Source organism: Melanerpes formicivorus, unplaced genomic scaffold (genome assembly GCF_026170545.1).
Source record: "Melanerpes formicivorus ecotype bairdi unplaced genomic scaffold, bMelFor1.0.p_v2 SCAF_7, whole genome shotgun sequence".
In the NCBI taxonomy this organism is placed as follows: Eukaryota; Metazoa; Chordata; class Aves; order Piciformes; family Picidae; genus Melanerpes; species Melanerpes formicivorus.
The window spans coordinates 16,276,522-16,332,162 of NW_027142359.1; the positions used below are offsets into that span (position 1 = coordinate 16,276,522).

General features: G+C 38.1%; 2 protein-coding genes and 1 non-coding gene across 10 annotated transcripts; 1 reads left to right on the forward strand and 2 right to left on the reverse strand.

Annotated features, from left to right (window-relative positions):
- Window positions 1-5,500: 5,500 nt before the first annotated feature.
- TRNAG-UCC (transfer RNA glycine (anticodon UCC)) lies at window positions 5,501-5,572 on the reverse strand. Its single transcript has one exon. It is a non-coding gene; the product is annotated as a tRNA-Gly (tRNA).
- A 458-nt stretch (window positions 5,573-6,030) lies between these two features.
- On the reverse strand, window positions 6,031-30,387 carry ODF2L (outer dense fiber of sperm tails 2 like). Of its 6 annotated transcripts, none has more exons than XM_068141194.1 (15): window positions 29,965-30,310; window positions 28,946-29,051; window positions 27,284-27,414; window positions 26,230-26,694; window positions 21,909-21,971; window positions 21,627-21,698; window positions 19,686-19,802; window positions 16,705-16,890; window positions 14,781-14,890; window positions 13,132-13,267; window positions 12,447-12,560; window positions 8,942-9,027; window positions 8,693-8,855; window positions 7,731-7,856; window positions 6,031-7,502 (listed from the first exon to the last, which is right to left on the reverse strand). In XM_068141194.1, the coding sequence occupies exons 5-15, from the start codon at window positions 21,942-21,944 to the stop codon at window positions 7,374-7,376; spliced, it is 1,275 nt and encodes a 424-aa protein (XP_067997295.1). In that variant the 5' UTR covers window positions 21,945-21,971; window positions 26,230-26,694; window positions 27,284-27,414; window positions 28,946-29,051; window positions 29,965-30,310; the 3' UTR covers window positions 6,031-7,373. The 6 variants fall into 6 exon arrangements, with proteins under 6 accessions (XP_067997295.1, XP_067997294.1, XP_067997297.1 ...); XM_068141193.1 differs by having other exon boundaries at window positions 26,230-26,359; window positions 27,284-27,417; XM_068141196.1 differs by lacking the exons at window positions 28,946-29,051; window positions 29,965-30,310 and adding an exon at window positions 30,322-30,387 and having other exon boundaries at window positions 26,230-26,359.
- Window positions 30,388-30,452: 65 nt separating this feature from the next.
- On the forward strand, window positions 30,453-54,203 carry SH3GLB1 (SH3 domain containing GRB2 like, endophilin B1). Of its 3 annotated transcripts, none has more exons than XM_068141198.1 (11): window positions 30,453-30,626; window positions 34,762-34,903; window positions 37,425-37,553; window positions 39,179-39,312; window positions 39,648-39,740; window positions 41,824-41,910; window positions 43,207-43,230; window positions 46,674-46,763; window positions 47,243-47,343; window positions 51,906-52,137; window positions 53,729-54,203. In XM_068141198.1, the coding sequence occupies exons 1-11, from the start codon at window positions 30,555-30,557 to the stop codon at window positions 53,834-53,836; spliced, it is 1,212 nt and encodes a 403-aa protein (XP_067997299.1). In that variant the 5' UTR covers window positions 30,453-30,554; the 3' UTR covers window positions 53,837-54,203. The 3 variants fall into 3 exon arrangements, with proteins under 3 accessions (XP_067997299.1, XP_067997300.1, XP_067997301.1); XM_068141199.1 differs by having other exon boundaries at window positions 41,824-41,862; XM_068141200.1 differs by lacking the exons at window positions 41,824-41,910; window positions 43,207-43,230 and having other exon boundaries at window positions 30,456-30,626.
- Window positions 54,204-55,641: the final 1,438 nt, after the last annotated feature.

A 55,641-nucleotide genomic window follows, 5' to 3' on the forward strand; every position in this document is an offset into this window, starting at 1 on the left:
AGACAAAATGGAATTGTACAACAAATCTTGCGGCTAAATCACATCTTCACTTGGCGTGTTGCAGCTGCAGTGAATAGAAAACCCAGGCATTAAACTCCAATGTGTGCAAAGGTGTTTGTAATGCAACTCTGATCTAAATTCCAAAATACGCTTTAGAAAATGCTTTTGCTCCTGCCTGGAAAAAAGTTTGAAAGGAGGAAGTCACTTCACAAATGTCTTTGTTCAAAGAAAGGACAATCATATTATCAAGATGTCCTTTTAGAAACCATGAAGAACAGTTAGATCGAGTGTAAGGTGAGTTTGCCACAAGGCACAGTGAGAAAGGGTGCTTAGAGGCCTTAAGAAATGCAGGGTCCCTGGGCATTTGGAGTCTTCACACTTTGCTTGACTGTTCAAATAAAGCACCTTCATAAAACATACCTGCACAAAAACAGACACTATTTTTTCCATTAATGTGCTAATGGAAAGTGCTCCAAAGGGGACTGGATGGGTGGAGCAAAGTTCCTATTTTAATACATAATTTTAGTTCATTAAATACAGTGAGGAGACAGAAGTAAAATTATTGATATTCACCATTCAAATCCAGATGTGATGGCAATGATTGAGAAATGGTTACACTCCTAGAAAGAAACAAGACTGTAAATGATGTAAACAAGACATGTAAATGATAAAGTCATTCTGTTTCCAGACATTAGCTTGGTAACTGAATCCAGAAGAGCTGAATCCTAGCAAGTGGTATCTTAGAAAAAAAAGGAACTGCAGTGGAGATCACTGTTCCCAGTACCATCAGCAGATAAGAGTATTCCTTAAGCACACTAAGTTTGGGAGTGGAACCATGCCAAGAATGCTATAAACAAGCGGTACCTAGCAGGATTCAAAGGATGTCTTCCACCAAACAACAGCATGGAGGGCATTTTTTTCTGTTACTGGGATTTATTTCACTCTAGGGAGGTTGGTTTTGTTTCAGATCTTGGGATGATAAGTCTACTACTAGAAATATATCATTAGAACCAGCCGCACTTCCCTTCTGTTTTTCTATGTGCACAGTGAAAGAGAAATCAGCAAGCTCCTCTGAATGATTCTGTCCAGGCAAATCTCCCATGAAATGCAAGCAGGACAAGAAGTACTTAAATTTCTGGTTTTGAGTCATAAATGCTTCATAAAACGTGTAGGTGCTTGAGGATATCTGCATCAAGTTCCTGCAGGTTGGAATGTCACCAGTAAATGTCAGAACAACATTTGAATTCTCCATTTATAGAACTTGAATTTCATTTTTCACTGTAGAGAAATATAGGATTATGTAACTTTAGAAACATCCATGTGAAATTCCTCCTAAACCATAATCCTAGTAAAGTAGGACATTTATTTGAAATTGTAAGAAAATGCATTTAAAAAAAATACATATTTAGAGTTGAAATTCTTGCAGTATGAACAAGATCATTCAGCTTACACTTAATTCCAGAGAAATGCAAGCATATAGTTTCATATTATTTAAAGATACTCTCCTCTCCCTTGATTGTTATCAACAGCAGGCTACAACCTACAGAGATGCTATCTTCTGCTAGTTTCAGGTCCTTCTGATCCTGCTGAACCTCTTCCAGAGCCATTATCCTTACTCTACAAAACTATACCTGAGCTCTGGGGTTAGGAAGATGGAGGCCAGAAGCTACTGACAAAAGGAGAATAGAATAGAATAGAATAGAATAGAATAGAATAGAATAGAATAGAATAGACCAGACCAGACCAGACCAGACCAGACCAGACCAGGTTGGAAGAGACCTTCAAGATCATCGTGTCCAACCTATCATCCAACACCACCCAACCAACTAAACCATGCAACCAAGCACCCTGTCAAGTCTCCTCCTGAACACCTCCAGCAATGGCGACTCCACCACCTCCCCAGGCAGCCCATTCCAATGGGCAATCACAGACCACTTTGTCTTCCTGTATAAATTCTCAACCAGGTCTCGAAGCAAGATTTCCAGTAGCGTAATGATTTTCAGCAATATCATAGCCTCTGTCTGGTTCCTCATCATACCTTGGATGGTTCTGAAATTTTATTGTGACACATTTTCTCTGTCACTTTACTGTTTTTCAAAATTAGTCTATGTTGTGGGCAAACAATGAACACCAAAGGCAGAAGAGGAAAAGGATATTTAAAACCTTATTATGTGACACGCTTCTGGAACTTGCTGGTTTTAAACAACAGCTAGGGGTACTGGTTGATGGTAGGCTGAACATGAGATAGCAGTGTGCCCAGGTGGTCAAGAAAGCCAATGGCATCCTGGACTGTATCAGGAATGGTGTGGCTAGCAGGAGCAGGGAAGTGATTGTGCCCCTGTACTCAGCACTGGTTAGGCCACACCTTGAGTCCTGTGTCCAGTTCTGGTTCCCTCAGTTTAGGAAAGATGTTGACTTGCTGGAACATGTCCAGAGAAGGGCAACAAAGCTGGTGAGGGGTTTGGAGCACAAGCCCTATGAGGAGAGACTGAGGGAGCTGGGGTTGCTTAGCCTGGAGAAGAGGAGGCTCAGGGGAGACCTTACTGCTCTCTACAACTACCTGAAGGGAGGTTGTAGCCAGGTGGGGGTTGGTCTCTTCTCCCAGGCAACCAGCACCAGAACAAGAGGACACAGTCTCAAGCTGTGCTAGGGGAGGTTTAGGCTGGATGCTAGGAAGAAGTTCTTCATAGAAAGAGTTATTGGCCATTGGAATGGGCTGCCCAGGTAGGAGGTGGAGTCACCATCACTGGAAGTGTTTAGGAAGAGACTGGATGAGGCATTTGGTGCTATGTTTTAGTTGATTGGATGGTGTTGAGTGATAGGTTGGACTTGATCTTGAAGGTCTTTTCCAACCTGGTTAATTCTGTTCTACATTAAACAAAAATAAACTAACACTACTTATGAATCCATGTACTTTGCAGCTTTGATGGGGTACTGCAGACATCATATAACTGTATTGATTATCAAGCTATTTTCCAATATGGCAAGCCATGAAGTATCTGTAAGAAAAAAGAGAAAAGTTGGGTTTTGAATCATTGATCCTCTGAAAGGCGTCACTTGTGTACTTTGAGCTAAGCACCTGTTAGTGACTACCAGACTGTGGGTGAAAATTGCTGCAATAAATTCCATTTCAGTTCAAATGTCATCTCTGCTCCAGTACAATCAAATTAAGCAAACAAACAAAACAACAACACAACAAACCAACCTGAACAATGGCATGTAGATACTGATGTCATTACCATGTTTTATGTGTTTTATAAAGAAAAGGACCTAATTCTCTACTGCATGGCAAGAAATTCAGAAACAAATTGGAAATAAAGTCTAGAACAGAATCAGATCAGTTTGCTTTTGTTCTAGCAAAGGTTTTGCACAAAGAATTAGAAGCTCCTAGGCTGGGCTCTTTTTACAGATTTAAGGTTTTTCACCCTAGAAAGAGGATGAAACATTGCTTCAAAACAGTTTGCATTTTGCAACATATTGGTATACTGACTTTTTTCAGGAGGAGGAAACCTTACTGTGGAGGAATAGCCAATGTCCCAAGAATAACCTGAAATGCCAGCTTAGCATTTCTGCACTCAAAAAAGGTCTTTGACTTTTATAAACAGGCATGATGGCAAAATTAAGGCTGTTAAAAATACATGGTTTACTTGGGTAGTTTATAATTCACAATGGCATTTAGTGGGTGGAGTTGTAAATTAGTAAGTGGACTGCTGCCACAGCAGAGTAGGCTGCTGTTCTGCAAAGGAGAATCTTTGCTAAGAATAGGAATGTGGTCACGGTGATAATGAACCAGGGCTTGGCATGCCTGAGACATTGATGGGAGCTGCTCTAGAAATTAGATGTTATCAAAGATTTTTTTGAAAGATTGAACTGGATGAAAAGCATGCAAGGCGTAACCAGTGTAACCTGGCTTCAATTTGTAGTAGTACCACCAAAAGGAAGAGTGCCATATAAAATACTTTCATTGTTGATAAAGGTACAGTTTTACAACCAAAAAAATACTGTTTATTCAGCCCTAAGAGGGAGGCAAGATAGCAGCAGAGTCTCTAAACATAAAAATATCCTTTTCCCTATCACTTCTGAATGGAGCAGATTAATCTGCCATAAAAGTATTACAATATGTTAATCAAGTATTTGATCAGGTCTCCCAAACAAACAAAAAAGGCTTGTTTATAAGCCACTTGCCTCCTGGAAATAATGTTATTGGTAATAAAACCAGCATTTCTCTGAGGGGGAATGATTTATTATCACTAGGATGATATTCCTTTGGACTGTTAGTACCTATAAAAGCCTTATCCAAAGATTTCCAGACAACAAGCATTGCATCAAGAATCCAGAGTGATAGGTGCAGATAGTGGATGGCAATATAAAACACACTCCACCTTCAAAGGCTTGAAAGCTTTCCTACTGAGTAACAGCTGCTATATGATTACTGTTCAGCTGTAAGTACACAAGAAAATATTCTGGACTAAAATGTATAATGTGACCTGTGTGACTGCAATAAACTTGCATTTTTGACTCCTTCAGTTCTCCAGCAGTGGACATCAACACAGTGCTCTCACTTCTCTGGCCTTAAGGAACATGCTTGAGCTATGTCAGTCTCAAAACATCAGCAGGAATCTTTCACTGAAAAAGCAAGAAGAAATCTGATTAAACCATTGTGTCTACTTCACACTCTGCACAACACTTTCCTGTCAGGCCCACTTTTGATCTCAGTTTGTGCTGGCTAGCTTTAGGCCTCCCAGTGCACTAAGGACTGTACACAGATGTTAGACTGCTAAAGAGCTTGTCAGTGGAGTAAGCTAAGTCACTTTTCCTGTAGGAAGATCACGAACAAAGTGATTTGGGCACAAAAAGTTTAACCTGGCCCTTTTCCAAGGCAGGACACTGGACACTATTCTAGCAGAAGACATTTTGAGCTACATGATAATGATCCCTCCTGAAACTTTTCAACAAAAATCCAAATACTGAATTCATTCACCATTAAACAGATAAAAGGACTAGTCAAAAGAAATGGAGTGCTAGTAGCCTATCACATTCAACTGAGGAGTCATCCTTATGAAGCTCAGTGAACACTACGTGTCTTCTATAAAGATATCATTTAGGGAGGCAGATGCCCAGAGAGAAATTACTGAGTTTCTGTGCTGAGACTGGAACAACTCCATCTTACAGTAGGATTTATAGCAGTGCCATAGATCAGAAAAAGAACGCTCTTCAATCAACCTTAAGCCACAAATAGTAAGGTAATTGGCAAACAGGATTAAAGGAGGAAGGCCCCCCAGCAGCTTCTCAAAACCAGCAAGAAACAAGGCACTGATGTCCATTTTATGACAGATTAAGAATTGCAGGTATAGGGAGTTCAGATCAGTTCTTCAAGATCTAGCTTGGTGCCATCTGCAAACTTGGTAAAGGCGCACCCGATCCCCCTCTCTGTGCCATGATGAAGATATAAACAGCACTGGTCCCAGTATGAACCCCAGAAGGACACCAAAAGGTAGACTGCATTGGCCAGGAATCGAACCCGGGTCAACTGCTTGGAAGGCAGCTATGCTCACCACTATACCACCAATGCTGTGATATAAAACATAACATGTACACATTTGGATATAAAATATCAGAATCAAAAAATTAAATCACTTCAGTATAGCTGTATCCAAGGACTCTGCAGCACGGCACACAGCTTTCTGTGCTGTAAAATTAATAAGGTGAGAACTACCTAAAATACCAACAGTGATCTACGGGTAAATGCCAGATCCTTAAGTAGTTAGAAAAGTAATTTCATTCTGGGTTTTTTGGTTTTTTTTTTAAATCACAGTAACTTTCTGTCTCTAAATGACAAAAAAAGAAATTGCAAATAACAAATTAAGCTAAAAACAATACAAAAATGAACTGAGAAAAAATAAGTGATCTTTGTGACTAGTAGCCTATTTCTACTATAAAAAACCCACCCAACCAACCCACCCAAAACAAAAACGCAATAATGGAGAGCCACAAAAACATCACCATCATTTGGAAAATGCTGTCTTCATTTTTAATATGTTTCTAAAGTCTTCAAAGATCATGGATGTATATGCCAGTGATTGAAGATGAAGAAAAGGAAAGTCTGGATTAAGAGAAATATTTGCTAGCCGCATATTCTATATAATAAATTATTATTATTCAAAAGTACACACAAGCAGATTGTTAGCTCATACCAGGATTTGATAGGATGGATAAGCACTTGGGGAAAAAAAAAAGGACAAAAAGACACACATTATAACTATGTAACATTATATGTAACATTATAACTATGCAACAATGAAACACTATGTTTAACAAACAGATACTGCCCATGTATGAGCTAAGCTATGTTTTCAGACAAATTCCAACTGACTTATGTTTGTCTGAATGTACTACTTTTCATAAAACACATCACAGCATACATCAAGAAAAACAAATAGTTTCTCAATTGGAATTGATTTTTATACTAATCTTGTATTAGCTAAATATTTACATCTGTTTAACTGGAGGCATAAATTGGTCTTACTCACCTCAGTGAACAGCAGCTCTTTTACTCGGGCAAATACTTCAGTACCTTACTGGAGCTACGTCATCATGAAAGTTTATGTCAACACATTCAGAGCTTCAACCATATCTATATCTAAAATACTTTCCTACTTCTATTTGTAAAATATTACTATAGTATATTGCAGATCATAGTGGGATATAGGGAAAAAAGGCTGGATGGGACAGCCTGGTGGTGGTAACTATTTCATGCAGTGCAGCAGTGTGGGCTGTATTGATGCTAAGCTAGAGGGAAAGTAAAGGAAGGGAACCTAATGCTCTCTGTATTTTTTCCTGTCTTAATAGGATAGATTTGTAGATTTCTACAGTAACAGAAAGTAAATTATAAATATAATTATTAATAAATCAAATATGCAAATTACTATGCAACAAGTTAATGGATGTTGTCTTTCCCCAGACAAACTGAAAGGTAATCTGTGATCATGTGCATTTATCGTGGACTAAAGGGATGCTTGTAAGACTTTATAGTACAGGACCTCACCTAGTAAATTCACAGACCAATTTACAACTTGGTATGCATACCCCACATGTACCTATCACTGTGGTCATACAGTCTGCCTTTTCACTTCTGTTCCATGAATAAAACAGTTCTTTATATCAGTAATACCAGACAAATTGCACATATGTGACCAGCCACTAGGATATACAGTATAATTGGCCTGCATCCCCCTGTCCACAACAGGAATTTTCCTGGGGAAGATCTATCATTATGGAACTCAGTCCTGCAGGATACTGACAGAGTCCTCAATAGCCTTGCCTCAAATAAGAATAAGAGACAAATCTTGAAAAGTATTTTATAATTAAATAATTCAGCCAAACATTGTTATGTATGAAGCTTTCAAAAACTTCACATAATTCTGCATGCTCTGGTTCTTGTTCTCTGACTTCTGCAGCCTGTTTTCCAGCTCTTTTAGATGTACTTCATACTGCTTTTCATTCTAAAGGGGGAAAAAAATATGTAATACACTTAGCAGGGATTTCATTAGATTAGGCATCTGTTAAGACTATTAGAAATGTCAATATACGAAGTATATTGTTGAGTTCAGTATAACCTGCTGCTCTTGAAAGTGTTTATCAATTGTATCAGTAGTGTGTTTCTCAGTAAAAGGAACTTTTACTGTAAATAGTGATGTGGTAAGTAAATTTAAGTCATAAACAGTACTTACATGTTGAGATATGCGGAGGAGCTTTTTTTTCTCTTCTTGTCCCTTTCTCACTTCAGTTTCAAGAATTAGCATTTTTGCCTCAAGGGCTTGTTCTTTGTGTGACATCTTTTCCAGTTCTTCAGCTACCTAGAACAGAAATGATGCATATTTCACTTAACTTCACTTAAAGCCCAAACTAAATGATTTTCTTTTACCTTATCATTAATGGCACAATTTCCTATTCTGTCATGTAATGCTTTATTTCTTATGCACAGAAATATTCTGGCTAAACTTGAAAGAATTTTCAATTTGAATAAAAACTGTAATATTACTGGGAATGAGACACTTTTGTAACTCATTTGTAAACTAAGCCAAATGTTATTTTTTTCCAAACCAAATAAATATCCTCAGGCATTATTGAGAAAATCCAGGTAGTTTATTTCGACATGATTAATCTGATACAAAAATCACAACTTCATGACCGAACTTCTATCCTTCACTGCAATCTGAATTTCCTCTTCCAATGATTTGCTGTTTGCATCCTTTTTACAAAGTGACAAATCTCTGCTTAACATTGAATGTGCCAAGTCTTTAAAGCGGGAAGAATTTCAACACCAATGTTCTTGTATGCAGCCACTTCCAAAGAAAGTAAGAAAGAGACAAGATGATAAGATTAAGAAACTTTTTGCCACATGTGTGGGATTTAACATTAGGTGACATCAAATGATTTGTCACCAAAAGAAAATTAAATGTGGGTCCACTGAACTTTGTTATTAATTTCAATAGAATCCAAATTCTGCAAAGAAGCTGAACTGTGCAATCCATGCTTAAACATTCAAAAATTACTGATAACTTTTTAGTATTGCTCCCTACATGCAAAATAATCTTCTCCCATCTTCTCTTCTCAAGCATATTTGATTTTAATGCTATTTTAAGATAGAAAATGACAAACAAGATTAAGCAATGTATGAAATTATCAATACCATTTTTCTCCCATCTTCCAAAGCAGATTCCAGTTGCCTGGTTAAACCATTAAAGTCTGCAGTTTTCTCTTCAAGCTGCAATTTACTGCATTGAAGACTCTCATCTTCTTTTTTGAGCTGACAAGCAAGTTCTTCATTTTGAAACTCCATCTGTTCTAATTGCCTTTATGACAAAGAGATTAATGCATTATAATTCACTAGAGCAGAAAAAGGTAGGAATGGCTTGCAACCAGATTTTTCAAAAGTTACCTTTTAAGATCTTCATAGTTCTTCTGAATGCTATGGTTTTCTTCCATGAGGGAATGGCTGCCCACAGAAGTTGCGCTGTCTTCTTCCTGTGAAAATGACACATTCTTTGTAGTTGAAGAGACCTATATACAGGGTATTAGAGAATAAAGTGAGCTTGCCTAATAAAATCCAATCAAACAATTTAAATGTAATTTCAAGTAAACTTTATCTTGTATTTAAAACAAATAAAATACAGCCAAAGGAGCAGACTAAAATAGGACTGAAAACCTGTCCTGTAACGAAGTGAAGTCTTAACAAAACCCATATGCTGCTTACACAGCCTTGTGTATGAGGAATTGGCTGAGACTATCTCCTTATGAACTTTGACTCCTAAGCCTCAGACTCCAGCTAAAATAAATTTGCACACACTACAGTCGCAAGAAGCATAAAAGTAACACTGCATATATATACAGTTATCAAAGAACAGTATAGGAATGACTGGCAAAGAATTTCAGAAAGTAGTGGGGAGAAAAAAAAACCACAAAGACAGCCAAATTAATAAAAAGAGGTAGCAGAAGCTGAAGGTAGCAGAAGCTAAAGAAAGCAAGAAATCAAAGCATCTTCCCCAGCTCAGAATCCAGACTGACAAACTTCAATGTGTTTTCTTTTAAATCTCATAACACTAGTGATAAAGTTATTGCTTTTGCTACCAACCATCCACAGCAGATTAGGAATAAACAGCCACATCAGCAGCCTGCTGACACCATTAAGGTGTCATTCACTCCATCATTCACTGAACTACCTCAAGCAGTTCTAGTCAGTACTTGAACAGATCTGGCTGGGTTTGCTTATGTGAATTACAGACTGTTCAGCTAGCGGACTGAAGTGGGCAGCAGAAGAAAATCCCAGCAGAGGGGTAGTAAACTGATTTTCCTAAATTGTGATCACAGAATCAAGAATAAGAATCTTTAAAGAATGTCACCAATACTCAATGCTGAAACGTAATTGCTCTTCCACCAGACTAGTAACTATATTGCCAATTACTTCAGTATACTTCAGAGGGTTTTTGCATTTATCAGGCAAACATAATTAGATTAAAATTACATGTATCATTTAATATATGCATTCCTTACATACTTCACTAAACAAAGACAGATTTATGATCTTACAAGCATTCCTGGAAGGAGTATTCAATATGACACAAACAAGAACAAAATTTGATGTTATAGAGGTCATCTGGGCAAGAAATCTCAAACAAAACAAAACTGCTAAAGCTTTCTGACTGACAGAAGAAGATGATTAAGCCTCTTTTGCATGCTACTGATTCAAACACCTTTGTTATTCATGGTAGAAGAGTATTCTCTTAACTCAAGAGCACATTAGAAAAACAAAACAAAAAAACAGAAAGAAAGCGGAATGCCTGGAGGTGTTCATGGCAGGGCTGGAAGGGGTCTTGGGTGACCTGGTCTGGTGGAAGGTGTCCCCGGCCATGACAAGGGGGTTGGAACTAGATGATCTTGAAGGTCCTTTCCAACCTAAACCATTCTATGAATCCCGAAACACAGCCCTGCCACAAAAATTGTTATCACGGAAAAAAGGCTGAGGAATATTCATACTCAAGCACAGGAGAAAATACAAGCACTAGCGCTAAAACACCACTGAAAATGGAAATGATCCACTTAAAACATATTTTATCAACCAATGCAAGCATTTGAATGTTAAACATCATCAACAACATGACAATATGGGCAAATATTTATGACGATATGAGCAAATATTTTTTGGTTTATAAACCAGTCATTAAAAACAAAACTAGTGAGGAATTAGATTATGCCACTGGATGCAAACAATAAGCAGACTTTCACATTTATTTCCAGGGAAGAATTCTGCAATACATCTCAGGAATTAAGTATTCAAAAGGATCAAGAATATACTTGCTTACAGAATCTCAAAGCAACTAGTCTTGTCACATAGTTAATTTATATAAATACAGTTGCATTATGCTATTTCTACAGAATCAGCTTTTGATTTATGAAGCAAAATAATGAACCAAGTAAGTGTTACATGCTAAGAGGAAAAAAAAATTGCCAGAGACTTTCTTCCACATTATTTTGTCATATATTTTTTTAAAAAATTATGTTCTAAGCACCTGAACCTGTAGCTCCCTAAGGAATTTGCATATTTGTGCATGGATCCTTTCCCAATATGCGAGCTTTTCCTGGTATTCTTGATGCTTTTCCTCAGCTCCTTTCAGCAAGTCATGAGCATGTTCTAACACCTTTAACTCTGCCTCTGTTTTGACCCTCACCTGCATAGTAGCATCACAGGAGAAAAATGCTACAGTAAAACTGTAAATTAATAGGTACAGTACTTAGTGGCTCTCCATGTCAGCAATAAATCTGAAATTCTATACAAGTTGTGTAATATCATGTATTTTATAAAACACAAAGTTACAAGTTGTAGACATTTCTATCTCTGCTTGCATTTCAGGAAATATTTGGTAGCACTCAGAATGAACCTTTACAAAATTATGCAAATATTAGCAGTTCATTATGCAATACCCAGATTTTAATTTGATTGCAATATACTTGGGGAGATGACATACAGGTGTACTAAGCAGCTTACATGGATCTTCCAACCTGGTCTATTCTATTCTATTTGAAAAGAGAGAAACACATACTGGCAACTGAGGCCACATACAGTGCTGTGCAAACATTACTTATGGGATCAGAAAACATTTTTCTCCATTCTACAACATTAACATCTAAGATGCTTTTTCTGTGAGGATTAAATCTATGCTCTAAAACAACATTGCAGCCAATGCACAACTTGTCCTGCCTCAGATATATGGCTTAAGAGAATACATATATTTTGATGGGCTGTAGAACTGAGGAAAGTGATTGTCTCTTGTCTCTTTTCTCTTGTCCATGATTTTAAAAAGAGATAAGCCAAGATTGTCAGTGAAATGGTGTCTATAGTACAACATACTACATCAATGTTAAAAAAATTATTGCTGTAAATGCAAATGTAAAAAAAAAAAGGAATTGATAAAAAGTCTGATTTATGTTTTATGGTCTTTTCATTGCAGAGCTGCCTATGCAAATAAGAAGATACTTATAACTGTACCTGAGTGTTGGTTTACTGGTCTTAGGAATGCAAAAATAAAGATCTGACCAAGGAGAGGTAATAAAGACACCAGACTCAAAAGTTCCTTTTTAAATATAGCTTATTGGGTAGCCAGCTTGCTTTTGAGGAAGTAAACCTTTTCTAAGCGAGTATATAATTAGCTTTTTTTGGCTTTAATGTGCTTCAACTAGGCTTCACATAATTCAGTAAGGATTATGTGGACTAGTAAGAGTGTGGAGGATATTCTTGGATGTGGCTTGTAATGGCACTCTACCATCTTCAGTGTTACAAATAAACATGACAACAAATCTGTTTTATTAGAAACAAATACTTCATAATTTCCTCAAAACTCCTTGCAAATTAAAAACCCATATCTGAACATTTTAAATATGCTAGCTACCTGATTTTTATACTGTTCAGCAAGGTTTTCTTGCCACTTTGTCTTCGCTTGCAGATTTAGCTGCTCATTTTCAGCAGAATCAGTACTGTTTAACTCCAATGTAACAGGGGAAGCCTTGAATAGAACACAGAAAATATTGAAACTGTAGCAGTGTTATTAAAACAACACATTCTACCATACAGTGCTACTAGCAAGTGGCCTGCAGGCATTAAAGAGAGTAACACAATTATTTATCCTGTCAAATAAATATTATATCTCATTGTTCATTTATCAGTTCGTGAGAACATCTGCACATGTGCTTTGGAGACTAAATACAAAACCTGTAAAATCTTTTAAAATTGAGATTAATAATTGAGCTAAGCTCAGTTCTTTAACTTCAAAGAATGTTTTGCAAACATTAAAGAACAATTTCCAGTTAAGCAATTTTGTAGCTACTGATGGTGAAATCAACAGCATTCTGGTTAAGCAGACAGATGATTGGACAGCCCTGTTCCTAGCTTTGCAATAGAGTTCCACTGATAAATTTTCAACGTTTAATTTTCATTTCCTGTTAAAAAATGGATGGAAAAATTTATCATATATGTTCTGGACCTCTAGACAGAAGGGCCAAAAGGAAGGAATGTGGTTACTTCATTAATGTAGCACAGATGCAGAGCTATTTGACAATGATTTATAACGATCTTACCTTTAATCTTTCATTTTCAAGGTAAATACTTTTATTTTCAGAGTTAATAGAATTGAGCTTTCCAAGAACTTCCTCATCTGAGTTTCTTTTCCAGTCCTCCTTTCTTTTCAGGTCTTCCAAAAGGCTTGTGATCTGCCTTGTTAGATAGGTAAGAACTTCTGTATAATACACAACGCTTCCAAAACTCTCACTATGCAAATTACATTTTACCTTTTACTATAGCACATATGTCTTAATTTTTATTATTTTAAAACAAACCAAACACATTTAAACATCCCAAGAAGCAGTATGTGCTGAAATAAACCACACAAAAGAGTGGTCCACCAAGGAAGTGGTCCTAGCTCAGTTACAAGTAAATTCATTATCTAGAACACCCACTTATATTTCCAAGAAAACTATGCATTACACATACTGCACAAAATGGAATGATGCTTAATTTATAGAGTCTGTCAGATAATATCCTATGAAGAACATTCCATAGCTAGTTTAGGAATGGTACTTTCCATATTAAAAAACTACATATGCTACATAAACTGCACATAAACTATTACTATGCTTTTCATATTAATGAAGATAAACACTGAAATTTGTTCTGCTGTTTAATCATACAATGCCATGTAGAACAAGTCTTGTTACAATGGTACATTTCAAGCAAAGGCTTCTTCATTTTAAGCAAAGACTTTCAGCTAAAATAAAAACAGTTTAAAGCAGAATGGCTACTTGAGGGAAATATCATAGATGTTTCCCTTTTCTTAATATTTCCTAGATTCCTCCTCATATTCACTATTGGGCTAGACAGATTTCTGGTCTGATGTTTTGTACCTGCACTCCTGTTAAATTTTAAAATATGTTGAAAATAATTTCAGAACTATGAGATTTTCTGAAACAAGAACAAAAGAGTCAAGCAAATTTAATTTGAGCTGTTATATATTTGAGCATGAATCAAGTTCTTTGTTAAAAACCCCAACATTCTGCCTAGCTAAATGGCACATAGTAGTTTCTTTGCTTGTTCAAATTATAGTACAGATTTCTGCTAATAGAAAGGTAAAAAGCTATTTGTCACTATTTGCCAAAGAAAATAGCATAACCTTCATGTACATTAAGATTGGACTGCATAGTTTGAATAAGGTTGGACAATTTTCTGTTGCTTTTCCTCACAAGTATAAAGTGTTCAAACATGCACCTGAGAGGAACTTGCCTGTATCCTCTAGTGGAGTGGGATGTTAGTGGAACTGAAATAATTTTGACATAATCAGTTTGAAGCAGAAACTATGAACCTTCTTCTATAGTTCAGTGCACACAAGGGTTAACACTGAATCTGTTGAATAAGCTACTAAATAAGTGATTCTGAGGAAACAGCATAGTAGCTACCAACAAGTTTAGGCTAATCAGAAGTATGCAGGGGAAAGAATAGTTCCTTACTTGTATGGGAAAATGAAGTTTCTGAAAAAGTTGTGAAAGGCAGGAGAGAAAAGGGTGGAAAAATAAATTTGTTATAGTTTGTATAGCTTCTAAATTCTGCTAAGAATGGTAATGTATAAATACATAAACTTGTTCACATTGGCAATACTGAGTACTGCACTACTAAGCACAAACACAGTATGACTACAGAGAAAAAACAACAAAAAAATATAGACAGTTTAACTTACTTCTCAAGATCTTCTTTTTGAATGTTTAACATTGTAATTTCTTCAACTATGCTTCTGTACTGTTTTTTCCAGACATCAGAAGCTGACAGTATGTCAAACAGCCTGATTTCCTGGAGGATACAGGGATTACTAATTATGTAACAAAAGAAATGCCATATTGTTCTACAATTTTTTTCTAAATGTGGTTCAGGCTGGGTGCCCCCCTGCTGCTGCCACACAAAACACACCTCTGGTGTCCTGAGGGTCCAGCTCAGTGGGTGGACACAGGAAGCTGCGTATTTCATCCTATAATGTCCTGCTCCCTACAAAACCCACTTGCAAAGTCCTGCACTTCCTCTTTCTTCCCTCACTGCTCCTATGGAGATGGTCCCTGTCTGGTAATGGAGGGGGAGTCATCTCTGAGGCCTCTTGGGGCCTGGCCAGGCCAGGCAGAGAAATGGGAAGGGCAATGTCAGATCTGGCCAGCTGAGATTAGCCTAACAGTGGAAGAGGGGGGGGAAGAAAGAGCCCTGGGGGTTTTAGGTGTACCCTCAGGTGGGGAGAGGGAAGTTTTGGGATGCTTCTGGGTATGCTTTGGGATCTCTTTTGTCACTATGCTTGTGGTCTCCTGTAAAATATTCACTGCTTTTCCATTTAAACTTTCCACCACTTCTGCAATCCGTTTGTTTGAGTCTTATATTTCCTGCCCGTGGTGGGAGGGAAGGAGGGATCGGTCCTTCAACACACCACACTAAACATAGGGGATATTCAAGATAAAATGTCTTTACGGTATCTACCTACTACAAAACAATGTAAATTTTGTCTTGTCTCAAAAGAAAATAAATAAAACTACCCACATTTGGTCTTAAGTACAGACTTACTTTCAGGACAGAGACACAGTTAAGCACTGGTACTGTACATCAACTATAGAACACAATAATATTTCAAAATTTGAGATTACAATTATACAGCAAAATTACTTGTCTCCAATACTTCTCTACTACATATAAATTACCTAAATTAATACAAAAATAAAATTCTGCCACAATATTTCAAGAATAAAAAATAATACCTAGGTAAGAAAGCAAAGTTAAGGGAAGTCCCTCAAAGAAGTATGGATAATTGACCAACACATGCTATCTTGAAAGTACACCAGGTCTTCAATGGGGAAAGAAAACAAGTGTGTCTAGAAAGCATCAAAAATTTCAGGAGTTTTTTGCCATCCCTCTGCACTTCTCAGTTTACTTAAAGGTCCATTATTGTCTTCTCACAATGACTGACAAAAAAAAAATATTAACCATCTCCTGCTATACTAACTATAAAAATATATCTGTAATACTGACGTATCCAAAATGATGGCAACATATCTAGGAGTATGAAAGCACACTCTTACTAGGAAATCTAAGTAAGGCAATGAAGATCTCAGCACAGTTCTGATCCAAATAGCTTTTGTCAACAATTACACACTGTAGCAAGAATCTGAGGAACAATGTGGATTAAGGAAGTTTTTGAAAAGGTCCAGAACAAGCATTTCTAAGCAGAAAGCTAAGTATCCACATGAAATATCATTCACTGGTAAATAAAGAAAATGAAGATTTCAAACTTTAACCATGGATTGTATGCTGTTGGTCAGTGTATATCCACAAAGACCTAACAGGAAGATCAGGAGAGGTGCACAGAAAGCTTGCAGTACTACTACAGTATGAAACGCAAAACCTCATGGGTTAAGATATTCACTACATTTTAGCTAAACAAAGGCAGTGAGTGTAGTAACAGTTTGCATGTCAGTTACAGCAACCTTTTCCTTCAATAAGTAGCAAAAGAATAGAGAGAGGTACAAATGTAGCATGACTAACCAACTTTTCCTCTTTTCCACAAGTGAAAATCTCCCAGTTGTTCAATTTAAAACAACACCCACAACAGGGCCCACAGTGTAGTCACTCACACGTTCCTTTATGATGGAGATAAAGTTTTCCACAGTTGCTTCAAAGTCTTCAGCTCTTTGTTTATGGAATCTGATTACTTTTTTCAGAACTGTCTTGTTTTGCTCACTTGTTTCCTTTATGGCTAAAATCTGGCGTTTGTATTCACCAACTTGAAGTTTCCACTCTGCTATTTTCTTTTCTAGAGTCTGCAGCATAATTAAACACAATTAAATATTAACTTATCATATTTTATACCTTACAGTTCATTTTGTGACATAACATAATCAGGAATACAAATTACACCTATAATCTGTTTCCATAATGTCTTTGTATTCCAACACTTGTGGTCGATACAAGGAGTTAGATACATACAACAGCAGGCAAAAAAAAATATGTGTTGGGAAACTCATTACAAGGGTGATGAAGAGAAGAGGTTGAGGAGGTGAGAAGCAGGGAGGAGCAAAGGGAAAGACAGTAATCAAATGATTGCTGTGTGCTCTTGGAAAGAAATGCAGAAGTTAAATGAAGGAGGCATGGCATGGATGTTAAAAACATTTATGAGGAGGAAAATAAATGTGATTACATCATCCCTACTGACTGATTTCTGTAAAATATATCACCTTAATGATGCTACTAGTGATACTCACCAGTTTGTACTCTGGATCTACAGTGAGCACATACATAACCAGGGCCAGAGATCAGTATAACTTCATATGAAATTTAAATATGAAAGATAAGTTCTTAGGTTTGATTTTTTTATTGCCAAGAAGCCAGGAAAGGCCAGGGTCTTTTCTTGAATATACGTATTATAATATAGTCTTTAATTAGATAACTATTTTCTTGTAAGTTCTCTGACTTTTTCCCATGTATATAATGGTCCCACTTTATTAATGAAACAAGATGGTTTAGTGAAGAAACCAATTTTTAAGGAAAGTGCATTTTGTGTTCAATGGGCAGTGAAGCACAAAATGCAAAATGAAAAGACTGAGTGCTTCCCTGCCTGCAATGGACAATTGTTTAAAGATAATTAAAATAGGCTATGGTAAAGATTAAACCACAGCAGTAAATCACACATTGTAAGAAGAACTTATAATTTCCTGAGTGTTAGATTTTGCAGCACTCAAGAAATAAAATGCATTCACACTAAGTGGTTTTTTCCATTAACCATATTTCAATGCATTTAATTATATTATCAAATGTGTGCAATGCAACCAAGATGAGAGCTGGGTTCTACAACTGTCATTATATTATCTTTTCTATTGCTGTTAATATTTCTGACTAGTTTGATTTTTTGCATCACTGTGATGAAGTGAGCCTACTGATCCCATCCAGTCCAGGAACCTGATACCTTTAACTTCACGACTTTTGTATTTTTTATCTACATATCATTTAAATATGAATGGGAAACACGACCAGACATTGAAACACTACATGATGACATACAATAAAAGGCATACCTGACTCTGCTTGAAGAAGAACCTCAAATACAATTATTTTTAAGGTGCTACAGATTATCAAGCTACCCACAGATGACTACTGTCATAAAGGCATGTGCAAGTTCCATTCATAGCACTTATGGGGTTTTCCAAGTAGAAGATGGTCTCAGCTACTGGGACTTACCAAAAAGGAAAAAGTACTATTTCAAATAAATAAAATTACATAACCCTCCCAACATGCAGGAATTAATTTTCATATGTAGGCACTTTCAGGGCACTTAATAAGCAATGATGTGACTTGCAGGAGAGGGGCAGCAGAAGAATAGTGTCAATAAATTGAACGAATAGAAAACCCATGCTCTTTAACTGCTGGTGTGAGGGCAACTGCTATCCCCCGTTGTAACCACAGGAGGTCACAATCATACTATGAATAAGTGCTTTGGCCATTATTCAGTGGCTAAGGTAAATTTAAATTGAGAATTAATCCCATAAGGGTAACGCTAAGCTTTCACAAGCTTTTGTCCAGTTATGAACAAAACCATCAGCAGGACTTCAGCTAGCAACTAATATCAGAACTTTCTGAAGAGCAAAAAAACCACAACTTTAAAATATATTTTTTAATAAATCTTTAAATAAAGATTGAATCAAAGCATCTCAAGTTACTTTATCTAATGTTGGAATTCTATAATTGTACTAGATAGAAAAAGAAAAACGTTCTTATTTAGAAGAAAACATGATGTATCTATACAGCTCTACATTTGTTAATTTTTTCTGAAACTGAGTTGCTGTAGTCTCCTTAAAAACTTCAGATAATGTAATCAATAAAGGATGCATGCTACTAAAACGTTTTCTCATTCATGTCTATGTTCTTGACAAGTTTTAAATACTGGAATCCAAGGCCACATACTGCTCCAGCCTCTGACACCACCTCTTCCTGGTCTTGTCCTAAAGCCCAGAACTGATGCAAACGCCCAAATTTATGTCTTGCTTTTTGGAACAGAAACTGGAAATAATCCACATACCTTAAAGTGAGATTAGGCATTACTGTGAAGTGTTTCTCTTTCAGTCATTATTAAAAGATTTATTGATTACTTTAGAGTCAATAAAAAGAAATAGGTGGTGATTCATTATCCTTATCTTACAACCAAAACTCATCCTGTGGACTCGCCCACCTTTATTGACTATATGGAGACAGCCTTAGGATGGATACCTAACTATCTAGACTGCACAGTTAGGTGAGTGCAAATGTATCTATATGTGTTTCACTTCTCTTCAGCAGAACTGCTATTATGCACAAGATGAGAAAAGAAAAAAATAATGAACCTTGCAACTAAGGTAGTATAGTCAGGCAGACTGTACAAAATATAAATGTTGATGATTTTTACTCTTTGAGATTTCTCTATTACCAAGAATGTGATTTCAAGTGATCCTTTAACATTCACATCTGCATTGAACTCTGGACCCAATAAGGCTTTGCTAATAAACAAACAAACAAACAAACACAAATAAACAAAAACCCAACAACAAAACAACAAACCCTGAAATGCAATTAAAAATATGTTGACCTGTATTTTTGCTTTTAATTTATTATTTTCCACTTCTTTTCTTTTAATCTGAGATTGCAGGTGAGCTTGTATTGCCTTTAGTGATCTTGATGACTGGTCTTCTTTCTGTATGTTGACCTAAGAAAGAATTAAACATGAATCTATTGGTCTATGGAGATAAACTGTATGATGCTACCTCTATTTTCTACTTTGCTGTGGTTTCTAATTGACATTTGAAGGTCCTCAAAAGATGGAAAAGCTAAAACATGCAGTAACTTGTTCCTAATATTATTACTGTTGAACAGAAATCACAAGTTTGAAAGAATGCATCCATAATTGATGCCCCATATTTAATCTGACTCCAAGTAGCATGAATAGTCATGGGGTCTGTGTTGATAGGTTGGACTCGATGATCCTCGAGGTCCTTTCCAGCCTAAGTGATACTGTGATACTGTGAATAATGCCTGGAAACATAAACACAGAAAAACAGGCTGACAAAAAGCATCTAGCATACAAGTTGATCGAAATCAAGCTACACTGATCAACTCTACCCTGATTAATTAGTCCTGAACTGATCTTCATTAAATACCGTCATGTGCTATTAGAAGCATTCATACATTTAAACCATAGGTTGAATTGAGGGGATACATAAAGCATAAGGAAGAGGCAATCTAGGTCACCAGATCTGAGGTCAGATAATTCTATTAAATTTCTCACAACTTGATTCCTTTGGCTCACTCTAAATAAGAAATAATGAAAATAGGTAGAAAGAAGTGATATTATCAGTATAGACTAGAAGACCATTGTAATGCACCAGTGAGAGTGTTCATTACAGATACCACTAAGAAAGGCAGACTCAGATTCAGTTAGATATGGATGAAAATGTCATTTATTGGCAATAATATAAGAAACAAGGGAATAACATAGACAGTCACTAATCCTTTGAGATTCTGGGCACCCCTGATTACTTTGCTTTAGATAGCTCTCTAGTCAGGGCATGGCATGCTGTGAAGAACCTGTGAGTGCTGAGGTTTGCTAGCATTGCGGTCTTCAGAATCTTTATAGGCTTTTCTGTTCAGCATTTCTATTCTCAAGCAAAAGGATGCTTCTGTAAAGGCATGCTACTTCACTTCAAGATAAAGACAAGGACATGCCAATTGTCAGGTTTGAAAGAAGGCACCCACACAGGCTCCTCTATTCCCAGTTAGCTGGGTAAGTTTATCCTGCAGCCAAGTGATATGTTCTCCTGGTTAAGCAAAGAAAAATTCTTAAAGAACCATAGCACTCAACATACCCCAGGAAGTTACAAAAATCAAAGTACAACATTGTCTCTTTAAAGGTTTAACTGAGCCTACTCCGTACCCTCACTAACACTCAACGATGTTACAATGCACGTAAAGCACAGTTTAGGTACACAAATATCAGAACACAGATTGATAAACTATCAGTAAAACACTGTTTAAAGTTTTACAGTACCTTCCTACACAGGACAGACATTTTCCCTCTTCCTATGCTGGTTTATGCATTGACCCCCTTCCTTTTGTTCAGAGAATCAATAATGATATTTGCTCTGTCAGTACTACCTTTACCTATTCCTTGCACTCAGAGAGCCATGGAAACTGTGAACAGTATCTGTTTAGTTTACTCTGTATTACTTCTAAGTACAATTTTTATTTTTTTTGCAGAACTATTGCAAATCTGTAAATGCAAAGCCAAAAGCCACTTATCTAGATGTATGCCCCTCCCTGAATCATGGGACATTTGTGTTAAACTTGTATCCTCACTAGGTTTGGATATAATCTTGATGATTTTAAGATATTTCTGTAGGAAGTATCTCTCAGGATTTTCCTTTTTTTCCCACAAGTCTTTGAAACAATTGTTTTTCCTCAACATTTAAAATTTGTAAATAAGAATCTAGTGCACTGGGACAAAGCATGCATTCCAACAGAACTGGTCACTCACTTTTTCGAGCTGAAGCTTGGATGAAAGTTCTTTAATCTGGTTCTCCCTTTCAAGTAGTTTTCTCCTGAGATTCTTAATAGAAAAAAAAAAATAATGCCTGTATACAACAATAATGCACAGATGAACATTTCAGTTGTGAAACTAAGATTGCATTTTGTGATGACAAACCACAAATACTCCCATTTTGCCACTGCCAATTGAAATAGTATGATCCCATGACGTAGTAATTTTTGGATGTACAGCACAGAATAAAAAAAGAGATGAAAATGTTAATTTACTTACAGTATTTTGGGTTTCATTTTCACTTAACTTCTGCATCACAGTGTAAACATTTTCATTGTCTAACTGCAAGACCAAAGCAGGAAACATTAAAACATTTCTCCAGATTATAATTGATTTAACATTCTTTTTCCAGTGGCTTGAATTTGGTACATAAAACATACTACAACTTCAAGTTTGGTACATATGAATATAAAAGTTCACATGAACTACTTCAAGTTGGTGGCTTAAATCCTAAAGATTCAAATTTTGTGCACAGAATTTTGTAGTTAATGAAAACAAGCTAGGGTCATTCCATGTATCCATTTCTGTGTTTTAGCTAAAAAGACTCAAAGTACCACAGATTCTCAGATTGCATTGCGTTGGAAGGGACCTTCAAAGATCATCTTGTGCAACTTCCTGCAATGAGCAGGGACACCTCCAATTAGATCAGGCTGCACAGGGCCACATCAAGTCTGATCTTGAATGTCTCCAGGGTCAGGGCTTCAACCACATCCCTGGGCAACCTGTTCCAGTATTTCACTATTCACATTGTAAAGAACTTTCTCCTTATGTACAGCATAAATCTACCCTGCTCCTGTTTAAAACCATTGCCCTTCATCCTATCACTACAAGTCCTTCTAAACAGTCCTTCCCCAGCTTTCCTGTAGGTCCTCCTTCAGATATGGAAATGTAGCTCTAAGGTATCTGTGGAGCCTTCTCTTCTCCAGGCTGAACAGCCCAAATTCTTTCAGCCTGTCTTCACAGGGTGAGGTGCTCCAGCCCGATGACCATCTCTGTGGCCTTCCTCTGGACCAGCAGATCCAAGTCTGTATTGTGCTGGGGGCCCAGAGCTGGACACAGTACTCCAGGTGAACCCTCACCAGAGCAGAGGAGCAGAATCATCTCTCTTGATCTGCTAGTCATGCTTCATTTGATGCAGCCTAGGATGCAATTTGCTTTCTGGTCTGCAAGTGTCCATTGTTGGCTCATGTGCAGCTTCTCATCCATGAAAACTCCCAAGTCCTTTCTGCAGGGCTGCTTTCTATCACCTCATCCCCCAGCTTGATTGGTAATGAGGACTGTTCTGGCCCAGGTGCAGGAGTCTGCACTTTGTCTTATTGAACCTATGAGGTTCACCTGGGCCCACTTCACCAGCTCATCCAGGTCCTCCCAGATAGCATTCTGTCCCTCTAGCATAAGGATAAGCACCAACTTAGTTTGTGTAACACAATGCAGATCTCTAGAGATTTTTTTTGGGGGGGATTATATAACCAAAACAAAGTTAGTGAAAACATCATATTTCATTTATCCTAGCTCACCTATAAGAGCAGAAAAGAACAAATAAGAATTCACCCATAGTTCCAGTATACCATTTTTGTGTCCAAGTCTCCCATTTTTTGAAATATCAGCTACTTCCCATCTGTACCTAGGAACCATGTTTTCAAATACATGGTTTGAATCTTGTTAACAAAGTAAATAGAAACAAAAATCAATCTTAATATGACCAGAATGAACTTGCCTCGGTAGCATGAGGAAGAAGAAACTTTTCCTGAAGAACAAAGTCCAATAAAGAAGCAGTACTGTTAGGTGCAGGTGAAGAGGATGACTGTGACCATGACATTTTGTTTTAATGCTGTAAGGCAGTGCACATTAATATATACTGGTGTTCTGTGAATCAGTGACTGAAATATTGCCAACAACCCAGGTCGTTCCCACTAAATACAGAGCAACGGACCAAGTAAACCTCAGTGTCATCAGAGATTTAACGCAGCCAATGCAACCAAACTTTTGCACACATATGCATAGCTTGCAATCACTTCAGTAGTGCTCAGCTCACATATTTGGTGCACAGAAATCAAAGCCCTCAGCAGCAGAAACCTGGATTCCCGTGAAGAAGGGAGTGAAGCTCGCAGATGCAATTTGCCACTCCCGCTCTGCCCGGCACAGAGGGCGAGGATCCGGGGTGCAGCCTTGGGCCCTGACCCTCTCTGCCAGACTCGCCCAACGCCCTTGCACTCGGCTGCCTGCAGCTCCTGCCCCTGAGGTGTCCCGCGGGCTCAGCACCCCTTCCCCGGGTCAGTGCCTCCCTTCAGGTACTGCCTTCAAGCACTGCCCTGCTCCCGTGGGGCAGTACCCCAACACCGTATCTCCGCCTGCTTCCACCGCTCTCTCACCTCACGCCACCGCTGCCGGCTGTGAACCGTTGCCGGAGCAACCAGCCGTTGCCGCGGCCCGCTCCTCCGCAGGCGGGCGGGAAGCGGTGGCGTCCTCCCGCCAGCCCTGTCTCAGGTGCTGTGCTCGGGTCGTGCCCGTGGCGGTGGGTGCGGACGCTCCCCAGCAGGACCCCGTCGCCCACTGGTCCGGGCCGGTGGGGCTCGCAAAGGCCCGATGAGAGAGGAGCAGCATTGTCTCCTTTCTCCGAAGTGGCCGTAACTGTTACCATGAATTTTTGTTTTCTTCCTGAGTGTTTTCATGACTGTATTTTTTTCTGCAGCTAATGTTCCTGTAACTTGACTGTATGTGAAGCTCAGAGAGAAAACAAAAAAACAGTCGTCTTGGACAGCACCAGGAGGTGACTGACAATAGGAAAGGTGAGCCAGATACTATAATTTTGTGTCACGGACTGTCCATTTATTCAGAAATGTTTCCCTTTGCTTCTGATGTGCCTTCTTACACCCCGAAGTATTTCTGCTGCATACGAATTGTTTGGTAGGCACTACATCATATAATCAGAATAAGTGCGTTGGAGCACTGCTTCCAGAACTATTTCCTAGAGGTTACGTAAATACATGACAGACCTTAAAGGTCTAAGACAACTCTGGACACCAATCGTACCCGCCTACCGAACAGAGCTGCAGCAGCGTATTGTGTGACGACACTGACATCTACTGGGCTCCAACAACTTCCAGCTTTCCCAAAGGTCCCCCAAATCGATTTAGTTCAAAGCATCTCTCTCTGCGTAACCTCTGACCTTAAATTAAACGCACATTTAAAAGTAAAATCAAATATGATCAGACGAAAGCTGGATTTAGTGCTTAAGACTGCTCTTACTATAGCAGCATGAAGATTTGAATCAGGACCTTCAGTTAACTGAGCTCTGTCTGTAGTAAAAGCTCTGAAGAGCTCTGTTCAAGTAATGCAGGATTCAGCACTTCCCCAAACTTCTCTGCAGACAACGGGCAGAATTTGCACTTTCATGCTTCTTGACAAGCAAGACGACAGGGTAAAACTGATTTCAATGATTTTGTTTACATTAACAGTATTGCATGCTCAAAAGCTATGTGGGCTTCTGTCCAAGTTGCTGACACAATGGTCACATGCCAGTACCAACTATCTAGAAAAGCTGCAATAGCCAAAGTCAAAACCATGTAAGCTTTGTTTCTCAGTATGGCCCTCCTAATACTCTTAAAGTAGTTTCAGCTTCCTGTTTCCCCCACAGCCCTCATGGTGTTCCACAGATAAAGTAAATTCAATTATTCCTGTGCCACATATGGAAAAACCATAGTACCATGTTATAAAGTGACTTTCTCACAGTCACCAGGCAAGGAAGTGGTAGAGTTGCAAACATATCTCCAGTCACTAAACATCACAGTAAAAGGAAAAACCCTCAAAACTAATTTTTATTTCTTAGGGGCCAATTATGGCCTCTAGAATTTTCTACATAATCTTCCTCCAAGTATCAGATAGCTTCTAAGAAAGATATCTGGGGTGTGGGACTGAATTATTATCCTGCCCGAGTATCAGACTAATCTACTATGGCCCCAGGAAGCATGATACTGAAAGGACAAAGATCACAAAAACAACACATGATTTACTAACTCCACTTCCCTGAAATTTCAGGACTTTTGCCTTCTGGGTGTTTCGCCAATCACTGCGTACAGTCCTAGTACAACTTCAGTTTAAGTATTTAGAGGAAGTGCAGCAGCAGCTGCTGTAAGGATCAGAGGAAGAATGCACTAATGTGGAAGGGAGCATTAATTCTCACTCAGATAGCAGTAGTTTCTGAGCAGAAGCATGCTGTTGAGAACAGCTGCTTTCTGGTTCTGACAAATCCAGTCCCCAGATTTTTTCATGAAAGCCTGATTGTACACAGGCCAGGCAGCTGACACTACTGATTTTATAATCTTTGCCTAGTTATTATCAAGCTAAGCTCACAGTTGTTAATGTTGGCACAGAAACTGTAGACTCACACACAAACAAATGCCTTTACCTATTTTAGTAAAACAAGCTTGACTATTAAATAGAGGTAAAAAACAATAATGTTTATTTAAAATGATACATTATGCCCCTTTTATTTTTATAAGTCTTTTCATTACACTAATAAATGTTCAATCCAAATTACCTTCAGATTTTCACACACATCTGTTTTGAAAATCTAGTTCCAGGACTGATGATATTCTTCAATTTGTTAGAGTTCTGCAGAGGTGGGACTCGTAATATCTTGCCAGAACTCTTCATTTCCTGCTGTTTAACTGCATTTAAAGATGACATAAATACATGCATATTCATAAACCAGCTGTTTTATGCAAATATATGCTGCAGTTACATAATCATGAGTGGGAAGGGGAATGGGGTATGTACACACAGTGGCACAAGATGTGACCCACATGACTCAGTGCATTATAGGACTAAATATGTATTTATTCTAACATGGGCACTGCATTACTGGGATTACACATGCTACCAAAATATGTGTGTTTATTTATTTTGTATGTTTCACAGTGATATAAACTGATTTATGGAGGCATTTTGGCGTTGTCTTTGTTGAATCTTTGATTCCAAAGCCTTTGGTTTAAACACTACTTTCCTGTAAGGTCAGAAAGCATTAATGAGAGCCAGCTTATATGTAGTTATAATTATTATTCTTTATGTAAAAATATTTTATTTTCTTAGTTATACTAGAAACCTTTATATTAATGTAATATAATTATGGTTGGTTGGGTTTGGGTTTTTTGGTAAGTCTTACGGATATAGTTCAAGACTTGTTAGCATCAGGGAAAGAATACTGTAAGCACTTCCAGTGGATACACCAGATAAGGGTAGGTGATATTCAAATTATTGCTGTAAAATTCAAATGTCTAAGGATAATCATGCATCTCGTAAAATTAAGCAAACCTTAATGTCAAGGTAACAAACAAAATAAAAATCTATATTGTCAAGCCATTCTGGACCATACTAAACCATGCTAAACCTACAATGTTTCTGCAAAGTGACATTAAAAAAATGCTTGAGATTTCACATACTTTCAATGGTTTTGATTTTTATCAGGTTTTGCAAGAAAAATATAATGACAAGAAATAAAACCTTAAGATTAATTTATTCACGGACAAGCCTAACACAGAAGCAAATTTAGTACAGAGTTCATAAAGGCAACTGTACTGCAGCATCTTACAGACCTGTTGGTGCTGGTGAAGGTCATGGAGAAGGTCATCTTGAGTGCAGTTATGCAGCATGTGTAAGGTAACCAGATGATCAGGCCCAGTGAGCATGGATTGGTGAACCTGATCTCCTTCTGTGACAAGGTGACCTGCTTAGTGGATGAAGGAAAGATGGTGGATGTTGTTTATCTGGACTTTAGTAAAGCCTTTGACACCATTTCCCACACTGTCCTCCTGGAGAAACTGGTTGCTTATGACTTGAATGGGTGAACAGTTCACTGGGTTAAGAACTGCACACAGTACATTCTTTGAATATACCTTCAGGGGTCTCTAGGTCAGTATCTAGTTTGTAACTAAGCCCACATGCTAGGTATGGCTCTCCTTACCTAAGACAGATGTATGAGTTTATCCCAAACCCAACCCCCTGACAAAATTTTTGGGTCTGAGCAGCAGCTTCAGAGAGGGACCACATTTCCTACTATAACAAGGTATAGAAGCTTCCAATAAAGACCAATCACACAGCCTGCATTTGATAATCTCTTAAGACGGCAACAGATATCTCCTGCTCCTTCTAAGATGACAAAAAATTATCAATGCTTTGTCCAGAACACTATGTTATAGACCTACAGGGTGTGGAGAAAGAAAATTTTACGAAAGAGTGTAACTCAGTAGTGTTTTCAGTGTAGTACTACAATATTGTAGAGTTCTGGAAGCATGGAGCTCCAGGTTGTGGTCAATTGTTTGTTTTTTTTTGTTTAACTGTAGGATGCAGAAAAAGTATCCACACCAGGGTTTCATATGAAATACATAAGCATGCACTAGAACAAATCTTCCTCTTAGGTAAGTGTAGTAGCCGTTAGCCTAAAGAGATCTTTTCTCCCACTCATTCTCCCTCACACTCACTTTAAACATTCATTAAAATAGGAAGAATATTAAAAATCATAGAATGGTCCAGGCTGGAAGTGACCTCCAAAGGTCATCTAGTCTGACCTCTTTGCAGCCAGCAGGGACATCCTCCACTAGATCAGATTACCCAGGGCCTCGTTGAGCCTTAACTTGAATATCTTCAGGGAAGGGGCCTCAACTACCTCCCTGGGCAACCTGTTCCAGTGTTCCACCACCCTTATAGTAAGGAACTTCTTCCTGATATCCAATCTAAATCTGGCCTTCTCTAGTTTGAAGTCATTGCCCCTCATCCTGTCGCTGCAGGCCTTTGTAAACAGAGAACGAAAAACCACATTCAATGCCCCACATATGCCAAACAGCCCATCTATTAGATTTGGAAGTACCCTCCACTAAAGGCATTTTCCTATAAAGTAGCACTGTTCAGTTTAGGGTTCCTTAAGAAAGCCACAATTAAAATTAGCTATTCCATATTTGTAAGAACACTCTAATGCATGGGGACTTTGAAGATGGGAGTCTTTTTCCTTTTCCAAACAGGTTATGCTAGAATGGAAAGGTATGTCACCATTTTCTGAAGGAAAAGGTGGATGTCAAGGCTGCTGGTCAATATACCACAGAAAGCAGTACTTTCTCTCTGGCAGGTGAGACTCACAAGCCATGGACAGAAACAGGGTACAAACCTCAGGGAAGAACTAGCAGTATTTTGCCTGGGGATGAGCTAGACCTTGTTGGTTGCTGTCAGTTCCAGCCTTGAGGCATTATTGGGGTACATCTTACCTGAGGTGGTAGTTCTGCCTCAAGATCAGGGTCCACTACTCTCAGTTGCTTGGTATCTGTGTCTTTTTGTGTAACTCCAGCTGATGATATTTAGAACCAATGGCAGCTATGAAGTGAAATAATTGCATTTGTGTCTAAGTCTAAAATATTTAATGTTGCAGCCTTTGCATATATCCTACATTGCTATCACAAGAAATTGTAATCAGCTCTTACACAATAATGTAGTGCTGAGCATTACAAGAGAGACTCATGAGACCTTTATATACCAATAAAACTCATTTTAAGAAATTGAGACAAACTTGCCATATAGTTTTTATATATAAACACACCCATGTATTAATGAGACAATAAAAGCTGAAAAAGGTAAAACATATTCAAGAAAACAAACACAATAGCTTTCAGGCCTTCTCCTTATCAGTACTAAGGTACAATGGGAACTTTACACAGCCTGGATTTTGTTTTGGTTTTCAATTCCTGGAATCTGACCGACATGTAAGCAAGATTGCTTTGATGCAGTTATTTCCTTTCTCTGAAATTCACTTCTTGTCACAATGCCCAGGGATTTCCTTTGACTTTATCGAATTAGGCCAAACATTATTTAGGATTCAGATTACAAGGTAAATTACTGAACTGAATGACCAGGATAATTTTCATGGTGGGAATATTAGTTTGTTGCCAATGATGCCACATTGTTTTCTAGTTGCTAGCCTGCCAAAGGTACTTTTGTTTTTTTCTTGGGCATTCATCATGATGAGAGATGTTAAAATAATGGAAAACATTAGGGACTATTTTCTGTTTACTTGATTGCTGGCATTGAGTAATGTAATTAAAGGTATTTTCTCATACTCCCTTTGTGATGCTTTGGTGTTATGTTATAGTTGTGTCTCAGTATACATTTATCTACACAAGCTTTCAATAAACAGCCTTTTTCTGAATGACTTTAAAAAAACAATCCTCCCCAACTTCCATTTCCAAGGTCTATCGAAAATTATTTTTCATTAAGACAAGATCTGACTTACAAAGCTCTGGACTCAAGCAAAGGGTGCGGGGAGGATCTTGCCCCCTCAGGGTCTGAGGGCGGCAGACCCCTGGAGTGGCGGATTTTCCACCCGTAGGTTCGCAGATCGTCACTGCCCGCACAAGAGGACTCTGCCCCACTCGCTGTTCTTTACGGGACAGGCCGCGACCGGCTCCGGGAAGCTTCCCTTCCCCCATGACTAGCGAACGGTCTGGGACCTGCTCCGGAGCCAGACGCAAGCCCTGCAGCGCACCGATAACAGCCTTAGCTCCCTGAGGCGGGGACGCGTGCCGAGCTCTGCGGGTCAGCCGCCCCCAGCGGCGGGACGTAACACCCACCCCACCCACCATTCCCTCACCGCGGGGGCAGGCGGGACCGGGGCGGCGCGAAGCGGGAGCGGAGCACGCCTCACCACCGCTCCACCGGCCGATCCGGGCTCTGCGGCTGACGCCGTGGCTGCGGCCAATCCGCTGCGGCGTCAGGCCGGGTCTGGCACCGCCCCCCGGCGGCTCCCCACAGGGACGGGCCGGAGCGGCCGCTGCCGCTGCCCCGGGTGCTTGGGCTGAGTCAGCGTCCCCTCCCCTGCCGAAGATGAACATCATGGACTTCAATGTGAAGAAGCTGGCGGCTGACGCGGGCGCCTTTTTGAGCCGTGCTGTGCAGGTACTCCCGCTTGCCTGCCCCTGCGGGGGCTTTGCCGGGACCGGGCTTTGCCGGGACCGGGCTTTGCCGGGACCGGGCTTTGCCGGGACCGGACTTCGCCGCCGCGGCCCTGGCTAGGGAAGGTGGGCAAGGCCGTAGCTAGCTCGGCGGGGTCGCCGTCGCCGCTGCTGGGCCCGGTGCGGGGCGTTGGCCGGGGAGCCCGGCTCCGCCTCAGGCCAGTGGAGCGGTAGCCGGGGAGGGGCTGGGCTGGCAGCTGGCTTCCAGCTCTGAGGGAGTGCCAGGCCCAGCTGCGAGGGGTGAGCCTGGACCTCCGGCCTGGCCGGGCAGTGATGTGCCTCCTCCTCAAGACAGCTCCTTCGCCTGCGGATCCCTTGCTGGTCCTGGGCTTGGCAGGGACCGGGGATTTCGTCCAGGCTGGTTGCAAAAACAGCTCGGAGAGCTGGTGGGGGGGGGTGGGGGGGCTGAGGCTGCCCAAAGTCAGGAGAAGGTGCCTGGGCTGAGTAGGGGTTGAGCAGGCGTCAACTGCCTGGAAGATATAGTGGTGGTTATGCGTGGAAGGGACAAAGGTGTGTCTCGTCTGAAATATGCCGGTGTCTTCAGTAGCTGCTAAAAATGTATCGCGATGCCTGATCGGTCAAATTCACGCTCTGATGTGACACGTGAAAGTATCTGCTTAGGCTTTTTTGGTTTGGATTGAGCTTTGATATATATTTTATGCTTCTTTGATAGCCCATTGTCTCTGAATCGGTCTTCCCCTTTCTTCGCGCTAAGGGCACTGTAATTGGCTTTTGTTCCTTAGCCGGTGTCTTGACTGTAATCCCCTTTCTTTATATAATCAAACCTGAACAGATTTCCTGTAGGGAGGTGGACATCCAAACCAGTGCATAGTAATCCACTTTGGTTTCTCTTGAGTTCTCACTGGGTCACAGACAGGTTTGGAAAGTGATTACAGTTATCTGGTCTGATGTATTGCCCTACATCTCAACATTCAAGTAGAACTAATGATCAAGACCACAGCAAAGCTCTGAAAATGCAAAATGGTCAGAAAACGTGGCTCATACTTAAATGAGCAGTCGTTGTACCTTTCCTTTGTGATGGAGGTCTTTCCATGCCTTCCATACCTTTTTTTTTTTTTTCCCTTCCCCTTTGCCCTGGCTATTTCAAGTCTGTATGTTTCCTAGACCTCTTCCTTTCCAGTCTCCACCCCTTTCGTTTTTCTTGCTGAATGTCGACAAAAAGGAGATGCAGTTCACCCTAAGTTGTAAGATCCTGTGGTAGTATCTTGTGATTAATGTGTTTTATCTTGACTTTTTATATTTAATGCATCTTTTTTCTTTAAATCTAATGCAAGTTTTTGGCAGTCTGTCCTGGTTTAATGGTGTTGTGAACTGTGGTTTCCTCCAGTCTGCTCTACCTGCATTGTTGTTTAACATCTGAATAGCTTCATTAATTATCTGCTTAATCTAAACTAACATTAAGTGGAAATGTGGCATAATTTTGCTCTACCACCTGTCACTTTCCCCTAAAATGAGACGTTTAATGAAGCCATTGGGGATACAAATTTTGCACATAGTTGTTAATATCCTCTGGGTGTAGATTGTGCCCTCCATTTAAAAATTATAGTTCTGTATATTGAGTTATATGTTCATACATGGCTGGATGATGTGATATGGCCTGATACTGGTTGCTTTGGGATATTACAAACAAAAAACCCGACCAAACCATGTGAAACAGTTCAGCAGCATAAAATGGCATTTCAGCTGAGAAGAGAGTGAATGTCTCTTTAGTGTTTCATAGGCTTGTCAGACCTTTCTGTTACAGGGGGATTGGAATTGGCTTACCTGTTCCTTCTGAGGAAAAGGTTATACTGTGTTCAGACTGCCATGTTTTAGGTAGTAGTCCATAAATAAAATCAACCCTACTAGTCATCTTCATACCCTTCATTCTGGCAGGCAAAGAAGGCTTAGAGGAGTCATTCTCAGTCTTGCAGTACTTGCAATTTGTGGAACAATGTAGAAAATGGTTACGGTTAGTGGCATTTGAGGTGAAATAAGTAATGCCATAGAGTGTAGTAACAGCAATTTGAGTCCTTCCTCTTGTCAAGCGCTGTCATTGACAAGCTGACTGCTTAATGGTTGGGAATGTGCTGGGCTTTTACTCTTCAATAGCAGAAATGCATTTGGTCTTCATGACTGCTGCCAGAAGTTAGAGACTTTTCTCAATGTAATTTCTCCTTCAGGTAATTCTGCAGTGTAGATCCAGAATGCTGATTGGGCCATAATAACCCAGTTATATACAAAACAGTACAATTTCCTTCTGTGTGAGTTGTGCATGTCCAGGTAATTTGTGTATGTATTTTGAATTTAGTAAAGACAAATGGATTAGCTGGATTACTGATAGGATTTGTTATAGCAAGTGCTTACATTAGGTATCTATGTGTGACACTTCTTAGGCTCTAATAGAAAGGAAACTACAACTTTTAAAGCTCTAATCAGAGTAGAAAATTATTAGTGTCTGCCTGTCTTGGAACAGTTTTTCTAAGCAGAAGAAAACTTCTTCCTTATTTTGTTCATATTCTGAAGGGGTGGAGTAATGTCTGAAGAACCAAACATTATACAAAAAGACCAGTTCAAATTTAGGTTTCAGGGTAATCTAGATGGGAAATCAGAGTGGCAGCATACTTCTGTCAAACTGCCGTTTACCATGCTGCTCAATATTGCTAAAATTAAGTTTTGCCTTGAAGTGTGTTTGTGAAATATAATACTGTGATATTCCCTAAGCAATCTTCAAACTGCTGAGAAGATTTCTGGAAATATTAATGGAAATCCACATTTCATTTAGAAACACTCTTCTCTGTAATTAGTAAAAAATAATTTCAAACCCATTAATACTATGATGAATCTGTACAAAGTTTCTGAAAAACAGTTATACAGAAAAACAGACTTGGACAGTGCAATTTGCTTGTACTGCATTCTTGTTTCTTATTGTAAGTTTAAATATCCCACCAAAGAACTAGTTAAGAATCAAGTTTGACAGCTGAAAGTGCTTCCAGTCCTATTATGTTCTTAATTGGTAAGCTTGTTAGGGATTTAATCACAAGCCAGGTTCTTCTGAAAATGCCTAACTTTAAACAGGATGTCAAGTGATGAGATCATCATCATTATGAGAAACTATTTCTGAAGAGAGGCAGGCAAAACCCTCAGTTCCGGTTTTGCTGGGTTCCCTGATGTGAAACACGTGGCATTCCCCTCTCCCAGAAAACTAGGGTTGAAGTACAAACTGCTTGTGGATTAATAAGAGTTGGCATGAATTTAATATTGAGTGAAATGAATTGTGTGCTGGATTTATTTAGCTAAATGGAATTACACTGTATTTCATTGTGACTGAAAATGCAGCTTGGAAGATAACAGCCGAAGTCATCTTACTGTTTCTGTAAGGCATAACAGGATCAGTTTTAAATATAAACAGTTCACCAAACATTAATTTGTCTAAAAAGAAAAAGCATCCCCAAAAATATATATACATAATTTCCCAGGGATGTCTATTTTAGCTTTTGATTCTTGTCTTTAAAAGCTTTCTCTAATGTCTAATTCAAATCTTCATGCTGAAGTTTAAACTGGCTGCTTTTATTCCTGTTTGCTGTGGACAGGGCATTGTTTTCAAACATGTTAAAGGTAGGTGTAATAAGAGTCTATTGTGTGTCTTTAGGTTGCTGTGGAAGAAGGGCCAAATTTAATTACAAAATGTACAAGATTTAAGGAATCTTTTAATTGTCTCTATTACCTCTGGATTCTTTTCCCTTCTGGCTCATGTTTCAAAGTACTATGCAAAACTGAACAATGCCCTAAGTGAGAACCCAGTACCAAGTACAGAGCAGAGAATTTCTTCATAATGTTGTAAATTATCTTCTCTGTCCTGGTTAAATACACTCTCTCCTGCCCTATTTTTTCCTGACAGTAAGGGTGCACTGTTGAACTTAAAAGCTTTCACATTTATCCTTAGATTTTTATTGATGACTTAATAATGGATATATCTTTGAAAATAAGATCTGCAACTAATATGAGGTATCTTAAACTTGTCCTGGAAAGTTATGTATGTGAACTAACTATTTTTGACCTATCTGACTAATTCCTAGTTCACAGAAGAAAAACTTGGTCAAGCAGAAAAGACTGAACTGGATGCTCACCTGGAGAACCTTCTCAGCAAAGCAGAATGTACGAAATTGTGGACAGAAAAAATAATGAAACAAACAGAAGTGTTATTACAACCAAATCCAAGTAAGGAACTCTTCAGGCTTTTGTTTGTACTGTCTGTATTAATAGATTTGTCAGTGTAAATATTTACTGCAATAGGTATTGCATAAGTTGTGACTAAATATTGCAGTCTTAAAATTGGAATTTTTCCCTTAGAATTAGGGAAAGAGGGACTGGGGACACTGGCTGAGTTGCTGGCTCTTCCTTAACTCTTCAAATAGGAAAAACTTCAGATAGAGCTCTTTAAACTATAGCATTGATTCCATACTCTGCTCAGTCTCAGCCTGACTGGTTTTTTTTTTTGTTTGTTTCTTGTTTAATTAAGGTTTCCACTGTAATTCTAGAAATAAGAACTCTGAAATTTTTCATTTGTTAGATGCAGTAGCTCAAGAAAATTCATTACTTTAAACTGCACAATGCATTTCAGTTGGAAGCAGACAAGGTGAACTGAAATGCCTGTCTTTAACGATTCCTTTACTAAAAAAAACATATTAGATTGGTACACCACACTTAGGCAATATAATAAAGTTTTAAATGTTTTCATCACTAGTGAATCTCTTACTGTAGCAATATACAGAAAAGATATGGGTAGAAGAAATGTAGTTCTCTGGTGTGTTAATTTAATTTCTGAAATTGCTGATACAAATGTTAAGGATATTGGTCTGTTATCTCTGCCATTCGTGGCAGTTTTACTAGAGTTGGAAGCTGCAGGAATTTGCTTGGTGTGTAGATCTATATTTCAAGTCAAGACCTGGTGTCTAGTCACTAGGTGAGCAGCTATTAAAAAGAATAAATCTAAACCTCCCTTAGGTTTGCTGAAATGATGAGATTGTTTTCAGTGTAGAGGTACTAGCATTATTATAAATATTCTCCTTGTAGTGACATACTGAGTTAAGATTTATTAGTACAGGTGAATCATACACTAATAGAACTTCTCTAATGCCAAACAGATTCTTCATAATGCTGATCTATGATGCGTTGTTCTGGAAGTGTTTTGCATCCTTTAGTACTAAAAAAAAGTCCAAATGTTAGAATAGAAATAACTAATCCTGTGGGAAGGGATGCACTAGAGCTTACAGAATATTCCTGCTAAAATTTCAGCTTCTTTTCCAGTACAGAGGAAATATCTTGTTCATTTAATTCAGTATTTGAGGTATCTATGGACTACTTAGAAACTTGGATTTGTAGAATACTGAATCATTAATGGAAGGCTGGTGGAACTGAGAGGAAGATTGAGCAGAAGGATGAAATACATGGTAGTATCTCAGTTATGCTGACCAGTCAGTTTTCTGATGTCTAAAAATACTTGGCATTAAGCAGTGATCTTCATCTGTGAACGTAACTTCAGCTGTTTGGCAGCCTACTTGGGAGGACTATCACATGCTGCAGAGAGCTTCTTTTGGTTGTTGTTATTGAAGTGACCCTGTCTGAGGGAGAAAAAATTATGTTCAATCACGTTTTTAATTGTACCTTTAGGTCAGACCCATGTAATAGTCCAATAATGTTAGATTACGCTTTGGTTTGTGCATCATTTAGTAAAAGAAATTAATATTATGGATAAAGGAAAAAAATAATTTGGATAGTTTTTGGTTCACCCTTGGTGCCAGGGAATGCACTGGTACCTATGTTTGTCTATGTCAGGTGCATTTTTTTTGACCTTCATGAGAGAGGAGTTATTTAATCCGATGGTGATGAAAGTTGTATAGCAGTATTATTTTTTGTTGCATCAAAGTGGCAAGTCTGTACATTGAAGAGTTTCTTTATGGTTGCCTATAGTCTTGCAGGCTGAGATTACTTCATACCGACTGCATTAATAAAGTGAGTTAGTTGGGAAGTCAGAATAGTTGGTCAGAGAAATCAGGTGTTGTGCTTGAAGAGTTTGCTGTTGAAATGAGCAGTGTCCCTGTTTACATGTGTGCAGCTTTTTCACCCAAGAAGCATACTGTAGCTTGATATTGCAGTAGATGGATACTTTAATAATTTTGTTGCTCAGACTAAGGAAGCATGGCAATATGAAATGCAACACTTGTAATATCATCAGTGATTTCTTTCAGAACATTTCAATGAAGGAGAGGGAGCAGGAAAGAGAGGCTATAATTACTGGACCCAGAAAACTTTCAGGATATCCTAAGAGGGAACCTACAGTAGTTGTTTAACTTAATTCCTACAGTGCTAATTTGAACAGTTTTTGCTTTTTTTTTTTTTTTTTTCCTGGGGAGGGGGCAAAAAAGGTTTTGTTAAGGAGCAGTCTTCTGGACAAACTTTGGAAAACTGTATAAATATGCTGATAGAAGGGAGAGGAACAATGTAATTTTTCACTTTCACAAATGGCTCTAAGAAACATTTGAATATAGCATGACAAACAGGTAGTGTCCAGGAATGGTAGAATGGTATCTGCAGCTTAATATTCTTCCCTTAATTGAGTACAAAATCTGGATTTTGAACTCTTTTTTTCTTTTCTTTTCTTTCTTTTTTTTTTTTTTAATTTAAATTTCTAACTTATGTTTTAAATGGCAGTAATTATTTCCAATAAAACATATTTTAGATGCCAGGATAGAAGAATTTGTCTATGAGAAGCTGGACCGCAAAGCACCAAGTCGCATGAATAATCCAGAGTTACTAGGCCAGTATATGATTGATGCTGGAAATGAGTTTGGCCCAGGAACAGCTTATGGTAAGTAGAAGGAAAATATATGTCTTGTATTGCATTACCGAAGGGAGATAAAAATGCACAAATCTAGCTTTTCATAACAATGTAAGATGATACAAAACAGTTCAATGGCTTTTGTATCAGTCTGAGAAGGCTTGCTGTATAACTTTGAGCATTAGGAGATCAGTGATGAGATTTCTTTGCAAATCTAGAAACAGAACCTGCTGTTGGAATGATAACTGTCTGTGGATGTATAGTTTTCTTACCAGACAAATAATTGTGGGATGTATCTTCCTTGTTATAGGAAGACGTTTGCACATCTGACAACATTTACACATTGTGTTAACTTTAGTAAGAAGCCTCTCTGCAGTATTCCTGCTTTTCTTAATATGTAGTATTATAAGAGTGTAGAACATAATATAATGATTTTTCCTTCTCCAGTGAATTTTCTATACCTATGACAGGGGAGTTGGAGGTGTTATCTAATCTTTTCACACTGGCATTAATTATGAAATCTAATTCTGGTGTTTTGTACAGCTCTTAAAATTGCTGATAACAGATTTAGCTGTTAATTTAACCTGACCGGCTCAAATGCCTAGGTGTCTGTATTTATAATATAATGTGCAATCAAACTGTGATAGTTAGCTCTCTTTAGTTGCTTTCTGCAAAACCGAAATGGGAGGGAAAACTTTTCTTCTGGGGAGAATGAGATCTTTATATCTGGAAATAATAGTGCTATCCTTCAAAAGAAGGAAAGTGCACTTAAAGTAAATGTTTTATAGAAGACTTACGAAAACAGAATCAATAATGGCAGGCTTTGTTCCTCTTACTTCCACGTGGCTTGATGTTGTTTAGTGCTCTCCTTCAACTTGAAGGATTTTTAGGATTCAAGTAGGTAACAAACTGTTAGCTTAAGGATAGATACACTGTTAGCTTTTGTATGGTATTACAAAATATTTTAGTTCTCTGTAAACATAATGTCCTTTCCTCATTCAGATGTGTCAGCCTGTTGAAACATCATAGTAGCTGTTGTTTTTGTTTTGGTTTGTTTTTTTGATACACTAACTTCAGTTTCAATACTGAACTTGCAAACATTCAAAATATTGTTCACTTTATGTAAAAATACTATTTAGAAGTTGGAGTAGATGGGGGCAAGGAAAAGACATGCTATTTTCAAAAAGCTAAGTGAGCTTTTTCCTTGCTACCAACTAATCCTGACCTAAACAGAAACATGGTATAAGGGGAGGAGGTTTGATTAAAGTAAGTAGGTGCAATAGCTGGTTCTAAATCAGGTGTTCACAATGGAGTTGCTACAGTTAGTGCCACTTCTACAGTACTGCATCTGTTGTCATTGAAATACTGCCTTGACATGTGATGATTATTAATAAAAATGATTTGCTTTGGTGTGTGAGTTTGTTTGGTTTGAGTGGTTGTTTATTTTACGGAGTGCTTGAGTTTTTTGTTTGTTTCTTTTGTGGTTTGTTTGGGTGGTGGTTGTAGCTGATTCAGATGTCTTTTGAAACCCCCTGTGACAGTATTGGATTATCTTTCAAACTGCTGGCCTAAACTTTCCTGCTTGTAGAAACTTGTTCTGTTAACCACCTGTCTGAATCACTATGAAACTAATATTTTATTTGTTTCCCTCACAGGAAATGCACTCATTAAATGTGGAGAAACACAAAAGCGAATTGGGACAGCAGACAGAGAACTAATTCAAACTTCTGCTATAAACTTTCTCACTCCCCTAAGAAACTTTATTGAAGGAGACTACAAAACTATTACTGTAAGCTGAATTGTGCATTCTTCAGCATTTCACACCAACTGTAAACCTTAAAAATGAAGTAGCAGATAATTGTACAATATTGTTTTCCTCAAAGTATAAAATCTTGGGTAGAATTTGTGCCTTTTTCTGAAAACTTGGTGGGGCTTAACCATTGTTCTATTAAAAGTATGTATCTGGAGTATAAAATGTGTGAGAACAATTAGGATGTAATTCTGCCTCTCTGTTCAACTGAATAGTCTTTGTTTATTTCCATTAAGTATCACATAAAAATTCCAGGTGTGCAGGCTTTTGAGTGTCTGTACCTATTCTCACAAACTAACTTAACTTACTTTCAGAAAGAACGCAAACTATTGCAAAACAAAAGGCTAGATTTGGATGCAGCAAAAACCAGGTTGAAGAAAGCGAAAGTTGCAGAAGCTCGAGCTGCAGTAAGTGGATTTTTTTTTTTTTTTTTTCTTCTCCATAACTATCAAACTTACTGATACATACTTATGAACTTGCCTGCTTGGTTTCCAGTCCTAGCTTCTTACCTTTGTTATTTTTCTAGGTACTTTGAAAGAAATGCCTTAGTGGAACACAAATGCAAGGGAATTGCTGATTGAGGTGTTAATTTTCTGGTTTTAGATATTTCATCAGGTTGAGCTTACCTGACCAAATAAATATTCTCCCCTTGTTCTGTACTAGATGAGCCTATACTGCCAAAAATGACCTGCTACAGTCTGCCAGGATGGTTGTAAATAAAGATCATTCAGAGGTTAAGGTTTTGGCATTTGAATGGCTTGAAGTGTTAAAGCATATGTATAATTATTTCCCAACTGACAGTCTTGTCCATGTTTAACTTCTCTATGTAAAAATATTTGTAATTAACTCTTTCTGTATTGCTTACAGCTTCACACCACCAAATGGGGTGAGAATCTAATCCTTACATCTGTTAACTCTTCTTATTCCCTCAGTAAACACTTGTTCAAGGAGATTAAAATTACTACAGAAGAAAAAACTTTTGTTTTTTAAACTCTTGAAATGCCTCTAAATGTAGGGCTAGGTAATCAAATGTATGCTTATAGTATTTTCATAGCTATCATTTGACTGAGTTCTTAAAAGTGCAGCAGTTAATGATGGATAGTAATTTTTTTGTTCTAGGGTTAATGCAGTAAAGGTCATGCACACAGATACTGAAGGAATACAGGCAGCTTAAATACACAGGGACAGTATACATGATGAAGGGGCAGCAGCAAGCCTGTCAGATTTTGCTGGCTTTTCCAAATGGATCACTGTCCTCAAAGACCTTGAGAACATAATTTTTCAGACTGAGCTTTGCAGATGAAGCACTCTTCATCTTTGGGATGATGATTCTTCTGAAAAAAACCACAACATCATTTCTGTCCGGCAGTTCTGCTTCTGTGTCCTAAGTCCCTCATGTCATGGACACTGATCCTGTGTTTTTAAATTATATTTAAAAAAAAAAGTCCCTTTGTATAATGTAAACTTAATGGAAAAAAGTTAATTCTCTTCTTGTTAAGCTTCCTTAATTTCTAGGAATAAAAGGGGAGAGCAGGGTTTTGGTCAGCTAGTAGTAGAATTTAGAAGCAGTGTATCCAAGCAATTCCTTTTCTTGGATATGCTTTGAGTTAAGTTTCCCCTCAAGAAAACAAAACAGATAACAAAAACACTACTTTTTTTTTTTTTCTTTTAAATTTTGTGGCATGGTAACAGGTACACCTTACTTACTAAAATAATAGACCATAAGGAAATTGTTTCCTTTGAGCTTGGTATTAAAAGAAAGGCTCTATACTTGAATTTTAGTTCCATCACCAGTATTCATCCAGAGCTTCGTGCTTGGACAAAATTATTGCCAGTTGCTGCTGCTACTACTTGACCAGGCTTAAAATATTCATACAGTAAGTAATTTGCAGCTTAATGCACAAATAATTTAGTACTGGTAGAGCATGAAACTCTAGGTCTCTTACTTCACTACCTTGCCTATACTTCAGTTTTAATTGCACTTTAACAACAGTATGCATGTTTAAGAGGCATTGGATTGTAGAGTTCCCACAGAAGTGAAAAAATTCCATTAGTACTTTATCCTCTGCAATCTAAAAATGAGAACTAACCTGGATATAGGTGTGATGCAAATGGTTTATCTTCTGCTGGCTTATCTATGAAGGAAGCTATCTGGCAAATACTTCTGGATTGACAGGTTAGCAAAATGTATTGAGTTATGATGCAAATGGTTATTTTTATTGTTTTCTTCAGCAAGATAAAGTGATAAATTGCATCTACATTTGTTTATTTCCTGTTACAAAAATATTTACTAATCGATGAAATTACATTCTCCCCTGCTTACTGTACAACTGAAATGGCTTGGATCAGTCTTGAAAATAGAAGTCTAAACAATTTTATGTATCTGTGCTCCTTTCACAGGTTTGCTTAGCTTAAACTTGTGCCAACAATCTGTTCACCTGCTATATTCAGTGTTGTAACTTGCTTTTGTCTCTTATCTATGCATTTAAGCAACTAAACACCTCTCAGCCTGAAGAGAATAACATTATGGTAAATGTCTCTTACGTGCTCAACTTGCTGCATGTAAAATGGCTAAAGGTTTGTTGGCCTTCTGTGTTCATTCATTTTCCTATCAAATGTTTTCTCTTGCTATTCAGCAAATTTTGGTCATGTTTCAGATGTTTTTCATTCCCAACTAGATTGGCATGGTGTACCTAATACACTTGTATCAGTACAGCATTAGATGTTTTTATCAGAATATTTATGATAAACTGAAGTATGCAGGGTTTTTTTTTCTACCTTCTATGGGTTTATGAATGTAAACTTCAGAGGCAAAGGAGATGATTATTTTGAAGTGGGGTGTTTTTTTTGGTCACTCCTGAAGTTAATTTTACCTATTTGAGGAAAAGGAATTCTTTAACTCTCCATTATTTATTTATTTTTTAATATGAGTAGAAGTGAATTATGTGAAATCTCTGTTGAAATGACTCAGTAACGCAGCTGGTTTTAGCACCATAAGCGAGGAAGTGGAAAAGCAAGGAGTTAATTAATTATGTACAACATAGACTGTGCTGTTCAGCCTGTCCTGGTTTGGGTGTTGGATCTGTACAACATAGTGGGTCTCCTCTCAATAAATACTTCATATTTCTCAGATTAAAAAAAGCAAGCTAACTTGTTTGTTACAACTTGCTTCTGCAACCTTTGCACACATTTCTTCCTATTGAAGTCCTGGAGGTGTTGTCATCTTACAGCTGCAGAAAATAAAGGTTAAAGGAGAAGTTCATTGCAAGGGAAAATTGGAACAGCAAGCTGAAGTAATTAACTTCTAGAGTGAATTCCTTGCAGTTCTGTGATCTTGCTATACTACTTACCTACTGTTATAATACTCAGTTTAAGATACCTGTAGCATTTTTTATTAAATTTAGCTTTCAATAAAGTGCTTGTGAAATAGAAAACCAGTAATGAAATCAGCAAGAGAAATCATTTGTCTGTTTCAGTCTTTAACTGAGAATAGTTTTCCATAGTTTTCCAATATTTTAACACATTAAGGTAACTTAAGTTCCTCCATAAGGCAACTTAGTTTGTCTGGTCCATGTCATTTTATAAGTAGTTGTCTTATGTTTAAATAGATTCTTGTAACATGAATTCTGCAAGTCATACACTCTTCAGTATTTGACTGACTTCATGGATGTAGTGCCTTCTGTACTTGTACTTTCAGTGTATAGGAAGGGCTTTGGGCAACTGACTTATAGCACTCCTCAAATTCCTGTGAAGCTCTGAGGAGAGGAAAGTAGATAAAAGCCAAAATATGGTTTCATCCTCTATTAAAGTATCACCAGTATCTAAGTTTGTATGTTTTTATTTTTCCACTTTCCCACTCTCAATGCTGACTAGATATGGGCTGAGGAAGTGACAAAAGTAAGTAAACTGTTTAGAAACTCTGGAATTCTGAAACCATGACTTGTGCTGGTCTAATGTAATACAGGATATTGCATGTTGTTGATTGCAGTTTAACTTTGGCAAACAGAAGCTGTGGTTAAAAAGAAATTTCTTAGGGAATTTCTGTAGAGCAGGGGAAATGGAAAAAAATAAATAGCGGTGGGAACAGAAAGTAAGGAGGAGCTGGAGGACGGCAGGGGCTTGGGAGTATGGCCTTTAAAGGGGGGCTAGAAAGGCAGCTGTTGGATGCATAGGGTGTTGCTGTTAGAATCTGGAATATGGAGGTTTGGGTGAAATCCTAGGGACTGTGAGAGAAAATAAATACAGACTTCTTCTGTTCCAACTTTCTGTGAGTTATGGTCCAAATGGGGAGTATGTGGGTAGAATGTGAGAATTGAGGGGGAAGAAGGGGTTTGAGAGATCGACCTATAAAAGGAGGCTTAGGTCAATTTCGATGCCAAAGTTTGAGAACCATTTTACTATTTAAGTTAAAATAATAATTTGGAAGCAGCAGACCTGTCTGTACTCAATACTGTTTTGGGAAAAGTGTAGCAGGAGAGTAGTACTGCTGTAATGAAAACTAATCCTGAAGCTGTAAGGCAATGAATAAAACTGTTTGCTTTTCAGTGATGAGGACAGGCAACTTTTAAGGACAATGAAATCTAACAGATTGTGTCTTGGAGGGGAAAGTATTGTGAAGTGATTAACAATACCGTAAAGGAGAAAAATCTTGTAATAGTTATGTAATACAAACTAAGTTTCCTTTTCTTTTTAAGTGTATAAAAAGCAGAGACTATTGAAGAGAAACTATAACATGCAGGTTCTCCCAAAGGAACACTAATCCCTCTGGGTTTCTAAAGGCAATATGTTCTATGTATGAAAATTGGAAGAAGAGATTCATAGATGTATTAAAAATGAATCGAAGGGACTTCCCAACAAAGATTTCAGACTATCCAGTAATCTCTAGATCAATTACAGATATTTTGGCTTTAGTTAGAACAAAAATCTAAGATCTGTGTGGTGTCAGTGACAAATTTTCTTCAGCTTAAGTTCCCCTCTGAAATGTGGAATTTGAAGATATTAAATACTGTGCTATAAAACAAATTGAGTAGGTACTGATGCTACACAGGAACTTCATTAGGAGTCTTCTGAAGTGTCTGGTGTGGCCAATGGAAAGAGCAAACATTTTTAGCATGTATTCAGCATGTTGAGGTTAGACAGGTTTTGCACACTGAGAAGACCTGTCTTTTGGCTTCAGAGAAGACAAAGAGGCCCAGCAATATTGGGTAGCATCAATATATCTATTATCACTGTTTTACTAGCAGCATGTCTAATAAAACATTAGGAGGGTGATTTTACCCCTTAGCTACAGAATCGCACAGTATTTCTGAGAGGTCATATATTCTTACGTGAAATCTGGAGAGATTATGGGTTTCTGAATATGAATATTCAGAAACTTTGTTCATATTCTGAACTTAGGGAGAAAGTACCATTTTGAGGGATGTTTGTGGGAGATACCCAATGAGGCCTTCTCATTGATATAAAACCAAAATGTGACTGCATCTGGGCAGGGGGGGGTCACTGGAAAGTTTAAACTAATCAAAAGCGGTGAGGTCGTAAGTTTCCCAGAGTGAGAATCAGTTGGTTTTCACCTTTACCACAAGGTGAGTAGATATGCTGTCCTGCTACTGCTTATCTAGCAATACTGAAAATAGGGATGGCATGTGATGGACAGTATCACAACTCACTTTGTGTAAATCTCTACAAAACCAGTGCTTTTGTAAAGCAGCATATTTAAATTCACTCTGTACTGGCTAAGTTAATAGATGTAACCCATTACTCACTATCCCCCTTCTCATAGAAGGTGGTTGATTTACTAAAATGTGTTGTTGAAACAAATAGAATTTTTCTAAGGGATATTTCTCCTTCTTACAAGTTCCTATTTTCATGTATTTACTTAACTGGCAGGAAGAAACACCTTTTGCAACTGTTGACTTCAAAGAAGCAAGAAACAAGACTGTTTAACTCCAGATAAATGATTTACCTATGATTTTACTGAGTTTTCTTGAAATTAAAATGTCACTAATACAGAAGGGAATGATTTTCTTCCTCTCTTTCTCGTCTGTGCTTACATTTCTCTCAGGGGCTGCCAGATGGATTTCTCTGACATTAATGCAGAACTAATAGAAAAATTCCAGGCAAAGATTCTTTCCTCAACAAACCTTGAAAACCTAATTAGTTTGTAACTTGATACATACACTGCTGTCTCAAGGTTTAAGTTAGAAACACACAGTGCTCTATAGCTGCTTTCTCACTGTTTAATTAATGTCTAAGCCTTCCCAGCTGCAGTGATTCAGATAAAAAACATTTCTTGGTTAACTGCATGATTCTTCTGTGCTCATTTCTGAGATTAAGATCCTTCCATGTTGACTTTGTATTGATTAGCGGAATACAAGAGCAGAATGTTTGCAAACACGTGAAATCCTTTTGAAACTAATGCTTTGCAGGTATCACTTCAATAAGTCAATAAGAACAGTAGATATTAGACATTACAACTTATTTTTTAGTGTATTTGTATTTTTTAAATGGTGTCTTTTTTAAACACACAACCTCCACCCCCAATACTCTGAAGTAATTTTGGCTTGTGCAGGATGGAAGTCTTTTAAAACTGCCATCACATTATGAACTTATTTAAAAGCTGATAACAGTATGTAACAAAGAATAGATTTGACTTTGAATTATTTTAAAAATAAGACTTAAATACAATAATTTTAACAGAAATCTTACTCTAATGGAAGTTAGAACATTTGCTGTAGTTCAGATTGATTTATTTTTAAAGAACCCTCACTTATAATCACCAGAAATAATTGCAGTAGCTTGGTGGCCAGTATGGGACATGAATTTAAGAAATACCCTGTTAAAAATTACTGTCAAAGATTTATGTACAGTTGATTGCTGTGCAGTTACCTGACACAAATAAAGGAAGGCTTACCTAAATTATTTGGTCAGATACCTGTTAACTTGAAGTATGGGAAAATAAATTACATTGTCCTTGGTGACCACTGCTATGCTGGCAGAAGCCCTGGTTTCCTATTGGGAGAGCTGTGGAGTAATACCGCTAGCAGAAAAATGCCTTGGTGATGCATGCAGTGACTCTGTGGCAGATGTCTGATGATTAAACTGTTTATGTATATACAGAGCCTTATCATTTCTGAACCTGAAGTGCAAATACTGGGTTTTGGTGGGGCTTTTTTGTTTGTTTTTCCTAGTAAAGATCTTCAAGGGAAAGAGACATATACTTCAAACACCTAAACCTGAGATTAATGCATTTGTATGAGTAGCTCAATAAAATGGGGCTGTTGCAGATAGAAGTTGTAGCAGAGTGTATTTTACAAACACCTAATGTGCATCCTTACTTTTAGTCTGAACAGGAAGTACGAATTACTCAGAGTGAATTTGACCGGCAAGCAGAGATTACCAGACTTCTGCTGGAAGGAATCAGCAGCACACATGTGAGTACTATAAAGGAGTAGGGATGGGGAAAGTAAAAATTGGGACATTTTCTGAAAATTACAGTAAAATACTTGGGAACTTTGGTAGTATCAAATGGAGTTGTTTAGTTTTGTTTAATTCTAGGTCAGTATCCACTGACTTTAACTTTAGTTTCCCATTAGCCTTACAAATGCAACTTCCCATTCCCACCGGATCAACCGAATCTTGAAACCACAGAAACATGTTAAAATATTTATTCTGTTGTGAAGAGATTGTAGGTAAATGGCTTGGTGCTTGTACAGCTTCTTTTTTTAATGCTCAAATGCCTTAAATATTGTGACATTTTTATCTCAGTTAACTGGTAAATCCAAGCACTATGCCTATATGCTGCATATCTCCACGTGCCAATATTGGCACCAACAGCTGACTAGGAGACCAGTCTGTCAAATGCAGCATGGTACTTTTTACAAACTAAAAACTTGGATTCTTTGTGTTATAGGCACATCATCTTCGCTGTCTGAATGATTTTGTTGAAGCTCAGATGACCTATTATGCACAATGTTACCAATATATGTTGGATCTCCAGAAACAACTTGGAAGGTAGTAATACTGTAAAAATTTAAGGAAACAGAACCCCTCCTCCCCCTCCACCTTTTTTTAAAAAAAAAAAAAAAAAAATAAAAAATTAAGTGCTGATGTACAGTAGGAAAATGTAGACTGATATAACAGCAGTGAACGCAGAGGTATGCTGTACTGAAAGGAAATATATTTGTTCTCAAGTAATTAACATATAATTACCTTGCTGCAACTGCTTCCTTAAGCTTACACACAGCACTAATGCCTTTTGAGGGTTGATTTACCAAGATCTTGTAGATTTGGTAATTGAGGGAGGTGAGGCTGAGTTAGCCTCATTTAACAGCCCAAAAAGGATTTTCTAGAGATTTAGTTGTAATCATTCAGTTGTGTTATGCTTTATGCCACAAAATATGGAGAACATTTTTATACTATCTGTAAATTCCTGTTGCCTCTTAATTTGGTTCTGGGCGCTACCAGTTTTTCACTGTAACTGCATTCTCCACTGTTAAGTGAGTTGCCAGGATAGATATTATATCTAAGGAGAAATGTACTTTGTGATACATGTATGCAGTAATCTAAAGCACTCATAGTGGAATGAGCAAGTTTGTCTAGTGTCTGTTCTAAATAACTGTCTCTATAAAGTAGAATCATAGAATTGTTAGGGTTGGAAGGGAGGGACCTCAAGGATCATCTAGTTCCAACCCCCCTGCCATGGACAGGGACCCCTCACACTACAACAGGTTGCCCAGAGCCACATCCAGCCTGGCCTTAAAAGCCTCCAGCGATGGGTATCGGTACCTGGGATTGCCCTAATCCAGATGTAGGACCTTGCACTTGGTCTTACTGAACCTCATGAGGCTGTCATGGGCCCACCTCTTCCAGTCTGTCAAGGTCCCTCTGGATGGCCTCCCTTCCCTCCAGCGTGTCTGCTGCACTACACATCTTGGTGTCGCCAGCAAACTTGCCAAGGGTGCATTCATCAAGTATCTTTGATTGTTTCTCATGTTAAGGAAGTAAAACCAAAAGTGTTTTTGAGTCTTGTCCATTTCCTGACTTGCAACTTCCTGTAGCATTTAATTTCCTTTCCTCAGTTTGTTTAAATGGGTAAAGACTTTTAAAAAGAAGTCCTTAAAAGTGTTTTTTAGAAAAGCTATGTCTTTAACGTTACAGGCCACTAAAAGGAATGTTCAGCTATAACATGTTCAGCTAGCAGCATAAAAATTAAAGTTGCAGAGTTGAAAGCTTGAAAATAAACATTGGATTTAATACAAGTGCAAAACACAACTATTTTGAGAGGATCTGTTTTAAAATCTATACTTTTATCCTAGTGTATTTGCCAAACAAAGCCTCAAGCACAATATCTTTAACCTAAGGAACTACATACTCCTCTTTAAAAATCTGTTGCATTGCATGTCCAGAACAGCTGCCTTTGTTTAAAATTTGTGTAAACTGCTACAGGTATGCAAAATTCAATGTGAAGAAAATACTGTCTTCAGGAAAATGGAAAGATGTGTCTTTGTGGCTGTGATCTGATTAGTATTTTTGATACAAATATGATGACTGCTAGGACACCAAAACCATGGAAGCTTTGTAAAATCCCAAACACCTCAAACAGCTAAATGAAATTTTTCTGCCTGTGTGGATTAAAACAATGGTATTGAATCTTGGGTGTGTTTTTCCTTCCTTGTGCAAGGAAGTCCAACTGGACTGTGATGGGAAGCACTGGGACAGGGCCTTAAGTTGTGCTCCTTGCTTTGGAAGAATTTCTCATTTTTTAGTCATACAGTGCATAGCACGTGCATGAAATAGATGAGCACAGTATGTGTAGTGTTCTTCCTGTGTTATGCATAGGCAGCTCTGCCTGAGGCAGCTCAGGTAGATTTTGGTTCTGTTTGCCTGCACTCTGTTGGTTCGTAAGGGATACAGAGTGCTGAGTTACATGTGGTCTTTTCATGCATTTAAGAATGATGTCATGCCACATTCGCATACGAAAGCCAAGCTGTGAGGGACTTGATTTTGTTTTGAGCTAGTTGGCGGACTAGAGGTGTTCAACATCTAAGTGAGATGGCTTCTGCTTCAAGCAATAAACTTGGTTCTCAGAGTAGATGTATATTATGTGTTTTACCTGGGTCAGGATTTAAGGCATAAACCCTTAACCTGGTTCACATTGAAGACTACATGTTTCAGAGCTGTCCACTGATTTTTCCCTAATGTACGCTACAGAGTCAGCTGTAGGGAAGGTAAGGAGAAAACTTGTGCTCAGGTTGCTTTATGTATCTCCTAGGATGTTTCTCTCCCTCTTCTGGGGCTGTTTGAGGTATGAAATTTGAAATACTCTGGCCATGCCTTTTTTTTTTTTAAATTGCTTATAACTGCTTTTGCTCTAAATTTCTCAGCTTCCCTAACAGCCAAGTATAAACTTAGGTATCACTGTGGGGTTTTTTTCAAATTGTCAATTACTACTATCCTACTCCTGCTACCAAAGTGTTCAAACAAAAAATATCTCAAACAACATCTGCATAGCTGATGTTTTCCAGTAACATGTCTATATATTGACTTTGCAAAAAGAGTGAGACTTAATGCCTTACTGATTGGCAGTGTGGTTATAAAGCTTTGGCTTTCTTTTCCTTTGAACTGAGCAGAATCATTCACAAGTAATCATAGTGTTAATAGAGAACAGGTTTAGCAGTATTCTAAACAGTAATTTAGTAATATTGAGAAACAGCTGACTGTCTTTTAGAATTAAATCCCTCTGCCTATCAACTAATCAAGTAATAAATACATCATCATGAGGCACAGCTGAGTTATCCCTGCTAAAATGTGGGGTCTAGTTTTCCCTCCTTGTTTTGCTCATTTGATTTGCCTAGGGACCATCCTGAACTGGTTTGAAAAACTAAGCTGGCAAATGAAAGGGAAAAAATAAATTGGTTTGGTCTCTTCTCAGTGAGTTGAACCAGCTCTTTATTGTAGTATCATAGTATCGGTCAGGGTTGGAAGGGACCCCAAGGATCATCTAGTTCCAGCACCCCTGCCATGGGCAGGGACACCCCACACTAGATCAGGCTTGGCCAGAGGATCAAATGATCAAATACAGTCAAGATAAGCCAGAGGAAATAGAATTTGTTCCTTTTGGCAGAAGTAAACTGCTAACTAAATTCACAAGTCTCCTGAAAGTCTACCCAATTTTTATATGGAACTGTAAAGTTTCTGGTTCTGTCCTTCACAATACTACTGTTTCCCTTCAGTCATACAACAATTGCATAACTGCAAGATGAACTTGTTTAACAAGCCATTCTGGTGGAATATTAGAAATCTTGTTTATTTTTGTTAGATCAAATTGTCCAATCAACTGAAAAGCAATGGATTGCTAGATCTGACTCCAATGACAGAAAATTTGCACAGAAAGGTAGAGGTGTGAGTCGATTTTTTTTGTTGACTGTAAATTTACCAGGTTAAATATTGTGAGAAACTGTGAACTTGTGTGCAGTACTGCTGCATCTGATAGAGATTTGAGCTGCCTTAATTCTACCTGTGTTCATGGCCAGATGATCCAAAAATTAGTATTGATTGATTTAGTTTATACCTGCATCAGTTTCTGAAGCCAGCTCCTCTCATGAGTACCAGTAATGTTACAGACATTGCTGTGGAAATATACTGATCTTGATCTATGTGGTTAAAGTAGTCCCTGAACTGAATCTTCAAGAAGAGCTGGGAAGTTCAGTCTACTGTGGAGCTGCAACCCGGGATGTAGAGCAGTGGCATGAGTCCAGCTCATCAATGCCCCCATGCTGTTCCATTTCCCCCTACCCTGATGCCCCCAAATGTGTTGTTGCTTTGCTCTCCTTTATGCTCCTTCTGCTTTTCAGGCATGTTATTCTCTCCTTTCTCTTCTACCTGCTCTGGCTCTCATCACAGTTTGTTGTGATTCAGCTCATTAACTTAGATTATAAACTGTTCTTTTTTGCATCCATCCCCTCAGCCCCCTTTTCTTTTAAAGCAGGTTAATGAGTTGAATTGACTTCACGGAAAAGTCTGGCAAGCACTACGGCTGGCACAGAACAAGCAGCAGCCTGACCTAGAAAGGAGGGGCTTAAGCTGATAGAAGTTCCTCTTCAATGTAACAAATGTTTTTGTTTTACAGCACGTAGGCAGCTGAATCAATGAACTGATTTAGATTGCAAAAATACTTGTGGGTTTTCATCTTCTTTCAGAGGGAGGCTGTGTTTTTAACCTGTAATCCATTTACCTGACCTGGTTCACCAGAACAATCCTTTGTGTAGCCACATAATTGAGGAATGAGTAGGAGGAAGTGGAGGCTACTTCTTTTACTGGCTGAGCTGTCATTTTTTTAAGGGTGGCAGAATTTTGGTTAAAGTATGTTGGTTTCATTTATACTACAGATCAGGAGCAAATATGTTTATTTATAGATTTATACAAATATCCGTGCTATTCTATTACTGCTCTCTGTCAGTGTTTATTCTGTGGCTGATAAAAACAAGAATGCCAATTTAGGCATGGAGTCATGCATAATTCCCCATGTAGAACTGATGCACTTAAAAGTCTTCTCATTTTGTTTTCTCCCACAGCTTTCCATCTATTTTCCTTTCTAACAATAACCAGTCTTCCTCAGCTCCTGTGCAGAGTGTTCCTGCTCCCTCAGTCTTGGCCTCAGCCTCTGCTTCATTGCCATCATTAAGCAATTCAGTAGTTACTTCAGGCATCAGTGAACTGAAGTCATCAAGTGGCAGCAGGAAAGCTAGAGTTCTTTATGACTACGATGCTGCCAACAGCAGTGAATTGTCACTACTTGCAGATGAGGTAAGTTTTCAATGTACCTTCAGCACTTAAAGGTAAAATTGGAATGCTTGTGACCTAGCAAGTTAAGATGTTCTACATCAAGAAATCTGTGTAGTTGATTTTTTTTTATATTAATTAAACTTCAATAGTACTCTTAGAACACCGTCCACTGCCTATATACACCAAGATTATAGAGTGAGAGTTAGCATTTGTTACAGCAGCTGAGCTTGCAAGAACATTTGCTAGACAATCAAGGTACAATCATACTGTCTTCTATTTAGCACACCTTTGCACAGTTATTAATAAAATTAGTCTTTCACACATTAAATATTGCTGTTTGTGAAGAATAGGAACATACAACTGCTGCTTGTTTTGATGGTGGGGGTTGTGCTGTGTTTATTCCTGTTGCTGTTCAAACACACTCTAAGTCATAGTATCAGTCAGGGTTGGAAGGGACCACAAGGATCACCTAGTTCCAGCACCCCTGCCATGGGCAGGGACACCCCACATTAGATCAGGTTGGCCAGAGCCTCATCCAGCCTGGTCTTAAACACCTCCAGGGATGGGGCCTCAACCACCTCCCTGGACAACCCATTCCAGGGTTTCACCACTCTCATGGGGAAGAACTTCTTCCTCACGTCCAGCCTGAATCTCCCCACCTCCAGCTTCATTCCATTCCCCCTAGTCCTATGACTACCTGATATGCTGAGAAGTCCCTCCCCAGCCTTCTCCTAGGCCCCCTTCAGATACTGGAAGGCCACAATGAGGTCACCTCAGAGCCTTCTCTTCTCTAGACTGAACAGCCCCAACTCCTTCAGTCTGTCCTCATAGGAGAGTTGCTCCAGCCCTCTGATCATCCTTGTGGCCCTTCTCTGGACACATTCCAGCACATCCATATTCCTCTTGTAATAGGGGCTCCTGAACTGGACGCAGTACTCCAGGTGGGGTCTCACCAGAGCTCAGTGGAGGGGGAGAATCACCTCTCTTGACCTGCTGGCCACACTTCTCTTGATGCAGCCCAGGATCTGATTGGCTTTCCAGGCTGCAAGTGCACATTGAGAGCTCATGTTGAGCTTCTCGTCCACCAGCGCCCCCAAGTCAGTCTATATAAAGCAAGCAGAGATATATAATGAGGCAGTTCTGCCTGGTAATGTGACCATAGCTTAACACTGTAAAGGAACATCCATAAAAAAAGCTTTCATTTTTTTTTCATTATTGCTTAAATTGTGCATTACTTAAATATTTTTCATTAGACTTTTTTCTTCTCTAGACAGTGACATAGAAGCTGTTGCCTTAGATTTGGTTAAATTGTGCCACATCAACAACATCTATCTTTCTATCATGCACTTCCAGGTCCAACAAACTTTCTGTTTAGATTGCCTGTTAAAGTTGATAGCAACATACAAGATTTATATATATTAAAAAATAACAGGAAAAATTAGACTTTAACACATGCTACTATATCTACTTCTTTTCTGTGGAACAGTGAAATCATTCTTATGAGCACCAGATTGTGTTCCATGGATGTTCATACTAAATGCCTTATTTAACCTGATTGTTCTTAATTCAAAGACCTTGAAAATTAAGGCAGACTATTTTATTTTTTTTCCAGGTGATAACAGTGTACAGTATTCCTGGCATGGATTCAGACTGGCTGATGGGCGAGAGGGGAAATCAGAAAGGCAAAGTGCCTATTACTTATTTAGAGCTGCTAAACTAAATGGTTGGCCTGAATAAAGACTGTCAGTTATGGTGACACCATATTTATATACAATTAACGTTATGTAAGCAGGTTTAAGTGTCTTCCATGTTACTGTCTTGAGGGACAAATACCAGCCATTACAAACTGGCTTTTCTGCCAGCATGGTTGCATGGTAAATACTCTATTCAAACTTAATGTGTTTTAAGCTTTTACTTCATGTGCCAAGAACATGTTTCCTACAGATTTGTTTCTACTGAAGTTTTCACTAATACAAGCTTCTACTTTTGAGTAATTTAGATTGAAAGCAGGAAATACTGTTTTCTACTGAATTTTTTCATTAATGGCAAAGCTTTTCTTCACATAAAATAAACTTATTGTGAACTGATGCAGGTGTAATGCACATTATTTGAATAACCGAAACTGAACGTGAAACGCAAGCATTGAAATTCTCTGTGGTTCTGTTCCCAACACTTGTGGAGCTCAAAGGTGCTGAGCTGTGGCTGTCTGCTGAGTACTTTGTCCATTTAAGCAACTTTGAGAAATTTAAACCAGTTGCCTTCTCTCTGTTGAAAATGTGAGGCAAATTACTAATATGTTGAGATTTTAAAATGCATGTAGGTGAAATGACAGAAGCTAGTGACCTGTGTTGTGACTTTTCTAATCTTGCCTTGGGTTGTTCCCCCCCCAATAATTTCTTTCCACAAAAGAAGCTAATTGTTTAATTCACAATTATTAAGATTCTTTCAACTGCAAATCAGCTTTTCTGTTAAGCTCTGTGTTTTGCTAATCAAGTACGCACTCTCAGTAAGTAGTTTTGTAGATGAAAATACATTTGTTCAGGTTGGAAGTTTTAATGAAAATCTACACCCACAATTCTTATGCAAGAGTTTATTGCCATGTTCTGGTTGGATATAATTAGAGTTACACTTTTGTTTGTTTTGCAAGAGGACTTCATTTAAATACATGGGAAGGAAAAACCTAAAAATAACTTTCAGAAAGATAATATATGCCAGTAACAGAACTTTTTCCTAAACATTGCATTCTTACATGTTTAATAAACAACATTTTTTAGCCTGTAAAAAGATTAATAGGATCAGTTAAGGGGAAGCTTTGTAAAGTTCCAGTATATTTAATTAATTGAGTTTAACTTATTGAAAGAAATTCCTTCCATTGAGAATGAGATTGTTCTCCTTGCAGGAGGTGCAACATTAACTGAAGTCCACTTTAGCTCTTGGGGAACACCGGCAATAGTTGCTTAGCTTCTCGTCAGCAACTTTGTTTGCATTGACAATTTTTAACATTTTCACTGCAAACATGTAGTAGTGAAACTTGGCAACATAAACTACTTCAGTGGGATGGATAAAATCACATTCATTTAGGAGATGTTGTTGTTTAATTAAAAACGGGTGATTTTTGTTTGTTCTTTTTTATTTGCATTTCCAGATACAGTCTTTTTCACTTTTAATGTGCAGAGATTGCCTTAAATACACTGAGTTGGTTCAGTAACTGCAGCCTCCTTGGGGTAACTACCAAGAAGATACTAAACTTATTTGGCATGTTAAATGCGAAGATAACAGGAAGCAAGAGTAATAATTACTGATTAATTGGATATAACCACTAATAATTCATGATGCATTAAATAAAATTAATAGGAAGATAAGGCCCTACAATTTAGAAGCAAAAAAGACAGAACACTTTAACCACAGGTGGTGGTGTTCTCCAGTCCTCTCTAATGTGAACTGCCATCAAATGTGTTTAAATTCAAATCAGTATTATTCATTTGACTTAGAGAATATCCAAGAATTACATATGTGAAATAATTT

Bases quoted from the DNA above. Each gene is read 5' to 3' on its own strand.
- SH3GLB1 (XM_068141198.1), top strand. From the start codon at position 30,555: ATGAACATCATGGACTTCAATGTGAAGAAGCTGGCGGCTGACGCGGGC. The intron at 34,904-37,424 runs GTAAGGAACTCT...AACATATTTTAG, and splicing joins GTTATTACAACCAAATCCAA to ATGCCAGGATAGAAGAATTT. The intron at 41,911-43,206 runs GTTTGTTGGCCT...AATGCTGACTAG, and splicing joins TGCATGTAAAATGGCTAAAG to ATATGGGCTGAGGAAGTGAC.
- ODF2L (XM_068141192.1), bottom strand. From the start codon at position 22,067: ATGTTTTATGTACCAAATTCAAGCCACTGGAAAAAGAATGTTAAATCA. The intron at 8,856-8,941 runs GTAACTTTTGAA...TTTGTCATAAAG, and splicing joins AACTATGAAGATCTTAAAAG to GCAATTAGAACAGATGGAGT. The intron at 7,857-8,692 runs GTATTGATAATT...TTTCTGTTCTAG, and splicing joins TGGAAGATGGGAGAAAAATG to GTAGCTGAAGAACTGGAAAA.